The sequence below is a fragment of the Glycine soja genome, chromosome 20 (assembly GCF_004193775.1).
Source record: "Glycine soja cultivar W05 chromosome 20, ASM419377v2, whole genome shotgun sequence".
NCBI lineage: Eukaryota > Viridiplantae > Streptophyta > Magnoliopsida > Fabales > Fabaceae > Glycine > Glycine soja.
The window spans coordinates 36,882,886-36,954,974 of NC_041021.1; the positions used below are offsets into that span (position 1 = coordinate 36,882,886).

The following is a 72,089-nucleotide window of genomic DNA, read 5'->3' on the forward strand; positions in this document are numbered from 1 at the left end:
TGATAACATATAATGATGCCACATTTTGTAATGCATTAATTGTCAATTGAAATTTTTACCTTTTTTTTTCTTTTGTCAACCGGTCCTATTGTATAGGAATATAATACTTCATCTTAACTAAAACGTTTTCCCTCTCAAAAAAAAAAAAAACTAAAACGTATTAACTTCTCAACAGTTTCCTGTTAATTAATACATCTAATCATTCATACTTCATGCATTAAGTATTTCTGAAATGGATATTAAAAATTCAAAATATAAAATATAACAAAAAACATGAAAATTGATAGTGAATGTATGTGACATCCAAAAAAAAAAAATAGTTGATAAATACCAATTTAAGTTGAATAGCAGTAGTTAGAGTAGCAGTAACGCTGAACAGAAGTGTACCAATATGGATGATCTTCCATGCTATTGTTGACTACTTGTTATTATTCAATTATTATTATTATTATTATTATTATTTTAAAATGTATCGAAATTTCTTGAAATGCATATACTACTATATTATAAGTAGAAAATTTAATGCCTAATAATGGGTGAAGCGTGTTTGACTGGTGACAAAAGCCAATGAGGACGCTTGACGTGTAAATGTGTAATATATCGTTGGGAAGATGGTCAATTTATTTCGTCATACATTGGTGATGAATGAATGGATTAGCAACCATCAAACACACCCCACATCATACAGTATTTAATTACTTCCGCCCCAAAATAATTATCAAGTTATTTTATATAAATCAAGAAAACTAATAAATAGATAAAAAAATTATAATTTTATAAAATTAATCTTATTAAATGGATGAAAAAGAATAGTATTTATATTAGATTAAAAATTAAAATGAAATTTGTTATGAGTATTGGTTGATAAAAATAATAAATGTTACAAATACAACATTTATTTTGAGATATTTTTTTAAAAAAAATTGACTTATTTTGAGAAAAGAAAGTACTCACTTTTAATAATTGACACGTGTTTTGAGAAAAATATATTAATTAGGTGAGAAGATAGTGTGATGAAAATGAACTTATATTTTCCCAAAATAAAAATATTTAATAGCCCATTTTTTGTATAAAATCTTGAATAATACTAGTATATGTTTTTTAAATTATTATCAAGTAAAAAATAACTATTGTTAATTTAAAGAAAATATTAACTGTTTTTTTACGATATTACTGTCTCATTCTGTTAATCATCTTCTATCCCACTAAATGCAGAAACAAAATATTGATTCTATCAATACTCCTGACAAATAATATATTTTCTTTGGTACAATGAGAAAAGTAAAAAGAAAATCAGCCTATACTAGCTAGATCAACAAATAATATATAGTTATTTAATCAAGTATCGAACAATTTAAATTTTTTATAACATTTAAATTAATAAAAACTATTATACACAAAATTATCAAAGAAAATAATTTTACTGAAAGTTAATCTTAAAATCCCTCCTTTACAAGAAAAAACTACATACTCTTATTACAAGAAAAAACTACATACTCTTATGATTTATGGCTACAATAAGAGTGTTGCTAGGTGCACCTAGTATTATTGCCGGTGCACCTAGCACTAACCATGAAAAGACAAAAATACTTCTTACGGATCAAGTTGATTTTTAAGATTTACTGATCAACTTGATCCGTAAGGGGAGAAATTAGTAAGAACAGTTTTATCATTTTCAAAGAATATTGAATGTACCAACAATAATGCTGGGTGCACCTAGCAACACTCTTAGAGTAAATATCCTCTCCTTATCGGAGGGTCCTGTTGAAGAGAGAAAGATACATTAAATTTATGGGCTCTACCTTTCGAGAAAACCCGAATCCTTGTGGTAACTGAAGTTCACATGGTCACTGGGGTTCACACTTCACACATGCTTCATCTTTTCTAAGCATAAAGGCGAGTAACCAACATCATCATCAATGGAATTTTAAAAATTTATAACATAATCAAATATTTGTTTAATTAGTGACATAAAATTTTTATAACTTAATTAATACTTCATCCGAATTTAAATATAAGGAAAAAATAATTTACACTAATTAAGAAGTTAATTAATCACATTTAATTATATCATTCTCAATTAAAAAAATTCTTAATTTATCCTTCATTAAAATTTGGTATTAAGAATAAAAATGAGTTATTGGAATTAAAATCTTAATTAAATGAAGGATATTTTAGAAATAATAATATTAAATAAGGTAAAATTAGTTAAAAAAAATTTATATTTGAGAACAAATTTTTTTTCCCTTATATTGAAATCAAAGGAAGTAATATTAAGTTGAAAGATATGCAGCTACCTTAAATATTTAAAAGGAAAACTTTAACGATTTATAAGCAATTCTACTTATCTCAAACACGTAACTACTGTCTTTAATAAAAGAGACTTATGGTTATTTAAAAAACAAAAAAGTTCCGCTTAATCAATTTCTGTAATACAGACCATGGGAGATTAATTTGGAACTCCATTATTTTCTCACTGTCCTTTGCATATAAACTGAGCAAAACTTATGACTCCAATAAGCATTCATGGGAAGAATTGCAAGGACTCCTCTGTACGTGAGTGTGTCGAACTTTGTCTAAAGGAATATTAGAATATATATATATATATATATATATATATATATATATATATATATATATATATATATATATATGATTTATAAATTAAATCATTATATTTGAAATATTAAAATATAAGGAAATAATTTGATATTAAGTCTTACGAATGCCAATTATTTTGACAGAAACGTATGATACTCCATTAGTGATTACGTATATTACCCATTTTGATTCACATATTCCTTCCTTTGTTTATATGAAGTCATGAAGTCATTACATGTTTCCTGAGAAAGAACCAATTATTTTGTTGACTAATAGCTTGTGAATCATGGTTATATATCCAATTTAACTTTGTAAAGTCACTACCCAAGTGATTATTTTATATATTTATTACATTTTGTAATGTTTTAATGTATGAAGTGTTTGACTTCATTAGATCTCGCAGAGGGTTTGCAAAAGATTATTATCATATTTGTCCAAAAGTTTGCGCAAAAGATTACATTCCAACAACTGTGAACAATTTAGTATCTAGAGCCGGCCATTTGTTGATATCATGAATCATCAATCATTTACAACAATGAAGAACCCGACATGAAATGAGCCATGATTCGGCACCAAAACATGTTAGGGAACACGTCTAGCCAAAGGAACAACAATAAACTACCTAAGTTACATTTGGTTGAAGAGAAAGAAAGCGAGAAGAGAGAAAAAAAACTATTTTTTTTTTGTATTGAAGAGAAAATTGAAAGAAATAAAATTGAACTTTTAGTCAGAGTCAAAATTTTCTCTTTATTTTCCTCTTCAATCAAATAAAAGAAAATATATTGTTATCCATATTTTCTTCTCTTTTTTTTTCTCTATTTTCTTTTCTCTTATCCAAATCCAAACACACCATAAATGACATAACCCCACCACCATCACCTTGTTTTCCCAGTAAAGATTATAGAATACATGTTTCCCAGGTTGAAAAAATATGCAAGAGACCAAAACAAAAGGATAGAAATTCAGTTGCTGCTCTGGACAGTGCCATGCAAGTCTCAAGGATTCGCAGTCCTGGTTCTTGAATGCAAGCGTATGGCCAATATATCAATTGGGCTATAGGCTCTTTAGTTGTTTTGGCTGTCCATCGCTCCCATTCCATGGCAGAAATTGTTCAGCAAGGACTCAATATGCTTCACTTCTTTTGGGATTGATGCTGTTAGGACCTGTGTTGTTTAGCAATAACTCAATATTAGTCACTACTGATTCACTGTGGAAGAACAAAACTTAGATGTTATTTCTTAGTTGTTCCTAATGTTATTTTTTTGGTTAAAATTGGAGTTATACCATGATAATCTACCCTGATCTTTAGTGCATGAGTTATAGAGGTAAAACTCTAAAGGAAGGCACCACAATCACCCAAGGAATAGCACCTAAATTACTTTTCTCCAATGAAAACATAACCTGCACTATGTTGCAGCCACCTTATTCTATTTTTTAAGACAAATACCAAGTAATGTGGTAAGGTGCTATTTAAGGAATAAAAATAGATTTTTTTTATTAATATGTGATGAATTTACTCCAACCATGATTTCCAATGTATCCCTAAAATGATTTTCAATAAAAAATTACTATCTATTAATTCCATAACCAAAGTTCTATGACCCTTAGAAAGTGTTCATAAATGAGGTGTAAAAAAATGAATTCACATGTTTTTATTAAAGAATATCACGGCAAACACTGAAGAAACTGAAACTACTAGTATATCTTATATCTCTCTGCACACACACCCAAAGAAAAAGTCACTGTCGATTTTTATGCTTCTGCTGGCTGGTTTCTTTTGATACTTGTAGAAGCAATAGTCGTATTGGATAGATTAACTTAAACTAGTGCATCCAAGTTTTAAAATACACTGAGGATTTAATTCTAATTAAATACACGATTAATGATGGGGATTAATCTGGTACTTTGATTAGTTTCTAACGTACCAATACCCTGATATTTATTGGTTACTGGTTAGACAATGATGGATCACACAACTAACAAAGAACACATTTAAAGATACTGTACATAAAGACTGAGTGTTCCTAAGAAATTCTAAAACTTTACGGATTTCAAAGATTAATTGTGACTTGTGAGAAGAGAAGCAACAATCGATAAAATACTTGACAACTCATCAAGGGTACAACTAGTATCCCAAAAAAATCGTACCATAACAGCGTGTATCACTCAATCATGCATTTTGAGTCTGTGACATCATTAAGAGTTTGGCTTTGACAACTATTTAACAATCAAAATCTAGAATTAAGCAGAAAAGTATAGCCGATGGTAAAGAATCATCCTGTTTTTGTCAGCTAGCAAGTTTCATATGTGCAAGTGCTTACTTTTTTTTAAGGATAAAGTATTTTACTTGAAACTTAAATGGTTATTTTTAGTTTTTCATGGTTGTTTATCAGATACTCCATTTTTAGAGTTCCTCATCCTTAATAATGAACTCCTCTATTGCAACCGCTGCAACCACATTTGCATCTTTCATTCATTATTCTAACACTCAAGAAGTGCAATTAGCAGTCACCTCTAGCTGTACAAATTGACAAACTAGTTGCAACTGCAATATTTTTAAAGAAATTACCTCATAACCAGTTTCTGTGATGAGAACCTCATCCTCAATCCGTATCCCAATGCCTCGATACCTGCAATTGGACATCTTGCAAGATTTATTATATTGCACATGAAACAGGAACATTTAATGCCAAGATTGAAGACAATATAAATGCTCACATGGAATATATGGTGGACAAATATTGAGATTATCTAAATTATGTAATGAAAGTTATGGACAGTGAATAACTAAAAAGGCATAACAAGTAGAATACAAATGAGAAAGAAATAAAATCCATATTATGTTATAGCCCAAATGTACAACTGATGCTACGACTGAAACAGATTAACTAAAGCAAGATTCTTAATTTGCGTATGAAAAATTTGCGCTCCAAATATGGACACACATCTCTTGATGGATTAAATAATTAAGAAACTATACATTTGTAGAACTTTGGGTCTCATTGGGTTTAATGGAATGGCTTTAATAGGAATACAGATGAAAATGGAATAGCCATTTCCATTGACATGTGCATATGATTAAATGACTATCCCATTCTAGTCCTATTATACTTGAGACAAATCAGATTGAGTATAATAAAGCATTTTTTATGACAAGGGATGGAGCTGGTGCGGTGGCAGTTTGAGGGGTTGATGAAGGTAGGACCATGATGGAGCAGCACTGGAAGAACATGATTTTTAGCATTCTTAGAAATCTAGATGGAACGAAAGACAGTTCCTATTTTGGAGGGAATGGCTATTCCCTCTTTTTGATGGTATAAGAACACCCTAGGCAATGACTAGTCTCATTCCAAATTTCCAAATAAGACCTTAGTGAATCAAGAAGATTATGAACAAGCAGGGTAAGCAGTGCTAAAACATCCTTGGAAATTATAACATACTGATATAAGCAACTCAGGGATACCCAGCTCAGGCTTTAACATACTGGTACATGCAACCAGATTCTTGGAGGGAAAAATGAAAGGTAAAATTTTTGGAGCTAGTCAAGGGAAACAAAGTCCCACGAATTCGCATTCTTTAGTAGATTTAGCTGGTAAACCAGGAAAATTGCATAAGAGGAGCAAGCAATGGGAATCATCAATTTGTAATAATCAATTTGTAAAAATACAAGCTCTTGAATTAACCTCAATAAGTACCTCTCTGGAACATTAAAAGAAGATGGGATGTACACTCCTGGTTCAATAGTTATTACCTGCACACAAGCCACACAAATTAAAAAGAAAAAAAGAACAGGCTATCAGCTAATATGAGTACACATGTCCCTATGCAACTCTAAAGCATAGGTACACATAAGCAGAGAATCAAAACTCCAAAAAGGTTCTCTTGCTCAAAGAGGATTAAAACTAAAACTAAGTGGCAGTATTCACCTGCATCAATTCCCCCACCTAACCCCCAGCCCAAAAAGAAAATTATATACTTTGTTAATTGAGCCAGAAATCATTTTGTAACTATATTACATGAAATATGTGGTGACAATAAACGGCAAAGAGCCCCAGGGTGTAAGCTTTAAAACTTCACTCAGCTAGCTCTAGCTTTAAGATATTTTTATGCAACAGAGTTCTTCTAATACCAGTTAACTGTGAGTGCCTATACCTTTCAAGAGAACAGTTCTGAAAACAGAAAAATATGAGCTGGCAATGGCGCACTAAAAATAAGGTAATATTTGATTAATTATAAATCGTAAAATGAAAAGTAATGAAAGTACTGGAGCAGTACTTCAAGGAATAAACATGCCTTTAAATCTTGAATAGGCAGTTAGGCACCAATAACAGGCTTAGGTGCAAACTAGTGTTTAGAAAACACTCATCGGGTACAACCATCCAAGTACATTTGACAGTTTTCATTTAATTAAAAGAGATACTTTAATATGATTTTGAAATCAACAGATATGACTGAATCTGTGTGTCAACTCAAGGTGCACAGCAGAGTGTATTACAAAGCAGAATGTCAATGTTGAGAAGAAGAGTGTATTATTATATGGCATGCATAGTAATTACGGAGAAAATAATTATCATAATTAGAGATATCTAACAATCTGCAACAATTGCCTTATTGCCATTGTGAGATTATGTCTTGATATGATTCCTGAAATTGCATTTATTATTAGAATATTCTATTTCCTATAATTGATTGATCTTGTAATCAATATTGGTTCCTTTTTCATATTATAAATAACATGAGATGTGGTCTACATAGACACAACATTCCGGAGTAAAACACTGTTATATGGTATCAAAGCTTAGGTTATTCTTGGCATAGGAATAACAAAAATCGTGCTCCACCGGGGACAGACCTTTCTGCTCGCTGCCCATCTTCCGGTGATGCTTCCTCATTTCCCAATGACTTTTCTGGCGACTGCCGCTGCCGCCGTCACGCACCAAACAGTTTTGGTTCCACTTTGTTTTTGTTTTCCCCTTTTCGCCAGTGTTCCTTTCGCGTGAACAGTAACATGCACCCTGCAAGCGTGCTTACACTGCCACTGAGCTGCCATCTCGCTGGTGAGACCCTCCAATCAGAAGCGCCTCTCTCCGACGAACCCAACACCGCCAACTGCGACCTCTTCCGCCGCCACACTCCGGCGCATGACACTCACACACGATCCCCTTTCCGGTGTGCGACCCACTCTCCGACAACCTCCCCGCCGTGCTTCTTCTCCTTCAGCAACCTATTTTCCCTTTGTTCGGCTCTATTTTGTCGCTGTTTGACTGACCCACAATCCTGCGATCGCACGATCATGCTTTGCCTCTTTCCAATGACCTATTTAAGTTTTTCTGGCCACCTTTCCGAAGATCGTCACACCGTCCACGTTTGCAGCCAACTAAAAACCGCCGCACGTGACACCATGGCGGGCCCTGGAGCGTGAAGTTCACGCGCACGACGCCTAACGCATCTCCGGCCAGTGTCACACTGATCTTCTCGGCTCCGCCTCAAGGCATCCTTGGTGGACCTTCTGCTTTTTTCTCGGGTGAACATTACCCGTCGCCATCATCAAAGATCGTCATGTCGTGCACGTGCGCAGCCAACTCAAAACACCACTGCATGCAGCCCCACACAGGGCCCTCGCATATGAAGTTCACACACAAGATGCGTGACACATCTCATACGAGCATCACGCTGGTCCCCATCGTCTCTACGGGCCTTTGTTGGCTGCACAAGACTTGAACCGCCTTTAGTTTCTGAGTTTACCACATTTATAACAAGCTTGGTTGATATCACTCATATGCTCTTGTGGGGGAGTGTGAGATTATGTCTTGATATTATTCAAAATATTGTATTTATTATTAGAATATTTTATTTCCTATTAATCAGTAATTGATTGATCTTGTAATCAATATTGATTCCTTTTTCATATTATAAATAGTTTGAGGTGTGGTCTACGTTGACACCACATACACAGTAAAACAATGTTATAACCATAATTAAAGATATCTAACAATATCTATCCACATAAGCAGTTATTTAAATATTAACTGATAGTGGTAGAAATTATCTCAAATTTATAGAAAATAGATGGAAAAAATGAAATTGTTGCTTGGTCAGGGAAACAACTTACAACACCTGGCTTCAGAGGACAGTCATTGCTAACCATTGAACAATCATGAATGTCCATCCCTAGATAGTGACCTGGACCAATAAAATGTGATTAGATATATATGCAGTCTCTCTTGGCTATCACATTTTTTTTGTTTTCAAACTTCAAACTAGCATTCTTTTTGGTTATAATGCTAAAATCTTATGAATCTACAAAACGAAATTATTTCTCTAATGGCCACATATTACATGCTTTGTCAGCAAGCAGATTTAAGCACAAGGCTACCTATAGAAGTTGGGTTCAGCTTATGGTAGGAACTGCTTCCAACATCTCTCAAAATCCCAAGCTCTTTGAGTCCTTTCTGCAGCATTTCAACCTATGCAACCAGATCATTTCACATTACACTTATAACTTCAGCTAGTTGAATAAACAGTAATACATCATTCAAAAGTGCAAAAGGAAAAAAGCAAGATGACACTCAACAAATAAGGATGGGTCTGTCAAGAATATACTTGGGCGGTCAGGCCACTAGCACTCATTAATTGCTATTACTGGTTATGAGATAGCGTTCAACATGCATAGGGCAAATCAAATATAGAAAGTATTATTTTGGTGGGAAGGGGGTGTTAATGCAAAACGAAGGCTTGAAGAAAAAAATTGAACATCAACTAAGCTAACAGTCAAGAAATTATAGGTTCAGTTCCACTAGAAATCTTGAGACAGAATTAACAGTCAGGTGATAGATACATCCAAACTAAAGTACACAGCTGAAATATAAGGACAGTTTCAACAAGCCTACAACAGAAATTGGAGATAATTAAATTCCCTCTGCTCTCCTTTTTGTGTCTCTCCAACTGATCATAGAATAAAATAGGAATTAATCAAATGACAGTGCTGAGAAGATTAACAAACCAGTTTCACATTGAAAGGGATATTAAGGGAAACCCATGCTTTAATACCCACATAGCATAAGCCAGCATCCAAATTTGAGGCAAACCAAAATGTAGGTATTAATCAAATGTAAGTTGCTACTAGCTAAGACAATTTTTTACTTAATTACCATAACATTCTACGTATAGTTAAATATTTCCTAAATAACTTCATAGTTCTGATCAATTACTTGTGAAAGTACTGCTTATTCCTAAGCAGATCATTCAGAAAGTTTTAAGATTAGAATAATTAAGGTTATTTTTTCCTCTCAATCCCATCATGTACTGGAAAACAAAAGAGCAACAGAGAACAAACACAGCTTCTGATAATATTTATAATAATGACTAATAATTGTGTCAATCACCAACTCTCCCTAAATATTAAGCTGTTAGGTGAAGGATCACACATGGCATTATTATATCTACAAGACTACAACACAACCCCCCTAATATTGAAAGGATGGACAAACACAGGCCCACCCAAATTTGTGATGAGATTCAATTTTTATTTTGAAGCATGAGGGTGGCAAGGATTAAACTCATGACAACTTAGTCATAGAAGCTTTAATACCATGTTAATCACCAACTTTTCTAAAAGCTTAAGCTATTAGGTGGGTTTTGTGAATGATAATGACCTTATTACATCTCCGGAAAAGTGAAAAGGGAACAAGAAAAAAGGGATACCGAATGGTTGTGTATGTGCCGAATACTGGCACCCGGCTTACAAAGTTCCACACAATGCTTATTTGTTTCCAGTATAAGCGCATAAAGCTCCTCCTGAAATATATAAGAAGCCATGGCATTCATATGAAAAGTGGCAAGAATAAAAGAGTGAAGCAATATGTTGATTTAGAAGTTAAAAAATCAAAACAACATGGAGATTTAGCAGTTTTATTTTATGTTGATTTCACGGAGCATGAACAAGGAGAAAAAACTAAGCTTCAAACATGTTTATGTCATGGTATACCAAAAGCAGAGAAAGTTCCTACTCATTACATATTGCCATCCCCAATGATGGGCAGGTGCAAGCTTTTGGCCAAGTAGATACCTTAAAGAGCAAGAGGGGGGGAAGAATCTATCCCTAATTGAATGAACATGCATGAATAAATTATTCTGGTTGTTCATTGAAATTTCAAACAAGACATCAAAAGGAAGCTGGAACTAGAACACGGTTGTACAGAAGAAATCTCACTGAGTTCCTTCTTCTGCTTGTGATAGTATTAAAATCAGGGTTTGTACAAAATGCTGAAGCTAAACACAAAATAGAAAAGAAAAGTGGTGGAAAGACATCCAGACTGCAGCCTCCTAGATGCATGCTTCTTCCCTTTTCAATTCTCACTTTCCTTGTCCCCTCCCCCATGTTTCCTCTCTTCTTATTTCATTTCACTAATAGAATCAAGTCTTTACTCAACCTTCATTGTTTCCAAGTTGTTACACTATACTTGTAAAAAATAATCCCTCCTCATATTTCTGTCATATTGGCCTATAATTCCCTGATGCCCTTGCCTTTGTTCAAAAATGCACCTTAGTGTAGGCAGGATGTTAGCATATATGTATCATCAATCACAACAACTAGAGGTAAACTTCATCTAACTAGCAAGGAATTCACTCTTCACCAAGAGGTCATGTGCCCAACAGTAATTGATAATGCTTCTTCCCTTAATTCTTGAAGTATAGAGGTGTAACTATAGAATTGAGAATATTCAAATATCATAACTAGCAACACTTCCCATTATTTGTTGAAAAAGAAATCTCATAACCCCCTTCCCTCCAAAAAAAAAAAAGGAAAATAAGGAGTTGTGTTGGTTTGAGAAAATGTTTTCAGTTTATCGTTTTCTGTTTTCACTTTTAATTACAACAATGTCACATTATTTTCATTATATTTTCTATTTTTAAAGGTTTGTATAGGAAACAGTGCAAACAAATGTTCACTATTTCCTTTACAAATCTTTGACAACAGAAAACAAATGAAAACAAAGTAGCATTTTTTCAATTAAAATTGAAACAAGAAATAAAAACTGAAAGCACTTTCTTGAAGTAAAAAAGGCCCAAGATTTCACGTTGTGAAGTTTAATGTTGCAAAGTCTCATCCTAGAGTAGAAAACTTAGAAAGCACTATATCATGGCCAAAAGAACTCATGACAAGAAACAAAAGTGAAGTTATTTTAGACATCATAGAAACTTAATCCAGAAGTGCATTGTGTAAGAGAAGAGTTGTACGTCCACAAACAAGAATCCATAAAATTATATGCCCGCCATGGAGTGAGGTTTGCAATACAAAATTGAGACCATGCAGTTTGCTAGTCTTAGATTGCTATTAATTGATTAATAAATTGGATATCAAGTGAGAGGAAAAATCAAGAAAGAAATATAGACATAAGTTTACTGCATATGATGAAATGAAAATAAACCTTTATTAAACTCTCTGCAATACATAGATATAATTTCTAAAAGCACTTCAATCATGCTAACCTGAGCAGAAGAAAAGCTACCACAAGGTGGCCAGGTACGAGTAAGATCACTGGCATAACCATGTAACTCACATCCAACATCCATCAAAACAAGGTCTCCATGTTTAATCTGCCAAACATATGTAAACATTAGAAATATGAAATTAAAGATACTAGTAAATGGCATTTAGTAAATGAATTTACTCTCTGATCATTCCTAGAATAATGTATAACACTTCCATTAGGCCCACCACCAACCACAGGATTGAATCTGATACAGAGAAAAAGAAAAGAAAAATTATATCATCAATTATGGAAGAAAGTGCTGCTTAAACTTGAATTTGTTTTCTATTAAAGAACTTCTCTGTTTTTTTTGTGGAAGCTTCTTAAATTATTAACAACAATACACAAAGTATTCAGACATTAAAAAATTACTTTAGAGGTCAAACTATTCAAAAGAAATACTCACCCCATCCGCTGAGCACCTCTAATTTTGCATTCATATTCAACCTTTGCCGCTAGCATACCTTCAAAAGGGTATGTCTTTGAATGTAGCATTGTCAACAAAAGAGCCTGTTCAAGACCACAAAATGTTCAAATCATCAACTGGTCATCATTTTGCATCTAGGACCAACTAACAGTACAGTTACCAAATGTGAATCTAACAGCTTCATTGAGAATTTGGAATATTTAGTTACCAAATAGTTAGCCATGCAATAAAGATGAAAGTACCTGACAAGCAATTGATGCAGATTCCTTCATCAGCTTGAGCTCTGCTGGTGACTTTATCCATCGCAGTTGATGGGTATAAACAGTTAGATCCCTTACATTGTTACAGTAAGCTAGCGTTTTGAAGGCTTCCAGTTCCATATATGCTGGAGTTGCAGTCTCTACATTGTGGAACAATTTTGATGATCCCCTTATCATATCTGGAAGGATCTGAATCAGTAATTAAAAATGTAAAATTAAAAATCATTATAAAGAACAGAAGTACCAAGGAGATGAAAATGGACTTTTTAGACTGCAAAGCTGTGATAACATCGGCTTCAAGCCTCCAGCAGGCTTACCAGTGGAAATATTTCAGGTGTGAGGACAAAATAGTTGACTATATAATTTCTATAAAAGTAAAAGCATTTAATAGTCGATACTGGTGATTCACCTCTTGCAATTTTTTCATTGGATATGCCTTGTCAGCCTTGAATGCATCTAATGCTGCATCAACTCCTGCTATCTGCCCTTGCCAAATCACATCCTACACAAATTTAAGGTTTTAAAATTATGTTAGCTTGAAATTAGTTACTTCTTTATCCCATAACTCAAAAAAAGTACAATATAAATTACACACACGATGACCAAATTCACAGATGGTTGAATCAAACACGAAAAAAATTGAAATGTTACATAGATTTATATTGTTAATCAGATCAGATATTTATTAAACAAATATATTTTTTTATATGTATGTCATCTGATCATAGATTGTCATATATGGTAAGATTGTTGAATTTTGTAATAACTACTTTAAAAATCATACCTAGGGTGATTTCTAATTGGTTACCCATGTAAAAATCTTTACTAACAATGCATAAAAATTTAACTCGTAAACAATTTATGTTACTTAACATAATAAAAGCTGAATTTACATCATCAATGCATATTGCATAACATAATTCTATTTTAAGAAGATATTACATCAGAGTATCAGACACACATTAGGCTTAGCTTCTGGCATGAACATGCATAAACCACAGTCATGTCCTAAAACGGCCACACCACCAGGTTGTTGACAGCCTGTGATATACAAGTAATCAGCATCTTGTCGAAATGTGTAAGGCACAACATCTGTCATCATCTTTACTGGGGCAGCAGCAATGATTGCCAAACTCTTCTCTGGGAGAAGATCCAATAACTTTTTTCTTCTTAGGATGTATTCCTCCGTAGATATACCCGGTGTGAGATCCCCATCTTTTAGTAGCTATAATGTAACAAGCCAAAAAAAAAAAAAAATAGTCTTAACAAACAATAGTTTAGCTAAATGCTCTATACCACTTCAATAGCACATTGTGCAAAGCAAGGAAGCCCAAACATTTCAATCGTACCTGTGTCAAACATACAACAGACACTTCAAATACTTCTAGTTACATTTCACATTTTTTTTTACTTTTGTTTGTTAAACTTTAATATAAACACAAATGGAAAACTATAATAAACCTGCGGATGAGACGCGGAGGTTGGTTGTCCAATATCAACAACAACCTTGTCAGTGCAATAGGAACGAAAACCTACAACCTGCGAGCGAAACAAGCAAATGCCAAGGAGTCAGAATCACCTGAATGAATCATTTGAATATTCCCTAGATTTAGCCAAACAAATAAGAATAAAAAGAAAAATATGAGATCATCAATTACATAGCTTCCGTTGAGAAACCAATTTAAAGGTCGGGCGTATGAATGGTTAAAATATTTGCAGAGGAAGCGTAAATTGCAGAGTGAGAACAATTGAATTTATCAACCGAAAAGCAAGAGTTAGAAGCAGTTATTAACTGAATTTGAAGAAACAAAACTAAATTTCCATGTTTGAATTGGAGTCACAGTAACAGCAGAAAATCATTTAGAACATACTAAGAAGACATGTAGTTTGGGTTCCTATGAATACGAAGTACGAGGTAGCAGAAAGCGATGAAGGAAGACATACTTGTCTGTGTGAAATTATCCTGGTTAGTTTTCTTACGGCACCCTGCATCTTCGTAGGAGCTCCTTTGTGTTGTTTTCAACAATAAGCACCAGACTAGACCAGAGGTTTAAACTACAAAGGGTTTAAGAGTTGCAGTCACTTGATTTGTGTCTCGTACTCGTACCCGTTGTTTTTGTCCAACTTATGTTCCGTCTATAAATTATTGTTTTTGCCGTAAAATGTAGGAATACTCTCTCTTTCAATTAACCTTTTATAATTTATACTGTCCTTTTTTAATACTAAAATATATAAGGAAAAAAAAAAAAAAAAATATATATATATATATATATATATATATACACATGTGATTGGAGATATTTAAACATAAACATTTATTTGATTAAAAAAAATATAAATAAACGATTTGCAAGTTGCAACAAAGTATTACTTTAAAATATGTTGAATATTGTCCTCAAATTACAAAAAAAAAATGTTTGAACGTTGTTTACTAAATATAATCATTAAAGGTGAATGCAAATTACAAAATTAATTGGTTTTCACATGTTGAAGGTTCACCGCAAGACCAAACGTCCGCTTAAGTGTCATCGGGGATAATAAAGACATTTAATTGAAATAAAAAAAATTACAAGTAGGCAGATACTACCAATATCTGCAGGAATTTAAAATTTTAAAATAAAATAAAAAAAGACATTTACTTAAAGGAAATTGATAGTGTGTGCATCCTCTTCCTTTCAATCAAGTAAAGCATTCCTATTAATCAGTCTCTCAACACGGCCTAACATGTCGCTTTGTTAGTTTTACTGAGGCAATTGCATAACAATTGAGCATTGTACAAATTTTTTGGGATTGTACAATAGTACATAGAAGACAAGATATCAAGAACAATGTAAATTTGAATGGTATCAAAAACTTGAGATCATTTTTTGTGAGACCTCTTACAGAAAACGCCCAAGGAAATCCTTGATCCCATCAATGTAAGGGGACCGGGTAGGAATTATATGACCACAATCATGCTCAACGATCCCAGAACAATCACTATCATATAGAGAAACAAGTTCCTTGCTAGCTTGGTTAGCTATTTGTCTGTCTTTACCATGCTCATTACCAAAAATATGAAGAGACGGGCACTTGATAGGGCCACACTCCATCTCTTTCATCCGGAGAGCAAAGCCAGAGCACAGGACTACAAATTTAAAGTCCATTTCACCTTTCAGCTTTTCTTGTTGTGCAGAGATTAAGGCAGCCATTGCTGCTCCCTGTGAAAATCCCAAGATTCCATCGAATGGTCCTTGTTGGGAAAACACATTCTTCAAGTGTGATACAGAAATATCATATCCATCAGTTTGCTGCTGGTATTGAAGTGCATCGAATGGACCGTCTGCTACCTTCCAATCAACACCACTACTTCCATCAAAGTTGGGTGCCAAAAACCATGCAAACTTCTTCTTGCAATTCTCCAAAGGTGGAGGAGGACTAGGTGGCAATGATGATGCACAATTCACATTGAGCTCGGACACGGGGATTTGGTAAATGAATGGCAATTCATGAGGAGCATTGATAAAAACAAATTCAGCCATTTTCTTGAGTTTCTTGGCTAGTGATGCTGTTCTGCCTTTGAAACTGGATGCATTCTGTCGGAACCCATGCAAGCACAAGATTCTCAGTTTTCTTGAGGTCCTTGGATCTGAACATTAACCATTGGGACGTTAGGTATTGCACACTTTTGGTAAATTATAGAGGGCCTTTAAAATTGCCTGTGCTTCAAATTTCAGTAGACATGAACTTTTCAGTAGTCAGTACAATAAGACAATTGTAAAATTAACCATTAGTTAACTTAAAATTTGACAAAACACATGTGAAAGCAAGGTGTGGAGCGATATGGATCACAGAACTTACCATCTCCCCTAGGCACTTGAGGCAAACACATAGTATCTGAAGAAAAATTCTGGAATTCGGCACCTGGCAATGATGATTTTGATTCACCATTTTCAATTAATTGTGTTGACCTAACGACCTTGCCCTGTTTCTGACAAAGCTCACAAACGTACTGTGTAGATTCATTCTGGTAGACCACAATAATATCAGAAGCAAGAAAAGAGAACAAAGAACCCCAGCAAACAAATAGAAAAAAGATTAGAGTCAAGAAATTTAAGAAGATGGAGAAGGGATAAATTTTCTGGAGTACAAATTCAGAAATGTAGTTAATCCAAGTTATAGGACCCATGGCTTTAGGACAAATGTTATTCAAATGCAAGCATGCTTGAAGCCCTATTTTGAGGCCTATGGACCACAGTAATAGTGTTACACAATCAGCTCATGAACCTCATTTGAGAAAAATCCAACTCTTTTCCCAATAACAAACTTAAACTCTTGATCAGAAGCAAGTCACATTATTAGTATTACCCAGAACCAGTTACAAGTAAATCAGCTCAAAAAAAGCAACACTCAGGTTAAGCTCAGTTCGTAAACAAAAATAATCAGAATCAAACTCTTCTTTAGAAGTTCATGGGCACTTAACAAACTAGCATATACAACAGTTCTTAGTTCAGTTCTCCAAAACAGCAACATGCTTGAGACTGCTAGATCCAGTATATAGTATCAGATTCAGGAGATATTAACAACTTCCTTTTCTTTCCATTTACTTTGCCTCCTTTCTAACTCCTTCAAAATGGTAAAATTCAGACATGCAAACAGAAACTGTTGGCATATAGATGATAGATAATATATACATTATCAGAGCATACCTGGCAACTACCACAAACCAAAACAAGCATTCGGCAGTAAGCACACCGGCAGCGAGACGAGTAATCATCAAATGAACATTGACAAATAAGGCAGGTCCCAATAACATTAGCATCTGAACTTCCAACTGATATCCTACGGTTAGAAGGAACAAAATAAGGATTCGTTTCATCCACTGTTGCAAAACTACCCTTTTATATTCGATGTAATATCAATATTCCAATCACAACAGGATAATAAGATACTCATACAAATTCATGCCTAAAAGTAATGTGAGAGATAAGAGGCATACCGGTGATCAAAAACAAAATTCTTTCCTTTGAAAAACCCACCATCTGGGAATTGCTCCAAATACCGCTGTATGCCACCAAATAACTGCAATTAATACAAAATTACAAGAAATACTGATCATCAGCTCCAAGGCGTTATTGATCATGTTTCATAACAAATTATTATATAAGGACACACTACCACAAGATTCCCACATCCACAGTCAACATTCCATTGCACACTGATACAAAGGAAATTATGACCTAGCAGGCTCTTTTATAAGGTGATAAGTTGTAACAATAAGAACACCTCATGGACATCATACATGTCCATTGCATATCGATCCAGATTCTTTTTTGTTTTCAAAAGGGGATGAATAGGGAAAGGGGAAATTCAGATTTTACCTGAAACACATTCTCAAACCCAGCACCTTTTGACCTAATATATGCCGATGCCATTTCACATCTGATTCCACCAGTACAATACCTGTAACCAACAAGTGAAATTCCACAGCATAAGTAATTAGTAATTAAAAGATACTCAAAAGTACAAAATGATCATGAAATGGAAAATGCCACCCCCAAATCACTGATCAGATATCTACCAGATCATAATAATTAGAATCAACCACAACATGTCATAAAAGGAAAACTTACATGAGGATATTTTTTCCTTTCAACCGCTCACCGTTATCATCTATCCAAGAGGACAAATCACTATACTGCCTAACTTGTGGATCCAAAGTTTCAATATTAGGCACATGAAATTTGCCAATTCTTGTTTCATACAGATTCCTTGCATCAAGTAAAACAAGGTCATTTTCTGGACTCTCCCTGTCTACAAAACAACATGATCACACAAATGAAGAATAGAATAATCAGTTTTCAATATCAATCTCCACACATAAACGAATGCTCTAGTCTCTAGATAGTGAAAATAAAAGGGAGTAATAAACATGTTAACAAGGCAAAACTGAACTAAGATAAAATAATAATAATAACAACAAGTTATATACAGAATGGTATAAAGATACAGCAACTTACTGGTATTGTGGAGGGAAGAATGGAAGTCAAGTGCAGAGAGATGCTTTCCGGCATTTGAGATATCCGGTGACTTTAACAGCGGATGAGAACTGAGAGTGACAAGTTCATCGACGATCCGAATAGATAGAGAAGTGAATCCACATTCCTGGGCTACTTTGTCGTTTAATGGCTGATGACAATTGGCGAGCTTGAAATCAGTGTCGTGAAACAGAGAGTTGTAGGCTTTGAGGGCTTCGATGTGGATCTCGAGAGAGGATAAGTTGCCGCCAACCTGTTAAAGAGAAATGAGTAGGGAATGAAAAAAAGGAGAGGGGAATAGTATAGTTACATACGGTGACATTGACGCCGCGGGAAGAAAGCCGAACACGACCGAGGAGGCTGAGGGAGGAGCAGTTGGAGTGGTAGAAAGTGAGGAGGTCGTCGAGGTTGGGAATTTCAGCGTACTTGTAATAAAGGAGCACGCCGTACATTTCTTCGGACATAGTAGGGTTTAGGGTTTATGCTCGCCGGTGCTGTCACTGCGGCTGCAGGGTTGCGCTATTCAACAGCGTAGGGTGGGGCTGGGCTTATGTCCGGTTGCCCCATATCTTTTTGTTTTTCTTTTTCTTTTTCTTTTTGCTTATGTCGGATAAATAAAAATTATTTTATTAGTATAAAAAATATAATAATTTTATCAAATCATTAAGTTTGTGGGATTATTTTGAATAATGCTCAAACATTATTTTAAAATTGAGAGATTAATTTATTATTAAATTATATATAAAAAGTAATTATGATTGATTTATACATTTATAACTAAAATGGTTATTTATCTTAGATTTGGTTATGTATTTCCTCTGAAATTATATATAAACAAAAAATAATAATATTATATATTAAATTTAAATATAAATAAATATAATTAAATTTATCTTATTTAATATTTTTATTTAATTCTAATTTTATTTTTAATGATTTTTTTTATTCACAATAATAAATTCAATCTAACATATATTATAAATAATTTTATTTTTTATTTGTAATTAATAAAATTAAATAATTTTTTAAATTAATATGAAATAAACTACTTTTATTTATATAAGAGTTCAGAATTTAATAATTAATTTTAAATTTATAGACTTTTGATTTTGATGAGGATAATATTTGGATTTAGGTATCCGGTCAAATTCACTCTCTAGTCTCTCCTGTTAGAGATGTATAGGGCCTTCAAACTTTTCAATTGAATGAATTATCCGTTATTCCCTAGTAAAAAAAAAAGGACTTTTAATTAGTTTATTTAGTTGATAATGCAATATTTGCATTAAGAGTTTAGTCCTATTTCCTTTTTTTTAAGGAGTTTATTCCTACTCTATTAAATTCATTTAAACAAATAGTTTAGCAATAGTAAAAATATAAATTCAAATAAAAATATTTAAAATTAATTTAGCAATATTTTTCAAATATTTTATTATATTTAATATTAATTAGAACTTAACTGTTTATTGAATTATTAAAATAATTTAAATTTGCAGATATATTTTTCAATAGCTTAATATATTATTGATACCATTAAGAATTATTCTTATTCCTTTATTATGAACAAAATTAAAAACAAAAAGGATCAAATACAGCAGCTTTTTTATCAAAAGGGGATAAAATTATAACCAATTTTCTAATCGGAATATATTTTAAAAAATTATCCAAAATGAGATAAGTCGTAACAGGTGTTACGATCTCTGAGTTAAAAGTCATAACACTTGTTACGACTTCTTATTTTTTTTAATTGAAGTCGTAAATTATTTACGACTTCAGTTAAAACTTTTTTTTTATGACTTTGAAGTCTTAAATAATTTTCTTTTTTTTGTTTTATGACTTGTAAAGCCTTTTTTTATTTTTTTTAAGGTTTACGAATTTGAATTCGTAAACCTCTTTTTTTTATTTTTAAGTTTTTTAAAAATTTACAACTTTTTATGATTTTTTATTTATTTTTTATAAAATTTAAAAAAAATTATTTAAATGTATAACAAATAATATTAACTTGACTTATTTATTAGTATTTTTTTATGATTTTATTTGATATGTTATTAATTTATTTTAATGTTTTATTATTTAAAATATGTTATATATTTTTAATATTGTTTTATTTAAATGTTTTTGTTTATTTAAAGTTTAAATAATCTATTAATAAAAATTAAAAACAACATAATTAATACATTAATATAAAATGCACGATATAAATGAAAGAAAAACATAAAAAGTACAAGTTATTTTAGTCATGTACTTGTTTGTATGAACAGTTAGTACGATTATGTCATTCACTTCTACATAATGAGCATTTCTTAGGCCTACTTGGAATTAGTTCGTCCATCTCATTATGTATTCGAGTAGTGGCCGGCCTGTCTGATGTCTTTCGTCGTTTCAAAGAATCAGGCATAAAATGTAGACCTAAATATTGAGGCCATGTGTCTTCACTTCCAAGGGAATGAAAGTGATGTTGATAAATTTGAAAATATTTTCCAACTTGTATACAGGGTCAACAAAGTCATCATAATTTAAATTACAAAAAGCACACGCTGCAATTGCATGCGAGCAAGATAGTCGAAGTGCTTGAAATTGTCCACAATCACACGATCATTCATTCAATTTGACAATGCATGCATTGCTTGTCACGTATTTGCAATTTCTTGAACCTCAAACTCTCTTGTTTCTCAAACATACATGCGAACATAATGCGAGGTAGCAATGTATTGATTTTCTTGCATCATGACATATACGTCCTTAGAGTACCTATGTCATGCCTTTATCATATTCATGATTTTGATGCCATTAGTAACAAATGAATCATTTATTTTATTAAATGTTTTATTGACTAAGGTAGTAATAGGTAATGCTCGAGCTCCTTTCAAAACAGAATCCATACATTTGGCAAGGTTGGTAGTCATATGGTCATATTGTTTTCCTTCATCGTAGGCTTGAGTCCATTTACTCTTAGGAATTTGATCCAACAAATCTGCTACTTGTGGAAACTCTGCTCGCATAGCGAGCAACTTTGAGTCAAATCGTGATTTTCTCATCTCATATCCTATGCCAAAAGATAAAACAATGAGTAATAAATATAGTGAAGATGTAATAAAGCAAGAATATGATGCATGAAATAGGAAGAAGCATACCCATATTGATGACTTATTTTTTTAAGTCAACATTTTTAAACTATTTGTTGAAATTTGATGCAATACACAGCAAAACATCTGGTCCATTCCACCCAACGCGTTTCGATTGTAAAGTTGCTAGCAAACCAGTTCCTCTGTCTGATATATTACACAAATTTGGTTGCAGTGTAACATATCTTCACAAATAATGCAAGAACCACATCCAAGCTTCTTTAGTCTCGCTCTTAACAATTACAAAAGCAAGTGGAAAATTGTTCCTACCACCATCTTCTCTTATGACAGTCAACAAAGTACCATGATATTTGCCAGTTAAAAATGTCGCATCTACTTGCACAAGTGGCTTGCAATATTTGAAGCCTTCAATGCATAGGTTAAATGCCCAAAATACACGATTAAGAATCACCCTAGGAGGGTCATCGTCACCTTCCTCCATTGAAGATGAAATTTTGTATTTTACTATGGTACCTGGTACAAAATGTTGAGCAGTTGTCAACCATACAAGCAGGTAACAGTATGATTGTTCCCAATTTCCAAATGCCATTTCAAGGGCTTTTTGTTTAGTTGTCCATGCTATTTTGTATGAAACAGTGTAACCAAACCGTTGATGCATGTCTGCAATCGAGGTTTTGATTTCGATAACCGGATTTGTGCAGGTGTGAATACCGTTTAATTTCTTCAACTCCCACCTCTTGCGTATTTTGCTGAACGATACTCTCGCCCTCCAATAACATCCATTACCATATTGACTACACATGACAACGTACTTTTCACTCTTATTCTCGACCACATCAAAATGAAATGAATGCATAAAATGAAATTGTTTAATGGCATTCACAACTGTTTGTTTTGATTCAAATGTCAACCCTTCGTATAGGTCATTTGTACTAGCACTCCCTCTCCTTTGATAAGGATTTGAGTACTCTTGATTTTCTGAAAGTTGGCTACTAATAATTTCAAAATATGAAGATGACTCACTTTGATTGCTTGGTTCACCATGTTCATGAAAATCACGTTGTTGTTCATCATCACTGAAGTCGCTAACAATATTACTTTTATGGTAGAAGATTGATTTGTGTCAATTGGTTTTAAAGTTTTGACTTCAGTTCTAAGATTTTCTAATTCTTCATTTAATTTTAAAACTTTCTTTTCTAAGTTTGAAATAGTTTTCTTCAAAAATGAAACTAGTTTTACAAGTTTGACTGATTCTTTATGTAAATCAGTGAATGCATCTTGAAGTTCATCAAAGGAAATAAATAAATTATTGTTAGAAGATGTTACCTCTTCATTGCTTTCATAATTTTTGGTCATAAGACTTAGATTCATGACTTCGTTTTTTGAGTATTCGGATGAATCCATATCGTTATCTTCCCAAATAATGTAAGCTTTCTTTGTTTTCTTATCATTGAAGGTTTTCCTTTTAGATCTTTCCATTCTTTCCTTGAAACTCGGGCAATCAACTCTCAAATGTCCTGGTTGATTACATTCATAAGACTTTGGAACAGAAGATGAATCTTCTCTTCTTTTCTTTGGTTTGAAGTTTGATCTTCTTTGATTTCCTTTGTTTCTTAGAAATTTATTGAATCTCTTTACGAAGAAACTGGAATCATCATCTTCTTCTATTTCATTCAATTCTTCTTTATCATTTCCTTCTTGAATTGAAAATGAAGCTTTAAGTGCAATTCCTTTCTTTTTCTTGTCATTTTGTTCATGTTGATTTAGTCTCATAAGTTCCATTTCGTGTTCCTGAAGCTTTTCAAAAAGAGTTGCAAGAGACATGTTGGTAAGATTTCTTGATTCTGTAATTGTCGTTACCTTTGGTTGTCATTCCCTGCTTAAACATCTTAGAACTTTGTTAATAAGATATTTATTGGGAAATATCTTTCCTAATGATGTAAGATGATTTACTATATGTGTGAATCTCTTTTGTATATCCTGCATAGTTTCATTTTGATTTATTCTAAATAATTCATATTCATGGGTTAAGGTATTTATTCTAGATCTTTTTACATCAGTTGTTCCTTCATAGGTTACTTGTAAGGTGTCCCATATTTCTTTTGCATTCTTGCAGTTTGATACTCTAAAATATTCATCCATGCCTAATGCATATGTAATTATATTTTTTGCCTTTAAGTTATATTGTACCATTTTCCTTTCTTCTTCATCCCATTGTTCCTTGGGTTTTTCTATAGTTGCATTTCCTACTACCATAGTAGGGATGTAAGGACCGATTTCAATGGCTTCCCGGATGTTTAAATCTATAGCCTCTATAAAGATTTGTTCTAGTAATGATAACCCACACCATTGAATATAGGAGGCCTATTAATAGAGTTTCCTTCGGGAAATAGAAAGTTTGATGAGACTATAACTATTCTTGAAGTTTCTAAACCTTATACAAGAATTAAGCTTTGATACCACTTGTTAAACAAGTGGCCTAAGTAACTTAAGAGGGGGGAGTGAATTAAGTTTCAAAATTTTCCCCTAACAATTTTTAATTTTCTCTTTAAAAGATATATGCAGTCTTAATATGCAGAAAAAGAAACAATGAACAATTTATTCGATGTTATTTTAAATGTGCAAAATAAAATTAAACTGCAATAATGTAAATGAGATTAAGGAAGATAGAATTGCAAACTCAGTTTATACTGGTTCGGCCACTTCTTGTGTCTATATCCAGTCATCAATCAATCCACTTGAGATTTCCACTATTCTTGTAAATTCCTTTACAACTTCTGAACCACCCAGGGATACCTTTCCCTTGTGTTCAGAAAAACTTACAAATCAAGAGACCCACTGCCTCTTGATTAACAACAGCTTGCTTTTAAAGTACCGAAGATTTTTCTCTCTTTAAGAGAAGAATAATACAACTTGAAGAACTTAGAGGAATCCTTAATTGTTTTGCAAGTGTTTGGCCAAAGGTTTACTTTTAAGAGAATAAAACAATGAAGTTCTAAAAAACTCTGAAGATTTTTTAACACAAGTCACATATATATAGGCATTTTGTGGCTTTTCAAAAACTTATGAAGAGATGTGACTTTTCAGAGTTATTTTTGAAATTTCTTCACTGGTAATTGATTACACAGTTAATAATTGAGAAGTCATGTCTTTTTAGTTTGAATTTCAAAGAATTTCATTACTGGTAATCGATTACACAAAGGTGGTAATCGATTACAGCCTTTAAAATTTAAATTCGAACTTTTTGAAAGCTTTGCAAAATCATTTTTGCTTCTGGTAATTGATTACAACTTCTGATAATCGATTACCAGAGAGAAGTATATTGTTTTTAAAGGTGTAAAAACACTTGAAAACTTTTTATAAGAGATTTCAAAATTTAAGCTTTTAAGGCTAAACCTTTGTAATCTTTTAAGAGATTCTTTTAACAAATAATGGACTATTGTGAATCTTTTATCTTGATCTTGTAGTAAACTTTGAATTTCTTCAATCTCTGGCATCATTAAAACCTTCATACAACATATGCAATCACAAAAGTAAATTGGTGTGTAAGAAGCATGCACATGCTACTCACAGTTGGTATATTGTGAAGCATGCTTATAGGTACATGAAATGATGTATGAGACCGTGGAATATTGCCATTCACAGTTCCTAACTCGTGAAGGTATCTCATGAAGCATGCTTATAGGGTCTCTTACATGAAATGATGTATGATACCATGGAATCTTGCCAAAAATAAAGTAGTCAATAATAACTCATGTTGTCAGCAATAATGCTACTCAATAATAATTTGAATCACAGACCAACATGCTTTAAGTTTTGTATATTAGACTTCATCAAGTGTGCAACAATATTATACAAGTTAACATATTAGAAGGTTTTACTTTACAAAAAATCATTGTGCCCACCAATACCTTACACCACCCTCCTTTCATTATTCTCCAATCTTATTTTCATCCTTCTATCCATTTACCAATGGCACATGCACAACCCGGACCAGTTGATGGCTCCTTGTTACACTTACAAGACAACCATATATTCAAATCAAGTGTGGGAAGGCCAAGAGAGAATGATTCGTCTGAGGTATACTTCTATTTGGGCTTTTACCCACTTGGATCAAATAGATAATCGGGTAAAAAATCTAATCACCTTAGCTGGTTTCGGTCATGTTATAAATGTCAGAAAAGTTGATATTAACCAGCATTTGGTTAGTGCATTAGTTGAACGTTCGAGAATGGAGACACACACATTTCATTTTCCACATGGAGAGACAACCATTACTTTACAGGATGTGGCCCTACAGTTGAGCTTGAAGATTGATGGATTGTCGGTAACCGATTTCATTATCGGTGATGTACGTGTTGCTTGTCAGACATTACTAGGGGAAACTCAACCTGATAAGTATGTAAAGGGTAAAATGATTTACCTAATTTGGTTGCGGCAAAATTTTCAACAACTTTCCGTTGATGCTGATGATGTTGTCATTGCACAGCATGCTAGAGTATCTTGATGCTCATAGGCGGCTGTTTGATGCCAAATACATTAGGTGCAAGAGTTCATTTTATGTATCTTCTTTTATGATCTAATTTAACTGAGGCAAGTCATTACAGTTGGGGTGCAACAATATTAGCATCCATTTTCCGAGCTCTAGATCGGGCTGTGAAACCGGACCAAACAGAAATCGATGGATGTTTGTTGTTGCTACAGTCATGGGCGTGTGACCGCATTAAATGCATTACCCCAAAGATAAATCACCTATCCATGAAAGAAGTACAAGAAGGACTCGGATTTCCTCTTGCACGAAGGTGATCTCGTCTTAGGACCGAAAGAAATATTCCCACCAATTCAGTGAGATTGATACGCATCATATTTGATAGACTACATATTAATGAAGTTCATTTTTTAATTTTCATGACTTAACTATTTTTTCCAATTTCATATTCGATTATAAATATGCGACAGTAATAATGTATGTGTTGCAGTTCTTGTGGACTCCTTATGACACACAAAAAATAAGGCCATTAATTAATGATGTTGAGGTATCAATGATTGTTTGGGCAAAAGTCCTTCTCATATGTTTTACAATTGTGGAATGACATCCAATAAACAGGGTCATGAGACAATTTGGACTGTGATAAATTATTCCAGATGACCCACCAAACCTAGATCAGCTCCACGATATAAATATGAGAGAGAGAGAACAAATATTTTTTAGCCTCACCATCATCATTACTAGATTACCAAATGGAATCATTGGAATAATTATATTGTTCATGGTGAAATGGACCAAGGTCTTTTACATGAAAATTCATAATACATGCAATGATATATACGTCGAACTAGACGATATATATCACGTGAAGGAGTACTGCCTACTGAGGTTGTAAATCTACTTTACAATTTTAAAAAATTATTGATATTATTGTTCATTATTATTTCTAACTTTGTAAATTTGAATCATAGTATTATCTTGGTCATCACCAATATCAATCATATACAGAACCCAATGTACCTCTAATGCATGTTCCTGGATTTATGTCTCAACATCATCCATCACAAGCACAATATCAATTAGCAGGCTTCTCTTGTTACGCGTCTCAAGGATGTTAACAAAGTTTTCAACCAGTAGGATTCTCATCATATATGTCCCAATACTCATTTCAAGTCCCTTCTACCTCAAATGTTTTTTGATGGCCATTCACAAATGTTTGCCACCACTTTCAACACTCCACCATATGCATATAATCTACCACCATCGACTTCTTGGTATTGTCCATTATTACCTACTCAAATGCGTGACATGGATCATGAAGATGAGGAGGATGATGATGATAACAACAATAACAACGATGATGATGATGATGACAACGGTGGTGATCATGTCCCTTAATAACAACACACAATTACACGTGAGCATTCTAGAATAAAAGGAGGTAGAGGTTGTAGACCAAGAGGACAACAAACACAAACACGACGATACCAAGATGAGAGACCGAAACGCATATCTAGAAGAACTCGTTGTAGTACATCATCTCATTATTAGTTTAACAAATATGTAATTTTTATTTAAATATAATCAATTTTTAAATTAAAGTCTTTCAAATTTTTAATATCTCCATTTAATTTTTTTATGTATTTTTATTAATAGATTAACTAAACTTTAAATAAACAAAAACATTTAAATAGAACAATATTAAAAATATATAACATGTTTTAAATAATAAAACATTAAAATAAATTAATAACATATCAAATAAAATCATAGAAAAATATACTAATAAATAAGTCAAGTTAATATTATTTTTATACATTTAAATAATTTTTTTAATTTAAAAAAAATTATAAAAAACGTAAAAAAATTGTACATAAAAAAAACTTAAAAAATTTTAAAAAAGAGGTTTACGACTTCAAAGTCGTAAACCTTAAAAAAAATAAAAAAAGGTTTTACAACTTTAAAGTTGTAAAACAAAAAAAAATAAAATTTTACGACTTCAAAGTCATAAAAAAAAGTTTTAACTAAAGTCGTAAATAATTTTACAACTTCAGTTAAAAAAAATAACACATGTGACAACTTGTTTTCTTTTGGATAATTTTTTAAGAGATACCCCATTACAAAATTGGATAAAATTTTACCCTCTTTTGATAAAAAAAACCAAATACAATCTTTCTAAAAAATGTGTGTCTATTCTTTCATGTCACATTTAATAATTGACGACAATGAATAATTTGAAATTATTTAAGAATATTGGGGACTAAAATATTTTTTTTAAAATATAAATGATTAAATTAAACAAAAATTAAAACAAAAAATACTAAATATATATTTTAGCTTATAAAAAACGGAACAGCATTCCCAAGTTGTTATTATTTTCTACTTTCAATTATTTGTTATTTTTGGTTTGATTACTTATTCAATATTCTTCTTTTTTAAAAATAGTTTTGAGCTATGTTTTATAAAATGAAATATAATAACTTATAAAAAATACATGAACAAACACATTCATTATTTTATTATTTTTTAATTCAAATTTTAAATTCCCCCCTCAATTTTTATTCCTATCAAACAAATTAAAGATAAATCGTTATTATTCCACAAAAACAGAATGGCGGGATTGAAAAAAAATCATTTGGTTACAAAAATGTTTAAAATTTAAACTTTCCCTCGCAGAAAGACAAAAAAAAAAAAAAAGGCTCTAGTTATTTTGTTTTATCTATAAGTTAATTTTGATTTGATTGGATGTTTGTTACAATGTTGCTGTCCTATGACAGCTTGCAAATCGAACCGCGATTTATGCCGGAACCCATACACTCGCAAGTCCTACTCCCACATATGACAAAACGATCCAACAACATATTGTTACCGTTTCAGAACAGCTTGATTTAAAAAAAGTTATATTTTTTCTTCTCTTACTTATCTTCAATTGTAATTTTAGTATTATTTTAAATTTATTTACAAATTTAATCTTCTAGTTAGATTAAATCCTCTAAATGTGGTGATGTCCCAAAGAAACCTTGACAGTCACATGTGTCACATTCTGTGTTACATGTGTCACGTCCTGAATATAAAAAGATACATCTAAGAGTCAATTAATATTTTTTTTTTATTGTCCCATTAGAACATCGTGATATATGATAATTAATATTTTTTTTGACAGTTAATGTTTAAATTTGAGCTTGTGAATCATATATTTATAGGATTTGACATAATTTGAATTAGAGGACTAAATGCGTGAATAAATTTGAAAGAGACTAAAATCAAAATTAGAGATGAATAGAAACTAAAAAGCCTTAAAAAAATCTTAAGGAAAGGATTTTAAAAATAGACTTTATAATTAGAAGCGAGGGAGAGGGAGTACATAACTCATGTGAAAACAGGAGTGCATGTGAATCAATTATTTTTACCCAGTTACAATTTACTCTTTCCTCGTGAGTAGCGTACGGTAATTAATACCCTGAATCAATAAATACCCCACTCTGGTTCCCACCTCTTTACCAGTTACTACCAAAGAAAGAAGATTTGGTGTGATGGCATCTACATTTCGTTGGGGTCCGATGTGGGATCTCTCAACCGTGTCGTCGTGGCCACTGGCGTCGTACATAAGTCCTCGGTGGTCCCCACGGAGGTTGCTAAGGTGGTCGGGGATGATGAGTGTCTCCATTGTTGACGAGTTGGTGTGGAGAGTCGTGACGGCGTTCGAGTCCGTGGCTCTCGTTTCCATGCTCTGCTTCTTCTTCTTGTTCTGTGGCTGCACATTCTGATCTTGTGACTGCACCTTGCCACACCCAATCTTCCTTCCCCTTTTCTCCCATTTTCAATTTTGCTATGCTTCTTTTTTTCGGGAATGTAAAGTTTGCCTGATGCTATTAGAAATAGTAGAACTAGAAAGACAGTGCCTGAACAAGGTTATAGTTTTTCCAGCTATTGTTAATGGTTCTCTCAAAATTCATATCTTTACCTTTCTGGGCTTTCCAATGTTATATCGCGATGCATTTGGCGTTAGCTCTAAATTGAGCGTGTGTTTAAGCTCTTTTATTCTGTGTGTATTTATAGAAAAAGAGTAGAGAAGAAAATGGAATGGAATTTGAATTTGTCCCAATCCTCGTTCCTCAGAATACGAATGTAGTTCCCAACCTTTCTGTTTCAGTGTTAGAACTTAGACGTGCTCACCGGAGAAACCAACATTGTGTTTCGGACGGACGGCGCACGTTAACGTTCAAAGAAAGAATGAAGAATTTGAATTAAAAAAAAAGTGAAAAATAAATGTATTTTAAAATTTTAAGTTGTTTAAAACAAAAGAAATAAGAAAAAAAGTGAAATCTTTTTTATTAAATAAAAAGTGAAAGATAATAATATCTGTATAAAGTACGAGTAATATATATTTATTTTATTTTATTTCAATATGTATTTGAACACTACTATTTAGAATTTAGAATCGGACATTTGACTTAGGCCTGCGGACCATTTGCAACCGGCATGATTTTTGGCATCAATTTCCTTTTAAATTATGAATTTTTTTAGTATAACATGTTTAACCTGCGGGTTAAATAGACTTGACAGTGATAACCTACAAGTTTTTTATGCCTTAATTTAAAAACACCATTTAAAACAAAAAGTTGTCAAAGTTGTAATATAAATTATTTTAGAAAGTGACGTAAAACTAATATTAAAACTACTTTTTATATGTTATTAAAACTACTAAATGTTACTTTTAGTTATTTATGTTTTAATGTTGTTTTGATATATTAAAGTTTAAAAGTCATATTTTAATTAAATATGTTCACAGAAAAAATATGATATATTGGTCAATATTAATAAGATAATAATGTAACATGTTAATTGAAATGATATTATTTAAAATGATTTCAATTTAATCATTTATATTTTCTAATAATTCCAATTAGATATTTTAAGTTTTTTAAAAAGAATTCATATGAATCTATTAAATTTATGAAATGATACATTTTCATCTAGTTACATAAGATATCAAAATAATCTAGTAAATGTAATTAAGAATATTCTACTAAACTTGTCACAAAAATTTTCTCTAAACACTTTAGGAAACACTTTTCATTGTCAATCTACACGTACCTCTGATAGGAAATCATTGAAGAAGGCATTTTAACCATCGTTGGATGATCCTATTACTTGTCATACCATTGGTCTTTACATTAACAAAGAAGAGGACGACAATAAGAATTTGTTGTGGCCTTTAATCTTGTACACAAAAGGCATTTACAGTATACTTTATTTTGCTATTGGAGTCTAGCCATTTAAAGGCATATTTAAGGTTGTGTAAAAGACCTGAATATGGAACTGCTCTTAGTATGAATGATGGTTTGACAGGAGGATGCTATGTTATTTGCAAATGATTCTAAATTCGGGAATCATACCTAACAAGAAAATTATCTTTTTCATGTAATTTTATATTGGTTAGTTGTTATTAGTATTATTATAATTTTGTTTCCAATTAGAATGCTCATTTATTTTTTGGTTAACTCAACGTGAAAGTGATTTTGAAAACATCTACAATAACATTGCCTCATTTAGCTACAGAATGCTATATTGAAAGTCCGGAAAGGAAGTGTATTTTTCGGGATAATTTTGGAAAGAAAAATAAAAAAGGAGTGCATTAGTAAACAGAGGAGGTGGAGTTAGCAATAGCCTTATTTTTTGGGTCCCGACAAATAGTCAAATCGGACACTATTTCCAATTTCCCTCTTTTCTTTTCTTAGACACTCCCCTTTACAATTTATTTTCCCAAAATGTCCTCTTTCTAAAAATAACATACTTGCATCATTCATATTCATAATGTCTTAATCTTTTGTTTATTTTCCTAAACATAATGTAATTCTCTTAACTTCAAATTAGAACACCTGTTCCAGTCCCTTCCACAAAAGCCCACTCCCAAAAATACCATTAACATCAAGTACTTGATAGCAAACACAAAGTGGGGAAGATAGAATTCCAAGAACTAACAATTTCATTAATAATCACTTTATAGTGTTTTTAACAGTATAGGAAAATGCTTTATTCAGCAGGTTGGGTTTTAAGGTTACGTGTCTTGAGGGGAGCAGTCTTGTAGTCCAGAAAATGGTTGTTGTTGTACGAGGTGGCATGCTCAGCTCCGTGTCCAGAAAATGGAGGTGCAAGTTTGATGCTTCAATACTTCAATTTAAGGAGAGAGAAAAATTGGGTCTCTTTAATTTTGTGAAAAGTTTGAGGCTTTGTGCTAAAATCTTGATGGGATTGGATGATTTTTAAGTTAGTGTGTGTGCACTCTAGAGTGTTTGAGGATTCAAAGTAGCAAAGACATGAAACAAAGGAGAACTGGAGAATCATCAGTTTTTTTTTTTTTCAGAATTGTTAAAAGGGAGGGGAGTGTATTTTTTTTAATAGGGGACATTTTTTGAGAACAAATTAAGAAGGAAAGTATCTAAACAAAGAGAGAGTGGAAGTAGCAATTGCTTAAAATCGGCCCTAATCATATATGTTTGGGCCGGTATAGTTAGATACAGTAAACGACAATCAACACGAAAGAAAAAAAAAAAAAACCCAATGATTTATGTACTCGCTAGAACGATGTCGTTTAGTATAAGGCGTAGTTTTGCATACTCCAAAGTCGAAACCCTGCACCTGAAGAGCGAGTGGGAGAGGCAGAAAGAAGAGAAAAAAGGGGAATGGCATGGTTGCAGTTGCAGAGAATCGTGACCAAGGGAGGTGCTAATTTGATCTCACCACTCCCACTTTCACGATTCTTCTCGAAATCTTCTTCCCCCTATGTTGTGAAAGTTGGAATTCCAGAGTTTCTAAACGGGATTGGGAAGGGGGTTGAGTCCCACGTTCCTAAGCTTGAATCCGAAATCGGTGATTTCCAGAAGCTTCTCCTCACTCGCACCCTCAAACTCAAGAAGCTTGGCATTCCTTGCAAACACGTATGTATATATTCTTTATTCCTTACTGATTCTTTATGTTGAATTGTGTCCTGTTTTCTTCCTTAACTCTGCTGGCAAAGTTTTTGTTTAATTCATTGTAACTTTACATTCTGTTTGGTTGGAGGGGAATTGGGGGAAGGGAAAATTTCTGACCTCATATATTGAGGGATTTCATTTCCCCTCCCCTTCCCTACTTTGAATCAAGTAGTACATTAAAGTGAACTTGAATGACGTGAAATTGATCGAAATTGGGGGCTTTGGTGGTAAGATTGTCAAAGGCCTTTAGAAGCTCTTTAGGACTAATAGTGCCGTTTGTGTCATACAAAATAAATTGTTGGACTTATAATAAGCCATTCATGAGTCTTCATTTAACAGTTTAAGCTTGTAAGAGGTTTGGTGTTTGACATAAATTACATATCTGAAAAATCTCTACGACTTTTGAACATGCAGCTTTTCCTGTCCTAGACAAAATTTATTCTTTTCTGAATGCCTGCCACCTTTTCTATAAATTCCCTTTTGCCATTAAGCCATTGAACTGGCGCTAACATGCTAGTAGAAAAGGGTGCACATGTACACCTTGTTAAGTTTAAGTGATTCAGTTTTCTACATCTGTATGTGACTCTGTGTGGACTAGGGTGTTTGATGTACTGATGTACTACTACTGTCATTTCATCCTGGCACATACCTGTGTTTGATACATGATTATATTACTAACATCTTAGATGCCAATGGGCATGTGATTTTTCCATCAATTAAAACAAGGTCAGGCTTTATGAACTTAAATTACCATTTTCTCTAAAGATCAAACATGGGCTATGTTAAATGCCACTGTAACTTGTATCATACATTCGTGTATCCTAGATAAATGTGCACCAGATAAATCATAGGTCTGTTGTTGACTCTAATATTGGAAGTAAAATGACTGTGCCATGGAAGCCACTTCTTGTGACACAGTTCAAGTTTTTCAATCTCAGAACTTGTTGATTGGGACTGAAATGACCTTTTCACTTTTGTTAGGATTGGCATTTTTATACTTATCTTGGATTTTAAGATACACGAAATTTGGCTACAATTTGTCTAGTTCGCTTGTAAACTCTTTCTAACAACTAGTTTTTGCTTTGCAGAGGAAGTTAATATTGAAATACACACACAAGTACAGGCTGGGATTATGGAGGCCACGTGTTGAGTCCATCAATGCCTGATTGGTTTCTAATTAGTAAGTAGTCGCTGTTTGTTAGACCATATTGCAAATGTTTAGCCGCAGCAGAATGAAAAGTTCAGCTCACTGTCTTTTAAGGCCACCCATCTTTTTCATCACATTCATCTCTAGTGGACAAAGTTTGGTTTTTGCACCGGTTATGTACAATGGATTTGTCTTAATTGACAGTTTGTGTTAGTTATTTCATAATTCATATCCCGTGACATCATTGCATGTTATGTAATGTATCAGTTGTTTTTAGCGATAAGAGTATTGAGGGCTTAGGAGTCCGCAATGCTTTCATTTATTTCATTGTAGCTGCGTTTAAATCCAAAGATGCTATTGCAGTTTTTTGCATCCCTTACTAATTGTTCCGTGATTGATCGGATACTGCATGATAAAACTAGACATTACTTATCTAATTTGTGGTTGTCTTGGCAACTTGCAACTTCCTTCTTGAATAATTTTTGGGGGTAATGAATTGAAGGCATTTTTGTTTTGTGCACCCTGTTATTGCATTACGCACTTCCCATTGCATTCCGGAATGGAAAATGCAGGATGTAATAGTGGGAGGACAGGAAACAATAGCCTGAATTGAATTTGTCTTTGGATCTTACTAGCCAACTTTAAAGTTGACCTTATGAGTAGAGTGGGGTATGCGGGTAAACCCTCCCAGCGAAACCCGCATTCTTAACATGCTTGTTATTTTGAGTCCAAACCCGCCCTGCATAGTTCGCGGGCTGAGTGGACCGATCCACATTTGACAAAAAAAAATTTAAAAATAGAAAATTAAATTATAAAATGTAAAATTTGACCTATTTTAAAAACTAATTATGAATTGTCTAACAAAAAAAAACATTTGCCCAATGGTAACATAATTTGTATTAAGCCACTTAAAAAATATTTTTCTACACTATGTTTACTTAATCTATAATTTTATATTAAATCAAATTATTATATCATCATTCATCAACCATTGAATCATATAGAAAGTATTTAAATTCTATATTTTTTTTACTTTGCTTACGTCTCTTAATTATTAGTATTAAATTTTTTTATATTAAAATGTAAAAAGTCCATGGGAGTCTACGGATAAAACCCATTTAACCCATATATTGTACATCGTGTGGGGTGCGACTATCATGGGTGACCTGTGGATCCAAGCCCATTCGTCGAGCTCTACTCATGAGTTGTTCTTTATTGATGGGCCAGTACTTCCTTTTAAACTCATTTTGGGATGTAGGGTCCTTTCTTTTATGGACCAAAAATGCAGTATATTTGTTTCATGGAAATTGCTTCCTGCATCTCCCAAAAAGACCTAAACAGACACAAATACCATGCCTCTCCCAAGCAAGTCCCACCTCCACCCACGACCACCATTGAACCAAACATCGTTACCGCAACCACTCACCACTATTGTCGTCGACTCTTTCATAGGAAAAAAAGCTCAAACGAAGTCGAAAAGGAAAGTAAGGTACAAAACTTGACTGTATTCCTAAAAGATTTTTTCAAAATACATTGTTTTTTTACATTTTCAGAAGGGTCTTTCCGAAAGTATATTTTTTTTACTTCCAAACAACCTTTCCAAAAGTAAAAAAAAAAAGAAACATACTTCTGGAAAGGCCTCTCAAGAATATACTTTTCCTTTTTACATTTATGGAAATGCCTTTTTAGAAGTATATTTTTATACTTCCAGAAAGGTTATTTTGGAAGTCGGTTTTTATACTTCATGAAAGGTCTTTCCATAATACACTAATTTTCTTTTCTCTTCCAGAAAGGTCTTTCTAGAAGTTTAAAAATTGACTTTTGGAACAACTATTCCATAAAGTATAAAAATATACTTCCAAAAAGGTCTTTTTTTTGGATTATTCTATTTTTTTGCCTTTTTGGAAAGGTCTTTTCAGAAGAATATTTTTATACTTCTAAAAAGGTTGTTTTAGAAAGGTGCCAGGAATAATTAAATGTCTAGCCAATACTCAGACATCATGGTGGTTGAAAGAAGGAAATACCAAAACCAAGCCAGGAGTGGAAAAAAGTGGAAGAAGCAAAGGGTTCCCACTCATTGTGGACAATGGGTTCATCGGAGGGGAGGGTATCGGTGGAAGGGGTTGGTGCAAGGGTGCAATTCTAGGGAGGGGTAGTTCTGTTCATTCTGGTCTTTTGGGAGGTGTAGGAAGCAAAAACAAGAGGTACAGGAAGTAATTGTGTTGTTTAGAGTACTACTGTATCAGAGTTTTGTGTATCTGGATCCCTATTAATCCTAAAGTTATTTGGGCATATTTCTTCCCGCACTCCAAAAAACTCAAGCTAACATCCCATTTCATGACACAAAGGGTACTCCTTTCCGCAAGGGAAAGGAGGTGCTGCTTGAGTTTTTTTGGGTGGAGGAAGTTGGGGCCTTGTTTTGAGTGATGAATTGATGTATTTTATATTTTAGTATCAACCAGACATACACAACCCAACTTAGTGTTGGTCAATTCACGCACTGCCAGATGTTGATGCCGTGATGGTGTGTTATGAATGAAACAAAGGAAGTGGAAGTTTTTTTATGTTAATTCTAATTTTGTCACCGTGTTTTTGTCATTTTCATTCTTAGAAAATATTTCCACTGAAAACATTCTTTAAATTTTAAACAAACATATTCTTAATCCTATTTTTTTTTTACTGATAATGAAAGTAGAAAATAAGCAAATAATAAATGCCCCTAAATCAAACCGGTCAAAATGATCCCTATCACGGTTTAGAAACAACAAAGTTTATCTATCCAAGAAAATCATTTATTTCACATTAAAATACGGTGACACTTGTATTTAATGATTTTTTTCTTAATTTTATAAAATTTTTAATAAATTTTAATCAATTAAAAAATTAAAAAAATGTATTACTACTTGCTAGCACTTATATGATGTAAAGGCTATTTCTAATAGCTTTAATGGGACTTGAATCTAAAGCTTAGAATCATGCTTTCAACATAATATGTTCAATGATAAAGGATATCTATATGTGTTTTTTGTTGTACAAATGCAACCATCGGTGTATGCACTCATGGCATTGGGGGTGCAATTGCTCCCACAAGTAATTTTTTTACTTAAAATATTTAATCAATAAAAAATTCACCCCCAAAAGAAAAATAGTGTAACTCTCACAAGATAATTATTATTTTTTACTTATTTAGTCTTTGTAATTTTTTAAATTATTATTTTTAGTCCCTATAATTAATAAGTGAATTTTTTAGTCCTTAAAATTTACAATTTAATTCTCAAAAGATTCGTGAGTTAAAAAATTTTAACATATGAGCCTTTTGAGAATTAAATTATAAATTTTAAGGACTAAAAAATTTACTTAACTACCGGAAGAGATAAGTTTGTAAACTATAAAAATTAAATGAGTAATTAAATCTTATTTTTTTTAATGAAAGAGATAAGTTTGTAAACTATAAAAATTAAATGAGTAATTAAATCTTATTTTTTTTAATGAAAGAGATAAGTTTGTAAACTATAAAAATTAAATGAGTAATTAAATCTTATTTTTTTTAATGAAAGAGATAAGTTTGTAAACTATAAAAATTAAATGAGTAATTAAATTTTATTTTTTTTAATGAAGGTAAAAATTATAAGAGATAAAAGAAAAGAAAATAATAAAATACATTGATATGTGTACAAGGACTAAAACGCATGTATCCACAAAATTTCACGATCAGAACATAAAATTAAGGCAAGAGTTATAGTTGTTTTAAGTGGATTTGCATCATTTACCGTTGATGTGCAACCAAACAAGTTATGAATGTGAATCTAAATGTACTTGTCATGATATTGAAGAAGGGCATAATTGATGGAGATGTGCTCACATGTACTGCGGTGAGTCGAGAAGTCAACAGAGTGGCGGATGCGCTTGCCAAACATGGCCTATCTCTTGATGGGGACCCAAAAATTTGATGATGTTATTCCTATTTTTATTTGTTCTCATGTCAAATGTAGATTCCATTTCTTTTTTCATTGGTTTTGAATAAACTCTCCTAGGGGATTTTGCCCCTCCCATTTACCAAAAACAAAATGATACTGAAAGAAGGTAAAGAGAGCCAAAATGGATAGAAAGATCCTCAAGATACTTTTGCTACTTTCTTGGTTGAATTTGAAGCCTCTCATTTTTTCTTGAACTGGCTTTTAAAAAATAATTAAAAATAGAAAATAGAAGGTCAAAATAATAATATTTTTAAATCTTAAAACTTTGAAAATAAAAAAAGAAAAAATTGAAACAAAATGAGCCCTAATTGGTTCTCAAAAGCTAAAGTGTGTTTTACCAACAATTTAGCCCATTTTGTTTTTTAAAAAAATTATTTTTATAATAAAAATTTAATTTTTTTTAAACTACTATTTTAGCTTTTGAGAAAATAATAAAGTTTACTTATATTTTTTTAAAATACGTTTTTAATTAAATAAAACCTTAATATTTTACTTTACTCTTATCACTAGGAATTCCAGCGTGTAACGATTATACAAGCTATGAATAAATGAGTTTGGTAAGCCTAATTTTGGAAGTTTTTTGGAAATGACAAATCTAGAATCTGAGATACTCATGATATAAGAATTGCAAATACTCATTCCACTGTCGGTTTAGATTTTTCTATGTCGTGTATGGTGGGGAATGCAGCTTACTCGTTTTTTCTGGCTGCTGCACACTATTAGAGTTCTAAATAAGCTAGAAATTTATTCGTCGTTATGTTTCAGTATGTTAAGATTATAATATATAGTATATTTAATAAATAGTGCACATACATATTTTAATTTATTAATTTGATTGACAAATTTGCTTTATAAATAACTTACTTTTATATAATGAGATAGATAAATAAATAACTAGATAAAGATACGATAAGAACCGAAGAGGAATAGAGGATACCTAGAATAGAAGGGGCATCATCATATCAGAAATGGTACATCTGCGAATTTTGAACATCTTATTAGATATCATATGCCGATACACATGCCATTATGGTATATCTTTCACTTAATTTTTGTCATTTTTCCATATTCACATTTAAAAGAAAAACTTCAGAAAAATTAAAGAGACAAGAAATCTTATCCTAAAATTGTTGTGTCAAAAGTAATAATACTCAGAGATGAACAGAAGTGGTGGGTCAGGCAAGGAGCAAATATGGGGCCCAATGCATCAGGAGCCCACTCCCCAAAATAGTAGTTGTTTGTATTTGTACCACAATCCTTTCCTTTTGTTTCTTTCCCTATTTTTTTTCTTTTGCCTTTTCCTCAACCACCCTCAACACCAAGGAACCAACACTCTTCATTCATTTTTGTTTTTCACAATAACCAATACTTTTGTAACTATTCCAAACAAAAATTAAACAACCCAGTGCTTACATTATCATGTAGATATAAAATTTAGGAGAGGAAGTGAGAAAATGTGCATAAAGAAAAAGAATACAGAACTAAAAATGCATTAAAGGAAAAACATGATGCATTAGATGGGAGAATATAAGGTGATTGAGATGATCAATTAATAATTAATATTTATTTATAAAAAAAATGATGTGTTAAATGGATATTAAATAAGGTTGCTTTGTGTGAGCCACCACGGTACCTAGACACGATGTTCATTGAATGAAAAATGGGTGAAGCTGGTTTGTTTGACACACATTTTATCTCATACTGGGTTTTGGGCTCGACCCAAAGTGACCACTCATTGTTTGACGGGGTTGTCGTTGGACTTAGACAACTCAAAAGTGATTCTTATGTTGTCGTTTGCTAGTTGCACTATTCTCTTACTCTTCCCCCTATCTAATCTTAATTCTAATGAAAGGCTGGGCTTAACTGCTACTTATTGCTAAACCAAACAAACAAGTCTTATTAGGTTGCTCTTTCATCTCGAGATGTGACTTGGATTGGACTTTTTCTCTTTCTTAATTCTCATTGCAAAACTAAAGTTTGGCGATAATAAATACGTAATTAAAAGTGCATAATTGGGATTTATTATAAGCTTTTTTCGCCCGTCGATTTTTCAGTTACAACAATTCAACAAATCAACAAGGCTTTTTCTATATTGTGGTTATCAACATTTAGGTACGATGATATGGATAGTTTATCTAATTAACTTCACCTCCTCCAAATAGAGACTTTCACTTTTTAAATAAATCTTAATTCAAGATATGTCTAAATTGAACTAGCTGACACATACATGGGCTCAATAATTAGGGCGTTGAATTGAAAGGGTGATTGTTGTTTTTTTTCCTTTCTCTTTTGGCCATTTGCTTTGATTTTGATAAGACCAAAGGCAGAAAAAAACAAAAGAATGAAAAAATAAAATTAGCTAAAATAATGCCTCTTTGGTTGGTTGGCTCTGGATTGAGGAATATGCAAGTTCTTCCTTTTGATCCAACTGTGACATGTCATTTGGCGGCACATGCATCCCGTTATACAATAACAGTTTCAGGTACCACATCTGAATTTTTGAACAGAAAGTGACACCATAGAAAAAAAAAAGGGGGCATTATTTTCTGCAAACCACGAGTTGTAATTAAAACTTAAAAATAAAAATCTATTCCAAGAAGAGACAGAATTACCGAAAATTTTGGAGTTTAATATATAACTTGTTTTAGGATTTTAGTTGAATGAGATTACCATAGGCAACAACTAAGAGAAGACAAATAGGAGAAACTCAATATAATTTTTTTTTGTTGATAAGCAACTCAATATACAAGTTGAGTTTAGCTTATTAGAAAAACTCAATTTATACAACTTTTTAATTTTATTGTGTCTTATAAATACTCGTGAAGAAATATAGAGTTATACGTATTTCAGTTTAGAAAGTGATAGTGTTTCGTTTTACCATTTGTCCATTATTGGTTGGTCAAAACTTGAATATTGAGTCAGACAATAACAATATATATAGGTAAAAAACACAATGCCCAACATAAAATCTTTTAAATAGCGAAGAGGTTAGTCGTTACTCGTTGATCCTCTTTAATCAGACAACAAAAGCAACATGGGTCAGTGCCCAAATTATGATGCTTTAGGCTCCAAGGCTCCTAGACATATGATTACTTCACCTGTTTGGTGAACATAATGTGCACTAAAAGTACACAGCTTGAAACACAATTCAAGATTTTGGAACCATGACACCAATGATGACACTAAGGTAAGAAATACTTTCTTTAAAAAAATAAAATATAATAACAAAAGTTAGATTTATGAAAGAAGCTAATGATCGACATACATTTACCTAGCTAGTTGAACGAGGTTAATTAAACCCCAATTTTAAAAGGGACATAAAGTAAACTCAATTTTCAAAGTCGTTGATGGAACAAGCTCCATTTTACATAGTACTACAGACTAGCTAGGTATCAACTTCAAGGTGTATGTTACTACTAGATGGGTCACATTTGAATGTTGAAAAGAGGGTGCACCTCTGTTCGAAAAAACAAGTTTTCTCATCAAACAAACTCTTTGCACCTTGTTTTTTAGGCTTATATTCCATCTATGGTAAATCAAGGACGCCTGTCATTAACAAAGAACTTCAATCATATTGTTTTTGTATAATATAAGGTGTATCATGACATTTCAATGATATGCAAGCATAGAATTTCAACTTGATGTTTTGTTACTTGATAGCATGCATGGTATTTGAGTAATGCTATACGGTACGAATTATTTATGCACGAAACTGACGAAAACAAACGGGTGATATTTTGATAGGCTTTTCAATAAAATAAAGATAAGATAGTAATTATGGGATAAAGCAGAAATAAGCCACATCTATTCGTGTGATATTTCATCTCATATAATTCGTACGATTCTGCATTTCAGTAGCTAGTTATAATGAAAAACATATTCTTAGTATTTAAGAAGGGGAAACAAATTATTAGAATTTCCCCTTGGGGTAGATTTCATTCATTAGTTGGTGATGGAGGTCGTGGCTTGAATTAGGCTATTTGCCTTCTATAATTTGAGCCAAGCGTTCATGAGGAAAGTAAAAAAAGGAAGATAAAGGTAAATAGAAAACCGAAAGGAAGGAAGAGAAAATAAAGAAAAAGAAGAAAGGAACAAAGACAAAAGAGAGAGAGAGAGAGACGGCTTCTTAAATGGAGGCACATGGATGCATGTGAAATGTGGTGACTAATGGCAATGAAAAAGAATAAATGAAAGCCCAAAAATAATGTGATTTCGTGGAAGTGAGAAGGGGAAAGCCAACAATATACACATTATATGTGGGTGTGGTCCCTTTTTAATTAACCATCTATGCAGTGAAGTGACATTATCAGTACAAACATATCATGAGTTTAAAAATAATATATCAACCAGGATTTTTTTTTTTGTATATTCTTCCATGTGTAGTTTTAATATTGGAAAAAGTTTAAAATATAAAAAATATCACCATTATCAATCAATTCTAAAATTTTGTACCTTAAAGACAAATAAAGTATGATAAATATGTTATTATGATAAAAAATGAGAGTTTGATTTGATTATGTTGCAATAAATTACAGATTTTTTTTTAAATTAAGAAGTAAACTATAAAAATAAACTATGAAATATGACATAATCAAAGCTATAAATTTCCAAATTACATATATGATTTTTTAGCTTCAATAATTGAATAAATTAATATTAATTAAACTTAAAAATAATATTTCAAAAAACGACAAAATCTGAAATGTTTGATATAAAAAGTCAAAAGGAAGTATATATATATTAAAAGAAGTCATAACTTTCAATAATAAGGACACAAGCGTTGATAAATGATTTTCCGGTGATTATCTTTTTATTTTATTAAAGTATTCATGTAACATATTTTTGCAATGGGTATGGTTGCGGTGAGAGGGAATCCTACCTAGTGTATTTTTGGATCTCCAACGTTCAAGACATAAATAAGAAAGATAATGTTTTCTTCGGACGCAATCCAAACACAGCTCTAGTGCATAATAGTGAAAATGGAATTGTCTCATGGATAGAGCCGCACATGAAATAGAAAACTAAATATAATACCCTTATTAATTTTCACATGTAGTTTGATATTATTATTTTTTTAAACAAAAAATGTCAATTACTTGCCATATTGGAGAAAATTAGTAAGTAATTACAAACCACCACGTATTTATAGTTCCGATTAATGTTAATGTAAGTACATATTAAGTTTTTCAACTTATAGAAAAGAAGTAGTAATACTTTTCAAGTATTATATAAACTGATACAAAAATTTGAACTGATAAAATAAATTTTATCATATGAAAATTAACTAATCTTATATTTGGTATAAAAGAAAGAAAATGGAGGAAGAAAGTAAATTTTGAAATTTAAATCGGAAAGAAAGTGAAAGAGGAAAAAAAATAAAATTTTTGTTTTTTGAAATCATTTTTTTTTCTGATTTGTTTTCTATTTTTTCTTCAATCAAATAAAGAAAAAACATAGTTATACATTTTTTTCTCTTATTTTTTTTTATTTCTTTCACTTTCACTTATTTCAAACGGATTTTAAAACTTTAATAATCTTAAAGAATTTAATAATTTCTTGACATATATAGAGTAATGGAGATGGTATATCTAGAGTGATTATCCAAAACTACCAAATAATTTTTGTAGGCATATATATATATATATAGGCATGGGAAGGGGATGTCACCATCTGATAATCTGGAACTTGACAGTTGTAATGTCAAGGTTCCACACGTGTCAGCCTTTAATTTGAAAAAAGGTATCCCTTAAAAGTCGCTAATCCATCCACTGCTGTGGGGTAGGGTCTCAACCTTGTAGTCTTTATCCGACCCTTCTCAACTCAAGTGTCTGTTCCAACAACAACAACACAACAAAAAGAAACTATGCATTACACCAATCCTTCTCCTTCTCCTTCTCAAAATGGCATGTGAAACTCTTCCCTATACACTCACATAGAGCCACATGCAACCCAATGAGCCTTCGGTGCACTTGATACTGTAGGACGTAGGTCCTCCCACCCACATGATACATATCAAACCCTCCTTCACACTAGTGTTCCAATTTTTGCCTTCCTCACTAACTTTTCAATTTGTGGGGTTCCTTTCTTTATTTTTTTTGCTAACAAATATACAACACTACCATAGGATCTCCTCTTCCTCAGCTTTATAATTATTCCCACTCTTTTCTATCTAATCTAATCTCTCTATATATGACTACCAATCCGATTACTTGCACTTGAAAGTTGAACCGCATGCATTTTGAGTTAGTGTTAGAGATAATTTTTTATACAATTTTTTTAAATAACCAGGCTATATAATACTCTTTTTTTCTTGATCTATATCTTTTTAACTCTTCTTGCATTTTTTTAATAAATCTGGAACAAAATTCTTAGTTGAATGTCAAAGTTTAATTTCTCGATATATTAATATCTATTTCCAGAATTGATTTCTCTTAATATATAAATATCTTTTCTACATATAAACTTAGAATTATATACTTTTAATCATATATTTAAGAGATAAAATTATTTATTAATCGTAATATATCATGTTGCATGATAATGGATTAATGATCCTAATGGGGCATGAATGGCTTTGCCAGCGGATGCCAACTAACTAAGTACTTGAAATGAGTATAGTTATTTGTTAATGGCATTTAATCACTATGATCTGTATATACTAGCTAATTTAAGCATGGTGCAGTCAACTACAATGATATATAACCAAAAGTGGTGAAGCAAATGACAGTGTGATAATATGCATGCTAATAAAGGCTGTCACTGGCCGTGGATTACGCGGGTCAGGTGGTTACTATGCACCAAAAGGTATAAGCACTTCATCTTGTTTAATAGTTAATTGTGAAGGCAAATTTTGACTGTCTGTCTCTCAAGTATGACCCAAAGTCAAATTTTCCATAAAACAATTTAAGCTGTGTTTCTTAAAATTAAAATTAACTGAAGAATTAGTTGAAAGTCGAACAGTTAGTTAAATGTTAAAAAGTTAGTTGATAATTGAAAATTAAAAAAAAAATTAACTTATTAAATTATAAGTGTTTGATAAAATTAATTGTTAAAATAGTTTAAAAATATAAAATAATATAAAAGTAATAAATTCATGATTTATTTAAAAAATAATTAAGAAATTAGATAAATATATTAAAGATAAAAATAAAAAAATATAAAAAGTTAAAAGTTAAAAATTAACATTTAAAAAAATATTAAAAGCTATTAAAAAATTTATTTATTAAATAGTTAAACAAGTTTTTCAATTAATATTTTTTTAAAATTAACTAAAATATCTTAACTAGCATCATCTTAATTGCCAAAAGAATTGTATTTGCTACATGTGAAGCCACGATCCAAAACCATTAACATGTGCTAGAACTGACAAGCTTTTCTGACTAAGAGAACCCTTAGGCAAAATAGAGGATTCGCACTGTCAATCACCGGAACTTTATTAGCTTGTTTAAAAAGCTCTAAACAAAGATATTTAAACCCACATGCATTCTAAGATAAACACTTAAAAGTAAATATTGCAACAGTTAAAAATCTTTTGAAATACTCTCGTATAATCATATACTGATAAGTGATAACGTTAACATGAATTACTTCACAATGGAATTAATCTGGTCAGAATATATACACCACTAATTCCGCATCTTTGATGAAAGTTAAAATCTAGCCGGCCGGATGGTATTTCTAAGGACCATATTGAAGATTTCTTATAAATAAACACACGAGATGTATTACGTGAAACATTTATTTTTATAGGACAGGTGAGAAAAAAAAAACATAAATAGATAAATTATATATATATAAATTATATATATATATATATATATATATATATATATATATATATTATAAACGTAGACTTTTTTTATTTAAAAGAATCATGTATAACCTTAAGCAACTTTAATTTTGTTCTTGAGTGGTATATTGTACTAATGCATTTTGATTAACGAGCCCACGAAATGCAAAGATTTTTTTTTTAAAATCATGGTATTTTATTGTTGGCCGTTGATATTAAAGTAGAGAATATTTTTCTTTCACCCTTGTATTTTTTCACTATCATTACATCCACTCTCAAATAAAAAAGGAAAACTCACTTGAGTTTCTCTCCTCCTTTCTCCCTTCCTTGTGTAAAGATGGTATGTAAATAAATTATTACTATTAGTAGAGTCGTAAAAAAAAAAAATAACAATTCACGCACCATATTCAGCTAATTTAGATCCCTCGATTAAATATTATTATTAATTAAAGTATTGTTTAAATTTTTGTAATGAAATAAAAAACTCAATACAATAAATTATTTATTGATTCATATAAGTAAATAATAATATCCCGTATCACCATGTATCTGATTTTATTTTAAAATTTACTACATCACACTAGATAGTTTTTTTTTTTAACTGTATATCACACTAGTTAGTTGACACAACATAATTATTCAGATCTAATTTGACAAAATGTACGATTATTTACTTATATGGACTGATATATTTTACTGTATTAAATTGGTAAAATTGTGTTGCAGATGAATCGAGTTTAGTTTTTTTTTTTTTAATCATCACTAGACTTTTGACTCTTTAGTAAAATTTTAAGGTATTTTTATAAGTTTCAAATATTTGAACTAACTATGTAACTAATTTTTTATTTAAAATTTAATCACACTTAAATATTATCTTCTTTTTTAAAGGATATTTTTGTAAGAATAACTGAAGTTATATTTATTGGATTAATGGAACTCAATTTGAAACGGCATTCCATGCACTTCACAACCTAACGATTGTTTATTTTTACACACGAATTTTAGTTTAAAGGGACAAGATTTGTGTATTCAAAACTTAAACAGCAGAGAAATCCTCGTCTCAAGAAGAAATAGGCAAATCTGTTATTACATTATAGTATTTCGCTGTTATTAAATTTGAATAGGCCATTTATTTTAAAAATGTTTTCTATTAAAGAGAATGAGTAAATAAGGGCAATCAGTAAGGAAATGAATAAATATATACTACATAAAACAAAGATTTATCTGAATCACTCACAGATAATAATAGAAAACTCCATAAATAAATGAGGGTTACGTAAATAATTTACTTACCCAGTGGATCAAATTATATCGCTCCCTTTTATTATGATGCTTTTCATTTTTCACTTTTTAAGCATAAATGAAAATTTCTATTGGTACACGGAATGTATCAAAGTTGATAACATCTGCGCAATACAAATCCCGATAAAAGTGTATACTATTACTCCAAGTTCAAAATGATAAAAGGTGAAACATTCAAAATGATGTTCCAAGTTCAAACTCAAACGATAAAGATAAAAGGCTGAAAGTGATAAAAGGAGGAAGATTAAAACGTAATTTCATTTTTTTTTGTTATTTTAAAAAAATTGAAGTACTTTTTTTTCCTTCCATTTTGTAACAAACCTTGAAATAGTAGTACCACGCAACTGTTGTCCTTTCTAAGAAAATTTACACGGAAATAGGAAGCGTTCTTACATTACTCTAAAATAATAAAAAAAAAAAGAAGCATTCTTACAAACTTCAAAAATCAAAGCGCACTGATTTCATAAATGTGTAAAATTAAACAAAACTAATCGCACAAGATCTTTGTAGACGTTACAATAGTGACTACTCTACGGAAGCATTAATTCACGAAAGGAAAAGTTGGATAGAAACTCTGATAAGAAAGAACAATAATATTGACTTCTGAAAATGATTATTTAAGTCATTTTCAACTTATTTAAACATAATAACAATTTTAAGTGGTCATTATTTTTTTTGTTGTAGATTAAATAATGTATCATGAGTTATTTATTTACGAAGGAAGTAGTCAAGAAAAGAATCAAAGTAGGTATGCATGTTCACATTCAATTAAATATGAAAGGATAAAAAAGAAAAGAAAAAAGAAGGTGGAGGTGATGATAGTGGAACTCAAAAGAAGGAGGAATAAGCAAATGGCATGTACAGTGTACACGATAAAATACATGAATCTGAAAACCAATAAAAACGATATAATAATTAAAAAATAAAATAAGAAAAACACCTGGCGCAATATAGCCTAGGCGCGGGGGTCAACTCAACGTGCCGCCGGCGAGACTTGCCGGCGCGGCGCCGGCGAGTAGTTCGGCGAGAGCCGTCATGGCTCGCACTTGCATCTCCAAGGCGGAGATGTAGTCCGTGGCTTCTTCCAGAAGGTTTGGAAACGAGACCTTCCGGCAACCGGGAACCAACCGGCTGAGGACGCGCGCTTTCTTCTGCACAGCCGGTAACCGGTTCCTCCTCTCTCCGTTGCCAATCCTCGTTCTCTTCAAACAGTTAATGGACGATGCCTCCTTCTTCTTCGCCTTCTTGTGCTGCGTGCGGAGCTTCCTCCAGCGGCTGAGAATCGCGCGGCTCCACCGTGTTCGGCCTCTGGCGGTGGCGGCGAGGACGCGGTCGGCGGTCTCGCGGACCTGGCCGGCGGCTCTAGGCTTGGCCGCCGATGACGCAGTGCGGCGGAGAGCCTCCACGAGGCGGCGGGAGTAGATCCGCTGCTCCTCTTCGGATCTCCACGGGGAGGCGGCAGCCGAATTTTGATCGGCGGCGGCGTGGTCTCCGATTTTTCTGCGCTTCTTGTGATTGGATTCTCGCAACGTGTCGGAATTACTAGAATCTACGCTCGGGTCGAAAGACGCCATAGATGATTGCAATTGAATGATTTGTTCGGTGAGATGAAGAGAGAAGAAATTGAATGAACAATGAAGAACGAAAGAAGAAGTTGATGGTGTTTGAAGCCAAGTGAGGGGAAGAAAATAGAAGAAAAGAAAGAGTTTTAAAGGAGTTCAAAGTCACGGGGAACCACGCGTCCTTTAGTTACTCACATTTATTTTGCGCCTACTGTTTTCTTTCCGCTCGTTTTTTCTGTTTTTTTATCTATTAAAATAATATTCTTTTTTAATATCATAAAATAAACATATAATAATTTTATTTTTTAACAAGAAATCACATTTCCTTTTACATGTGATGTATCATGAAATTATTTCAGCTTAATTAATAATTTAATTATAATTATATTAAATATTTAAAAAATATATTCTCTTCCATGAAAGATAACATGAGTTGCATTTTTTTAATATAACTATTATTTTTGAAGGGGATATTTGAGAATGAAATAAGTGGCGTAATTAATTTGAGGGGTAATGAAAGGAAAGGAAGTTAAGTTTGACTAATAAACCGAAATGAAAGATTAACAAACAAGGATGTGGTTTGAATATGATATTAATAAAATATGGAGAGATAGAGACCTCACATGGCACCTCCCATGAGGAAAGTTTAGGTTTATTTGATTGGACAAGATGGGCTAGTGGACAACTTGCCTAATTAATTTTATCGTATTCTCTTGCAGTTCTAACTACTTCGTGAATTGTGATCCTTTTTTATTTTTGCTTTCAATTTCCGCCCCCTCAACCCTCTGTTTTTATTCTAAATTTCGGTTGAACAAACTTTAAAATTTATCCAAGTCACGGGAGGCACAAAACTGTTTGTAATTAAATGAAGAACAAGGAATCCACTTTCAAAGCTTGTACTATCCAATTAATCACTATTATTTTGTACCTCTTACGGATAAGATCTCCCATGTTGCCTCAATCATCTTAACTTGCTTGCAAAGATAGAATCTAAGGAGAGAGAAAAGGGGACATAATATTAAGCAAAAGAGAAAATATTAAAGCAAGATTAGGTTAATAGAAGCGTCTAACTTGATGCAACATTATATCATAGTGATCTATTGGGATACCTATTGTTGGTGTAGTCCTGGGTATGTGTATTTTTTGGATGCTACGTCACCTTGCAGGTAAAACTTCTTTTTTTTTAACTCTATCAAGCAAAGCAAAAAGAACATTTTCAAATGTGTCTCCAACTCCCGATTACACGAAGTGCAAAATTTTAACCCTTATGAAAAAAAAAAACAACAACATGGGGGTGGGGGGTTCAAAAATATTGGAATCAAACAGTGCAGGGGCATTGCTGTCTCTAATCAACGGTCAAGATTATTGGTCGTTGTAGTCATCACCTGGTCACGCTAAATGATAAAGCTTTCTTTCTTTCTTTTATTGTTCTTTGTTTGGCAGGGCATGAATGACAGGCCTAATGAGTCCATGACAAATGTCTCGCATGTGATAGAAGCAATAAAATCTGTATTATGATATATAATGTTAAATTTCACTGCGTTTTTTACCTTTACCTGCAAGGATTGCATGTATGCAGGCCAAATAATCAAATTCTTTTATGAAAACATGAGATGCTTATAATTGATTTTTGAGAGATAAAAAATTTAAATTTAATTTTCAAATATATAAAATGTGTAAAAAATTAATTATATAGATAATTTACTAATAAATCAATCTTTATATTTTATAACATAATATTAAATTGGTTCTAAAAATTATATTTTATTATTCAATTGACCTTTGAACATAATTTAATGATAAAATTATCTCATAAATTTAATAATGAGACTAAATTATTATACTTTTTGCATATTCAAATATTAAATTTTTAATTTTTATCTTTTTAGGATTAATTTGTTATTAGGTCACACTTTCGACAATAAAATTAACTATTTACCCATGTATGTATATCTTCATGCTTTGATTTTTATTTATTTATTACTACTATGATTGTTACAAAAAAGTTTCCCTATCTTTTGGGCACGGGGTTTGAAAAATAGGCATAGATGAATTGATAAAGTAATGGATTTATTATTCTATATATGAGGAAGAAAAAAAAAACTTTATTCTTTAATAGGAAGACATTGATGATGAATGGAGTTGGCGTGTGTTGATTGGTTCCTGAAATGGGGCCAAACTTGTTTGTTTTTATTCTTGGCAATGATTAGGGGGTGATGCACCCAAATGGAAGCCAAAGATACATAAAAAAGAAAGACATGTGGTTGTTTTCATGGCACTTTCTATCACCTGGCCCTCTATTTTTATGTATTTCTTTAATTTTATGAAAGAAAGGGCTTTTGGACTCACTTCCTCATTGAGACGGTGTGGCCAGGTTTCATCCACACTGCCCACCCTCTGTGGAGAATATTATTGTACTGTACACATTGCCTTGTATTATTGGTGTATACACTCCATTTTGGCCATGACCTGATCCAATTGCTTCCATGGCTTTGAGAAGTGCATGTTATATAAATTATCAGCAACAACAAATTATTAAGAATAAAATGGCTGTGGCGAGAGAATGGAAAAATTGGAAACAAAATCTGTGAAGAATCTGATCAGCCTCGTATCCAAATGACAATCCAGAGAACTTTGTCTCCTTGAAAGAGACAGGCTTTGTTGTATTAACTCTCCTCAATATATTAAACAACAACAATGCAATTGGTCCAGTGCAATGATTTTCGCTTTCAGCCAAAAAACAAACAATAGAGTATTGATTTCATTGTATAATATCATAACTATGAACAGTTAAAAACCTTTGTGATAGTAGTGAGACTGAGAGAGACCCCTTTCTCTCTCCCTTCAGAATTTTCACCGCATCAAAGAGTGGTTAATTAGGTAGGTGACTTATGTTGCATTGAAGCAGAGGTATAAGATTCATTGAATAGTTATACAAAAATTTAAAAAAAAATTGTGAGTTTAATTTTCTTATTAATAAAATTAATATTTTTAATAATTTATATTTATCAATAAAAAAATGTAAGCACATGATCAAGTAGTGAAGCTACATTACTTATTATATTCATTGCTTTCTATCCTTGTAATGCTGTACACCCCTTTTGCATATTTAAAGTTATCTTGGTCAGAAACTATCTTTACTACGTGAAAACAACTTTTTTTTTTTACCTTTCTCATATATTTGCTCCGAATCTTGTATTTTTCTGTAGGGTTACTAGGATTTCCACTTTAAAATCTTGTTATTAATCCATGTGAGAAGATATGACTTATATGATGAGACTTTTATGCATGCAGCTCCTCCTCCTAGCTAATAATCAATCAATTTGACTTGTCATAGACCAATAATTCCATCCATCCCTCCTGTTAATTAACCATATCTCGTGAAGAAGCCAATTTGCATTTTACTTCCTCCTTTCGGAGGACCATATTATAATATTATATTTTTTTTATGGGAAGTTCAGCTCAGAGCCTCTTAACACAAACATTAGTATATATAAATACAAAAGATTAGTTATACCAGGTGACCGCATAAGACAAACAATATTCATTAGTGATGCTGCTATGCTTCCCAACATGGTTTTCTTACATTAAATAAACGCATAAGATATAATGCAATTTCTTATTTTTATATATGCACGCATATCTTTTTACCGGCTATGATTCATGAATGGTTGACCCAATTGAATAGGCAATAAGAGCTGACTCATCACAACTTTCATGCAAAACTATTGTCACAATTTGAATGTGAACCAATTCTCATGATCATGGCACCAAAAATCGCGGCCTGCTGCCAATTATTCTTTAGAACACCAAAAAGAAGAGGAACCATGTCTGGATGCAAAAACATTCATTTCATCTTGTGGGGTTTCAATTACTAAAAGGTTTCCCACCTGAATTATTTTGACCTTATATATGTAGATTCCTTCCACAATTACCCACTCTTAAACTCATAAGAATGGTTATATATATAGCTACCAAATCAACTAACTTATAAACCTTAATGTGGCTTGTGAGGGCGATGCGAAGTTATGATGTAGTAGCAATTTGTTGTTTTGTCACGATACTATTGATAATCAATCAATATCACATTCAGTAATTATTAATATCAAAGTGACGAAGATTTAAAATGGTGCAATGGCCTTGGCGGCGAATTAAGGGCTTATTGGTTTGACTATCGTATGTGGATGGACTCCATAACTCAGTAGATGTGGTGTGTAAATTATTTCTAAGTATTTATCTGACATTTAAAATATGGATCACCCTCCGGGTTTTGTTTTCTCTCCAAACACCTCGGTAGACCATGGCTTAGATAAGGAGCCCCCGGATGGCGATGGCGGTGACGGCTTCTTTCAACCCAATATATCTTTCAAGGAAAGACAATGAAGAATAAAGACAAACTCCCTCCCTGACCATGGGTGGATCTCTTGTAATAATTTCGTATGTACGTTTTACAAAATAAAATGATCCATCAATTTTGGACTTGAGAAGTCAAATATTAAATGACTACTAATGAGTGGTAATGATCACTAATGAATGGTAATAACTACTAAATACATTTTTTATGGTAAAATGTGTAAAAATTCTTAAGGGGTTTCCTAGACTATCAATGATAGAAAACAACAGGATCTTGAAACCTATGATTCTCACAAACAATCAATAAAGAACAATAGATAATGATGTGTACCTTTCTCCATAGGAAAACTTGTATCTTTCTTCGTATGAACTTTTCTCTGGTGCACTTTGATTTCCTTGAAAGAGGAGATAAATAAGATTTCACTTTCTTTGTCCTTTCTTTTCTGCCTCTCTCCGTTAGTGATGACTATGAGTGAGAGAGAACACTTTTCTGGTCAGGAAGGGGACCTTATTTCACGTTAGTGGGTATTAAGCCTCTTTTATAACCACTACTCTCATCAAGTAGCAGTTAACCTAGAAACTTCTCCTATTAAGCCCAATTACAATTTAGCCCTTAATCGTTAATTATTTATTTATTAGTCCCTACTAAGTCATATGCCCCCGGATGGCGATGGCGGTGACAGCTTCTTTCAACCCAATATATCTTTCAAGGAAAGACATTGAAGAATAAAGACAAACTCCCTCCCTGACCATGGGTGGATCTCTTGTAATAATTTGGTCTGTACGTTTTACAGAATAAAATGATCCATCAGTTTTGGACTTGAGAAGTCAAATATTGAATAACTACTAATGAGTGGTAATGATCACTAATGAATGGTAATAACTACTAAATACATTTTTTTATGATAGAATGCCTATATATAACACATATATTTGGTCCTTGAGCTCACCTCTTCAAATTTCATATGATACACCATCTAAAAAGATAGAGTGAGAACTTGGAAGAACCAAAACAAAGCAGCTCTTTCATGGCAATGGCTAGAGGTATAATTTGATATTTTTGTTTTTCTGTATTTTATTAATGACCTGTGTTTTATTTTGTAGTTTGTAACATCACAGGTTAAGAAATTTTAGTCTAACATTTGGTATCAGAACCTCATTTACCTTTGCCTTGTCCATTTTCGGTTTTTATTCCGATTTAATTTCGTTTATGGTATTCAGAGCCTTGTCTATTGAAAATCTGGTTAGAAATCTTTATTTTGGTTGATTTCCTTGTTTTTGGATTTTGGATTGTGTAAAACGGTGCCCAAATGAGTAAGAACCGACCGAGTCTGCATATGGGTCGGGTTTGACCCGCTAGAGGTTGAAGATGATGAATAGTGTGTTTTTTGGTTAAAAAAACGAAAACAAGATACTAGAATACACACAAGCCACTAGATCGTTGAAGTTTTTATATATATATATATATATATATATATTTGTTTTTTATATATTATATTCTGTTTACCTTTACAATTTATGCAATTTTGATTTACTTTATGCATGAATATATTCTGGAAAAATTTTATTCTATGCATATATATATGAAATCAAATGCATAAAATTATCTTTCAATTATGAAATTATATATGAGAATTGTATTCATCATTATATTATATCTTGATCTTGAAATACATAATATGATTTATTCTCATATGATTAAATTTTATGTTTAAATGATCTTTATAATTTTGATTAATTATGGATTAGCCACAACATCAATAATTTGATTAAAATTATATATTAAGTTGTTTAAAGATGATATAAGGAATTAAACATAATGGTGTGATTAATTGTACTTTATATAATGAATTTTATCCCACATGAATTTTTGTTATATTTGTATAATTAATTGAGATAAAATGATATATTATTTTTCATGTTTTACCCACAAGGATCATGAGGTATGTATAATTTGTCAATTTTATCATAAAGTAAATATTTGTGATAGAAAATTAAATTATTTTCATGTTATACCCGTAAAGCATGAATTTGAGCATGTAATTTGATTATTCTATCATAAAGTTTAATTATTTCTTATTGAATTAAAAATTTAACTCACATGCAATTTTCATGTCACAAGATTCAATTTTTTGGTATGTTTACATTGGTAAAACATACAATTAAGATTAACGTACCTCAAATTTTGACATAAGTCTTTGAATTTTGTAGCTTTTCAAATTGTTAGTCTTTCTAATATTCAATGTGATGTTCTCGAACTCAAAGAAGATAACTATAAGATATGGAAGGAGAGAATTTTTCTGCAATTTGGGTGGATGGACATAGACTATGCTATAAGGAAAGACGAATCACTTGCAATCACTGATGAAAGTAGTCAGCCGCTGTTGCGCTATATGAGCGGTGAGAGCGATCCAACCGGCTCAACATGATGTTCATTAAGACCAAAATCTTGGCCATGATACGTGATTCTTTCGACCAACATGAAAAAGTCCGAGACTTGCTTAAGGCCATTGATGACCAGTTCATCACTTCAAATAAGACTTTAGCAAGCACCCTGATCATGAAGTTCTCCTTTCTCCGGCTTACCAGTGTGAAAGGTGTGCGTGAGTACATAATGTAAATGCGAGATATTTCAGCTCAACTTAAGAAACTGGAGGTTGATATGTTTGAGTCCTTCCTGGTGCACTTCATTTTGAACACCTTTCCGCAGAAATATGGGCCATTTAAGATTTTCTACAACACACATAAGGAAAAATGGTCTATCAATGAATTAATGACCATGTGTGCTTAAGAAGAAAAAAGGCTTGTAATGGAGATGGGTGAGAGTGCATTATTGACAACTGCTTATGGGATGAACAAAGCAGTTAAGTCTCAAGCTAATCAGAAGGGAAATGATAAAATACCACCTCAAGCTGATATTAAGAAGGTGAAAAAGTGTTTCTTTTGTAAGAAGAAGGGACACATGAAGAAGAATTGCTCGAGATTCCAGAAATGGCTTGAGAAGAAAGGTAAATCAATCCAATTAGTATGTTATGAATCTAATATGACTAGTGTTAATATTAACACCTGGTGGATTGATTCTGGATCTACTATCCATATTGTAAATTCTTTACAGGGTATGCAAACCTAAGGAAACCAGTGGAAAGTGAGCAAAACATTTTATCAGACAATAAGCTAGGCTCACCTGTGGAGGCTATTGGAACTTGCATTTTAACTTTAAGTAGTGACTTTATTTTAAAATTAGAAAAGACCTTTTATGTACCAAGTTTTTCTCAAAACTTGATTTCTATTTCTAGACTTATACCTTTTGGATATTCCTTTAATTTTAAAGACACATCGTTCGAATTATTTCATAATTTTGAATGTGTTGGGAATAATATCTTATCTGATGGTCTTTATCTTCTTGGTTTACAAAATTATGCCACTTATAATTCAATGCATGTTCAAACTGGTATTAAAAGGTGTAATATTAATGAGAATTCCTCTATGTTATGACACTGGAGATTAGGGCATATCTCCATTGAGAGCATTAAAAGGTTAGTGAAAGATGAGGTACTCAATACTTTAGATTTTACTGACTTTAAGACTAATGTGGACTGCATTAAGGGTAAGCAGACCAACATGTCTAAGAAAGGTGCTAACAGGAGTTCAAGCATATTATAAATAATTCATACTAATATTTGTTGTCCAGATATGGATGCACGTGGTCAGAAATATTTTATCACCTTTATAGATGATTATTCACGATATATGAATGTTTATTCTACCTTCTTCCTCTTTTAAAACCCTCTCTTTTTCTTGTACATACCCAAACCAATCCCAATAAAATTACAATGTCAAACTCATTAACTGTTAGATCATCCTAAAATTCGTACACCACCTTCAAAACTTATTTTTAGACATTCTCACCATTGGAATTTATGAAATAATGCATTCGGAGAGAGAAACTCCCCTTGCATGGAGACAGTGAAATTGAGGCTCCAATCTCTTCTCCTTCTCTCTAATGCTTTGAAACTCTAGTAGAACAACCAAAGGAAAAACTTGAAGAATCTTAGGGAACCACTATAGATGCTACTATCACTGTCGGACTACACACATGAGCCCGCTTAGAGGTAAGTATTGAGTTACTCACGCTTTGGGATTAGAATGAGCATGTATATGGATCCCTAGAGGATAAATTTTGGATTATTTTGGGTTGTTTTATGAATTTCAATACTATTCTTATTCTTTTATTTGCGAATTGATTATATTTGACGAACCAATTGATACCCTGATGCGAAATTGTTGTGAAATTGATATGTTCATGTGTTGAGTGTGAAACTTAGAAATTGGGCCTTTTCTAATTAACGTGGATTGATGAAATTAAGTAAGGATGAGTTTATCAGAAGAGAGAATGAGATATTGATTTTGCATTTTTCCTTTTTCGTGCTTCTTAAGTTTTTTTTTATATAGTTTGGAATTAATATTATAATTTTGAATTAGAATATGCTAACAGAATGACATTCTTGACTATTGTTTTAGTTTTCATATTTAGTATGAGTTTATATATTGTTTTATATTGTTATTCTTTAAAATTGGCCAAAAGTCTATTTTTAACTATAAGGTTCTTTGAAAGTTTTAGTGAATCCTTGGTGCAGTTTCGTTTAATTATATTTCACTTTGTAAGTTCATGATTAGAATATTTGTTTGTTAGGTTATTTATATATTATGTATGTTTATATATGTAATACTACTTGTATATTATAAAATTGTGATTAAGATTGAGTATAAGTGACAAGTTGGGCATATGTTAATTTGTGAGATACACGTAAACATGTGATGTTGGATTGTGACGTTGTGAGATGTTAAAATTATGGACATGAAATTTGGTTCTAAATAAGTGTGTGACTAATACTTGATGTAATATTACTTGTGTTGTAAGTTGTGAATTATATAATAACCCGATTGGTGTTTACCTTGAAAAAAGTGTTTATGCGCGAGGGGTTAAAAAGAAAGTGTAGGGTTCAAAGTTGGGAACCTGAGCTGTTAAATTGTAGCACAATGCACGAGGTGCTAAAAGGAAAGTGTAGGATTCTAAGTTAGAGACCTGATGTGTTAAATTGTAGCACATTACATGAGGTGTTGAAAGGAAAGTATAGGGTTCCAAATTAAGAGTCTGAGTTGTTAAATTGTAGCACATTGTGTTAAATATGTTTGAAAATAAGTGTTAGGTCGTGAGTATTGTATAATTCATGAACAATGTCTGCATGCAAAAATTGTTTTAGGGGTTGAACCTGAATCAAGAAAGTGAGACCCTAACGGATTTTTTGGAGTCTAGGCCTTGGGGATAAATACACTCAGTTTAAGTGCTCTTTTAAGTCTATGTTGATCTCATATGGTTGGAGCATTCTCGTAAAATAGAGTGATCCTGACTATTCACCTTATGATTTTACTTAGTGAGAGTAACCTGACATATCCATTATGTGGCATGTCCTGTTACGTACTCCTAGGTGTCCTGGTGTTGTTTTCACTTGCACGGTATCACATTGAGTAAATTTTTTTATTTAATTATCTTTTCTTTGCCCAAGTCCTTAACCAAACAAATCAGTAACTTCTGAAAATTAATATTATTATATTCATATTCTTATTTGTGTAAAAAAAGATGTTGATGCAATAGAAAATGAATTAATATAAAATAAAATTTCATGGCTAGGGTATAAGAATATATGATGCGATTTTTTTAAACTTTTGTAGTGTATTCATGTTATAAAAATATTAATTATGTAAATTAAGTATATTCATCTAAAGCTTGAGCTATGGGTTATAGTAATGTTATGAATGGGATTTAATTTGACACATGTCTTCCATCAACACAGATGATAATTAAGCCTTAGAAAAAAACCACTAACAAAATCGCTTGTACCAAACTACTAGACAATTGTTAGGCAGGAGTTTAATTTGGGATTTGGTGCAACTAACGCGTTTCTCGCTGTCTTATCTTGAATATTTTAATCAGTATTGTGCTTAACAAGACTGTTTCTACACACTAATTGATTTCTTTGCTAGCTCTTTTTGTGGGGTGATCTGCTTCCTCAGCATTCTAAGAACGAATAAAACACACGAATGTCCAATTATTGATCACCTTATTAGCATTATATTAGTCAAACGCTACTGTGCGCGAGTGTTTGCCTTGCTAATCAATCCATCCCTTGCTTATCCACAAAACAACCATCATAATGAAGTTTTTGTATAATATATAGTATGGTGACAAAACGTATTGTTTAATGTGATTACACAGTGATGATCTCATCTTATAATTAGTAACGAGAAACCCAAAAGACCCGACAGAAGCCCCGCAATTGTAAATTTGGACGGATTTCATCGGAAAAATTAACGATCTTGACCCCTAAGTATTTGAATATTATGTAATGCAATTAATTAAAAAAATGACATTAGAAAGGGGTACTACGCCCCAAGGTAGTGGTTGAAGTTCTTGGCTCAAAAAATGTGCGAGACGTCTGTTTTGGTGGGTTGGGAACTCACTTTACAAAGGTGGCCTCACAACATTATTATTTACCTTAATTTGGTTAATTAGTCGAGTCTATAGAGTATGTATAGGTGTTTTAGTTAGGTAGTTAATTATTTTTCTTAGTTTATATAAACAATATATTAAGCTTTCACCTCACACTTATGCATATGCTACAAAAAAAAAAAGAGTAGCAAAAAAAAGACCATCGTTAGGCTTATTTCCATTAGTGATCGAAAACTTTGCCTAAAAAAAATATTTTGTATCTGTTAAAATAGAAACCCAGGTTAATTGGTATCTTATCATTTTCATCGTCGAGCTAATCAAGTCCCAACAGGCCTATTAAAATTTAAGTTACCCCAAAAATCTTAATTTGAAGTAACCCTTTATGTGTTGTACTCTCTGCATTGTTATTTTGTTGTGGATGTGTTTAGAGAGATGATGGAATGATGAAAGGACTAAGGCTTATGCTTGTATGGAGTGATGTAAGGATCCCCAAAAAACGTGGGCATGTGAATGGCGTGAGATGAGAATGATGGCAGAGAGCGTGCCATGTGTGTGTATGATTTTGTGAGTTCATGAAAGGATGGTAAGCAGTGAGGTGCATGTGCTAAGGAATGGTATGTTTGTGTGACGTGTTTAGAAAAGGTGTGTGAAACTAGGATATGATTCTTTTAAAGTAAATAATTTCAATCGTTAATAAAAAAATAAATGATTATTATTACATATGCATATATAAAAAATCACATACATATTAAAATATTAACGATTTTTTTATCGGTAATTAAGATTACTACTTTCTAGTGAGATCAGCCAAATCTATGATAGCATTATAGGAGCTCATTGATCGAAGGTGGTCAATTCTATTAAGAGAGAATATTGTGGTGTTTGTTTATCCTTCTATATTTTATTTTTTTCTCTTCCTTTTATTTTCATTAGCAGACTAATCTTCTTCTTTTTTATTACTTTTGGGCTTTAGATTCTTGATTATGTAAATATCTACGCTACATTTTCTTTAAAAAAATCCATTTGAAAACTTTATTTATTCTATGAAATTTGGAAATGAGTTGGGATAAAATGAAAAATAATAACGAACACAACTATGCAGGACATATAATTGTACAATTATATCTAAACTTTTTACTATACGGTTTTTAATTAATATTTTTTCAATATTTAAAAATAGACCAAGACAAAATGCGTTTTAAGTTTTCATTTTATAGTTCTGTTGCTAGACGAAATTGTTTTACTTAGCATGCAAAGACTGTGAGTTTACTTTGTGTTTTATGTGTCTGGGGAAGTTAAATGTGTCAAAGGAATGGAAGGAAACTTCATTGATGATGCTTTAGCACCTTTAGAACAAGAATTCCTCAATTTGTTTGCAGTGCTTTAGCATCCCATTTGTATGTCACAGCATCCATATGAAGTTCAATTCTGACCTTGCAGTGCCGTAACACCATCGCAATGCCATAGCAGTAGCACTCACTAGCTAGGGACTAGGGTTGAAAAGTCACTAATATAAAAGGACATTTGATTCAGAAAATGAAAGGAATGGTAGTTTTCAAAAGTTTAACTCGGCCAATAATGTTAAGAGTTTCAACTTTCAAGGAACAATTTAATGGGGATCATTCTCTAAATCTCTCTTATCGATCATTTTCTTCACTTTTCTTTTTCTTCTTTCCACGAGTAGCTAAATCCTTGTAGTTGGGATGTTAATTTAGCTTGAATTTGAATTTGTATAGATGACTGAGCTAGACTGATTAGTTTCTATTGATAATATTTAGAGCTTATCTTTTGTTCTTTAATACTTCATTAAGCTAACCATTCCTTGATTGAATTGGTGGTTTGCATGTTGATTGGAAAACTGATGTATGAAACTACTTGATTCCATTGCCTTAAGAATATTGTGATGGGTCTTGTGGATTTGCTTGGAGTGGAGTGTCATCCTTGAGTTCTTGATGAATAAGTTAATGAATTAACTATATGTCAACATTTCCAGAGAGACTAGTTAACTAAGGAATTAATCTCAAGTTAATTAAGGGACCAACCCTGAATATCATAATAGTGAACTAGGACTATTTCATTTTCAGAAATATAAGAGGAAAGATTAATGAGTCAATATCCCAACTTCATCATCCATTGTTGGATCTCTAAATATATTTGTGATTAATTACTTGTTTTCTTATCTTTTAGTTTACATTACATTCTTAAAAAGGGAAAAAGAAAAATAAATCCAATATAGCTTCATTAAATCCCAAAATTTGTGGTCGCTCAGATAAAATTAAAATTGAAACAGCAAATTAGTCTTCACAAGCAATATCACAATTTTCTTACCGTTTATTACTTATATGATCCAGTATACTTATGCATCTTGGATCAACATGAGCCTAATCAATTTAACGTTTCAGCTCCATAAAAAAAAAAGCCTGTAGTCTAATTATTTTGGCCGAAGTATATGTTTACTGTTGATTTCAAGATCTTGTTTACTGTTAGATTTGCGGTTTCGGGTGGAGGTAAGCATATTAAGTCAAGTGTTTCTACAATGTTTGGAGAAACGTTTAACACATGTAGGATCACGTCTGACACTATAAATGTGGTTTGAAATTTATGTTAACACGTTTGATACCTTTATAATAAAATTGTATTTACATCAAAATTTTGACTTGTTTGTTGTCTAAGCAAAAAAGCAACATTCTGTCACTTTTTTGTGAAAATAAATCTCATTTGATATTATTGGCAAAAATATTCTAACTTTAACAATATTGACATATTTTTATTAATAATAACACATTCAAAAGAAACTTTTATCAATATTATCTAACACCATATATTATTTCAAAATCACTTTTGGTGAAAATATTTTTAAATATAAATCGATTTACGTACTCAAAGTCTCCCACACTTTTGACAAAAATCAATTGTATAAAATCAAGCTAATTTAAAATTAATTTCTCAAATTGTAAACCAAACACATACTTGGTTGATAAGAAATCCAAATTGGTAACAAGAGATAATCATAAAAGTATCTCAACCATCCCCTCTTATAAGTGAAAAGGATCATGTTGGATTGTGCGGCTATAAAATTTCGAATATTTGTAGATCTTATATAAATGATCACGATGGCCCATAACATGATGAATCTCGTGTGTTTATTTCTTTTCGAAAAGATAGTCATGTTTCGAGAGGATTCTGAAAGTATAACCAACATTTGTTGCAAAATTAGTAGACTTAATTTACAAATAGGGTAGCAAATTCAGCTCATTTTTCACATGGAAACCCAACCCAACTAGCAGACCCATATTTATATTTGTATACTTCTAGAAGCTAGATCACAAGATGGGTACAGAGCTATTAACTACGAAGTACCATAATGGCATTCAACTAGTTGAAGTGGTACACTAGAACATCATAATTAATGTTTATAAAAAAAATTAAGTTGACTTGGCTCTTAGCCACTTCCTAGAAGACGTGCTAAGCCAAGGCCACGTGTCCCCTCCCTTTTCACCATTTACATTCTTTTTTAATTTTATTATCAGTGCAAGCTTAAGCTCTCTTTTGATCTCAGCGGACTAAGTCAATCTTATCCTATCCACTAACCATCATTAAACAGAGACATGTCTTCTACATATTTTGATTCATTGTATCTGTTCACCTACCCGTGAGAGGGCAGCAAGGTTGGTAACAAATTTATTAATTTGATGTTGTATTTGCACTTATATTATTTTTTTAAGCTCAGTGAATTAGGTGTACTTATATTGAAATTGAACCAAGACTCCTCGTTTATTTATGTGAAAGATGTCAAGCTGGGAAGAATTGTGCATGTGGAATCAATTAGGAAGGAACTCACGAAGCTTTTATGGTTACTGCTCTATCACAATAAACAAACAATGTTAGCTATCTTATGGTGTGCTAGATTGCTTGCTTATCATTTGATTATGTCCTGTTCAGTTTGGTCCGGATCAATAGCCCAAGTGTACTGTGCTTGTGCTAATAAATAAATAACAAGCAAGACTTACTATTAGTATGAAAAAAAATACCATTTTTGCTTCTCATGTATATCATTGTCATATTCCTTCTTATCATAATTTCGTTGGATATTGGCTATCTAGTGGAAAAACCTCTCATTAAATGATACAAATACATTTTGGTTACTCTTCTGCACAATTCGACACTTTTTCTAGTTTGTTCCACCCACTCAAAACTCCCTTCACACTTACCATGATTCATCAATTAAGGAGGGATATCTATTCTACAATCTCTTTCATCTGAAATCAATGAAAACTAGGCTTCAAACAGCATAAAAGAGGACAAACCAGATTGTTTTCAGTTTTTTGAAATTAAATTTGTATTAAAATATATCTCATTCGGCTTGGTAAAATGCTAATTCAGGTATTTGTGATTATATAAATTGTGGTTAATGCAGCTAAATCATAAAGAATAGTTTTTTGTTTTTGCATGCATTGCCTAGGATTATTTGCTTTCAAGATGCCAAAAGTTTCATCTTGAAAGTTGATACCAGCAATATTTATTAGCCACGAAATGTAAAAAGTATGGGTATTTCTGCAAGTTATATTGCTCGAATATTTGATCCATAACTATAACTATATCCCCAAGTGTTAGTTATCCGGAATGGCCTGAAATTATGAGTCCCATTAGTTGTCTTTGTATCCCAACAAACAGTGTTTGCAATAGGAATTACACCAACATAAGTTTGTGTTACCATACAAGCCTTTGATACATATATGTACATACTTTTCTAGTGTCAAGAGAAGATGCTACCATGCAACTACTCCAAGCCCGTTTCAGCTGTTTCAAAACCATATATATACATATATACATAGCAGCTTGGACCAAGTCTCAAAAAGGAGAAAACTGCTGGATGCATAGTCATAGACTCAGCAAAAAATAACCCACCTATAACTAGACTAGTGGAGTTACTCGGATTCCCTAGTTGGCAAAACCAGTGAACAATAAGCATCCCACTCCATTAGATATGAAGGATCCGTTGGTGCTTTTTCAGTCATTTTAAGAACTAACCCAGCAGCTGCTTTGTTGACAAGGGAGTTATCTGTCTCAGGTTGTGAAGTTACAAGATAATCACCACTCAGACTATGCCACTTCTCCTCCTTTATGGTATCTTGGGTGCTCTGCTGTTTATTGTGACCATTCATTGCTTCCTTGTTCTTCTTGCTTTCCTCCACATATGGCTGCATGAAAAGTAATCAGAAGTGGCAAATTGCAAGCAAACCCCGTAGTGGCATAAGAAAAAGAACAATGATATATCTTTCAAAGAATGGATATTATGTCAACTTCTATATACCTGTTTCTCAATGTCAGACATATTCCTCCATGTATCAATAGCCAAACGAAGGATTTTCCGGCCATCTAAGGCCTGACTACAAGTTTTCAATCGAGCACATTCATGCTTGAGGAATATCTGATATGCAGTCTTTCGTCCCGGTGGAGAACCTCGGCGTTTCTTCATTTCTTTGACATTCGAGGGTGGCGGTAAAAACACCGGCTGTTCCACATACCCTGCCCCTGCTAAGTTGGAATCTAAAGTATTGCATAAGCACTTCTAAAGTCACAAAAGACCACAACATTGTTGAAGAAAACTGATGTATATTGTCTTAGGATATGAAAAGTGTTTAGCCAAGTCACAAACCTGTCATGTGGCAAGAGTAGTCCTTGGACATCTCTGTCACCATCTGACCATCTTTAATATTCATTGTATGAGATAAACTAGCTGTTGAATTCCGCTTCTTTTGAAGTGGACCTTTAAAAAAAAGTAGAGGATGTGAGAAGGGAAAAAAACCTTTAACATTAAACAGAACATTTTCTAAGACCAAAATGTAGCAAAAACATCATATAATGAAGCTGCTGAAATGTCTTGTGGTATGTCCAAGCAGTAAATGTAAACTATATAAGTAGAAACTGCCGAGAAACATTCCCATATATCAAACTTATGTGTGAACTGCCACACTGAATTTATATCTACTTGAAATAACAACAGATAATAGGTCTCTTGGGCTAACCTTTGGTGCTGATAGATCCAGCTTGCTTTGCAGGATGCCTATAGAAGTACAATTTCTCAAACTGGTAGAGAAGATGTGCATAAAGCTTTTCAACTTGAGCACATAACTTTACACTATTCCCTTCCAATTTCATGGCAAAGACTACTTCACCCCATTTCTTTTCTCGACCAACCTGGATATTGGAAACATTTAAGAGAAAATTCATAACACTAACATGATATTAAAATTGAATATCTGAGACAAATTCATGCAATGATACATAAAATTATTTTAGCCTCTCTTGATTATAGAACCACGACTGATTTGGATGAATAAACTTGCATGCATATTGAAGCTCCATTACAGACAAAATACACATACAAAAACAACTAAAATCGTGTGAGGTCAATGTGGACCACGGGGCAATGAAATATACCTGGTGATATCCTCCTCTTCTAGTCACCTCCAAGTATAACAGGTACAAGTCCAGCAAAGTTTCTCGGACATTGAAACTGCCAAGCAGAATTGGAAAATAGAGCATTATTCATACCTTCCACATTTCGCATCACCTTTCTCCGCAGTCATCTATTAAACAACATAATAATTTCGTGTTGAACAAACAACACATGGAAACTTAATAATGAGAGAAAGGACTGTAAGACAGAAAGCATTTAATGACATGTATACTTTGTATGAGACTAATTAGAAAATAATATTTTTTTGGTATTCACAACATTAGTGCGAATAATCCACCAACTTCACAAATGAGTAATCCCCGCCAAAGAACTTGGCTTATTACCTTTAGCGAGGTTTCTCCTCCCTATTATATTTTTTTCATCCACAAATTTCGAACCCAAATCTTGCTTAAGGGTTTGAATCCAGTATAGTCAGACTTCTATTCTATTATTATTTAGTAATAGCAATCATGAAAAGTCAGAAGTTAAAACTGGTCAAACAGGAAACACCAAGACAAAAAGGACTCGACTTTCCTTGCATGCAAATTATGAGCAACCAAACGGAACAACTAGAAAGTAATTAGAGAGTATTTCAGCACCCCATCACACAAATAGAAACGGAAAATGGGAAGCACGTTATGGAATAAAACAAGAGCTATAGCTAGCATGTTGTTGCGTGATAAAGAAAACTCACATGAGACTCAGTCCAGAAGACTCCAACAACTCAGCGAGTTTCATATAGAAGCTCTCGGAGTCATGACCCGGGGAACATTGTTCTGCATGAGACTCGTCAGCACATGCATAGGTGCTAACAATAGCAAGGCCCTTGAGTTGGGTCTCCGATGGCGACGGAAGCATCCTCTTCCTCTCCTCTTTGCTCTCCATGTTTGAGGAAGCAACAAATTAAGCTCAAACATGAAACCCAAGTAGTTGAAGTACGTATGAGAAAGGGACATGGAGACCTTATGCCTTTAATTTGCGACAGCTGCACAGTGCCACGCGAGTACGTGGCGTTCCTTGTTTTTTCTGGTTGATAAACTTTTAAAATAAAATTTGTGTTTTTTCTTCATCTGAAAGTTAGGTATTTTATAACCGTAAAACTATAACTATAAAATTAACTCTTAGGACATAGACATCATCAAACTCAATTTCAACAAAAAAATTCTATACACTCAATCAAATAATCAAATCTATCAACATATTTAAGAAATGTAATCATCTACATCAAATTAGTGTTTCGTTTTAACACAAAAACTGTTTAGAGGAAAAGTTTTGTAGTCTAAAGTATAGACCACAAATTTGGAAACAGACTTCTTACCCGTGCATGAGTCTTGTCTTTGTACATGTTCCAATATATATATATATATATATATAATTATTTGTTAAAAAATTAAATATAGAACAGATGAAAACGGTATAGGAGAAATCTACTTATATTTACAAATATTAAAATTAATGTACTTATTATGTGGTGTCGAAGATTTTTATGTATTTATATTTAAATTATAAAAAAGTAATGTGATACTACATGAAACTAATATTTGAAAGTAAACTATTTTAAACCACAGTAAAATTATACATGTTAAAACGAATGTTGATATGATATTAAATTATGTTAGTTTTAAATTTAGATAATAATATATAAATTTATTTCATTAAGGCTTTATTGAGTAAATCATTTTCTTTAAGAATTTCTATTTTTTAAAATTAATTCAACATATTTAAAACAATTACATGCATCTACAGATAAAAATAAATAAATAACTTAATTATAAAAGGCTAATTTATTGAAATTAAAAAACATTGAGAGTGAGATCAATCAAATAAAAAAATTAGTAATTTTATAACATTTTACTTGCTTACATGCAAGTATATGTACGTAAATTTTTCCTTGACACATTTATCATGCTCAACAATCATGAAATCACTTGTAATTATATTTTTAAAAAATTTAATAATTAGTTACTATGGTATAAATTAGTTTTAATTAGTCACTATGTTATAAGTTTATTTTAATTAGTCATAGTTTGTTGTAGGTTTATTTTAATGAATCCTATGTTTTAACGATCTTAATTTTAATTAATCTTCTTATTGTAAATTTTTATTATTAGTTGAATGCTGAACTTTATTTTAATTATTGTTCATGTTGAAAATTTTATATTAATTATTATTTTTTAATTATGTAACTAGTCATGGTAAAAATAATCCTTATGATACTAGTCGTTATAAAGGTAATTGTTACGAAATTAGTTGTTGTGAAACTAATTGTTATATGTTTTTCATTTGTTTAACTTTTTGACATTATTAAAAATTTAAATTATTAATTTTTTTATTTCTTAATATTATTAAATTAAATTTATTCTTACTTGTTTAATAGTTACAATATATATAATTAATTACTTAAATTTATTTGAAAATTAATTTTAAATAAAATATTAAAAAGTGAAATCCATTATAAAACCTACTGAAATGATCTAAAATTTCAAAATAAAATCTACTGCTAAAACAAAAAATGAGAGAGATTTTCATAATAATAAGACACTAGCTATGACACTCTTAAAAAAGTGACTTAGAATCTCAAAAAATAAGATGTAAAACTAAATATGTTCTCAGGTACCTTTTTCTTGACTTTGGTTATTTATATACTAGTATGCAGAAAATACCACTTTGTCAGCATACTAGTAAGACTTTATATGAGAAAACCATGTATCCGGAACCAATTCAATAGTTGCGGATCTCAAACTTCTCATTGGGTTAGTTGGAAAACCATCTCTCTCAACTGAAGAAGGATGCATGGTGGGCTTGAAGTTAGGTCTACAAGAGAAGCAAATACAACCATGTTGGGGAAGCATATTTGGACGATCTTAAAAGACACCACTAAACCTAGGGTTCAAGTGGTTAATGCCAAGTATCTTCATGGGGAATCCATCCTTCGTAGTCGTCAGTTTCCAGGAGCATCCTGCACTTGGATGTCTTTGATCGAAGCTGCAGAATCTCTGGAACCAGGATTCAAATTTCGAGTAGGACAAGGTGCTCTATCTATTTGTTATGACCGCTGGTCATCAAGAGCTATTGTGTGTAATCAACTGGGAGATGTGGATATTCATATACAGGACGTGAGTTTATGCATTAGAGATTTATGGTGTTGGGAGTTGTTACAACTGAGATTCCGGTTTGGTTTAAGGAGGAAGTTCAAAGTTTGTTTCTTAATGATTAGGTTTCTGATAAGAACACCAAGCCATTTATTTCAGATGGATAGAAGGAATTTACATCCTTACATGCGAATCAGACTCTAAAACAACACTGTCTTTTGTAACAACAGGTGTTGTTGACATTCACCCTTTCTTCCCTGTTGTGCAAAAGATTAGAAGCTTCATGTGCTTAGATTGGTAGTTGTGATTTCATCATACTCTGAGAGAAGGGAACAATTGTGCTGATTGGCTTGCTAAGAAGGGCGCTTCAGAGGATCAACAGATGGTCATTGTGAATGTTTGCCCTGCTAGTCTAAAATCGAAAGTGTTAGCAGATGCCCTAGGTGTCTTCTTCACTAGGAGTAGCTAAGTGTTATCTTCTTTTCTGCATTTATTTCCTTTGTGTGTGTGTGTATATATATATATATATAAATCAATTGAAAATGCGTAGAAATTGATCCGGGCATTTCTCGTCAATAGTTGATTAGAAAATCCTATTTCAAAATTCAAAGTTTGTATATCGCTACGTCTATAAGTGTTTAAATGACCTATCGTTTTTTTTTAACCAAATGACCCATCGTTTTAATTGATACTCCAAGTGAGCTTAATTCACCTTTTTATGTGAGACGATCATCTGGTGCTAATAATGTTTTATGTTTTTTTAGGTCCATTTAATATATATATATATATATATAGTAATTACTTTAATTACATCAATACTTTTTTACAAATTTAATAACTATATTAAAAAAATTATATATAATATATGTCATGTCTCTGATATTATTTTGTGTCATGAATTTCTACATTAAATCAAATTAAATCAATATTAACTTTACTTTCTTAATTTATTATTTATACACATATTTGGTTAGACCATTTTATCTTTTTTCAGTCTTTAAATTTTTATTATTTCTCTCCTAATAATTATATACTAGTCTTATGTTAGTTTTTTTTAACTTTTATTTTTTTTAGTTAAAACAGGTAAAGAGAGACGGAATGTCTCTCCACTAGTTTAGATAAAGGAGATTTTTATTTTTTATTAAAATGTTTAGGTTTTTTCATGGATATTATATATCTTTAAATAATCAATTGATTTATAATTGTGGACAGTTACCTTGATTATATATTTATGTTTATATTAACTATTTTAATTATATATATATATATATTAAAAATAATTATCATAATTTAAAATAATCTCATATTCATATTTATTTTTATATAAATATATATAGTATAATAATCTTAATTAATTCAAATTCTAATATATACCAATTATAATTATCTTTTTTAATATAACTATTTAAATGGACAGAGCTGTTAATTTCGAGTAGATTTGAAGGAGAAACAATTTCTTTCCATTAAAAATATTATTTATAAGAAAAAAATAATATAAAGTTTTGCTATAATTTTATTTAAATAAATGAACATTGCATATTTAGGTCAAATTAATATTTTAAGTTTTTCCAGTAAAATAATATTAAATTATTTTAAATTGACACATGCTAATAATTAAAAAAAAGTTTGAAAATAATGAACAATTTAATAAGAAATTAATTTAAAGGAGCATTCCATATTTAGGTCAAAATTAACAATATATGTATGTATGTATTTTATTTATCATATTATATATTTATTTTTAATGGCTGATACAAATTGATTTGGAAGAATTTATGGTTAATGTTATTGTATCTTGTGGTTAATGTTAATTAGTTATTTCATTTATTATACTATTAAGGAGGGAACTATGTAGAAAATAAATATGAACTATTATCGAATTAAATATTTACAAAGTATATTATGTTCACATGTGCTATCCAAATCTCTATGTAATTGATGCATATATTTCAAATCTTGAAAGCTAATGTGGGAATGTGTTATCTAAACTTGTTATTGGATTTAAAAATGTATTTATAGTGATTACATTAATCATTAATATATTGTACAGATCTAGGTATTAATTACTCACATTTAAATTTTACCAAAATCAATGACAATTACCATAACTAAATATATTTATATATTAATTAATTATATTGATTTATATAATTATTGTATACATATATGTCGTCTTTAATTACTTACATTGTATATTATATTTTTAATTGCTTATACAAATTGATTTGAAAGAATTTCTAGTTAATATCGGTTGATTGATTATTTCATTATGTGGTTAATGCTAATTGTTTATTTCATTATTATACTATTTTGACAAAATCGTATAGAAAATAAATATGACTTATATAGTCGAACCAAATATTTACAAGGCATCATATGTTGACACACGTTATGCAAACTTCTATGTAATTGACATTTGTACCACAAATCTTGAAAGTTGCCGTGGACTCGACATGTGTTATCCTAATTTGTGTTTAGGTTTTCAAATTTATTTATAATAATGATA

The 72,089-nt window shown here is 31.9% G+C and overlaps 5 protein-coding genes across 6 annotated transcripts; 1 reads left to right on the forward strand and 4 right to left on the reverse strand.

Annotated features, from left to right (window-relative positions):
• Window positions 1-3,030: 3,030 nt before the first annotated feature.
• Window positions 3,031-14,943, reverse strand: LOC114401766 (intermediate cleaving peptidase 55, mitochondrial-like). The gene is made up of 14 exons (XM_028364349.1): window positions 14,766-14,943; window positions 14,283-14,360; window positions 13,783-14,046; window positions 13,231-13,323; window positions 12,804-13,010; window positions 12,541-12,644; window positions 12,276-12,342; window positions 12,094-12,201; window positions 10,306-10,398; window positions 8,978-9,068; window positions 8,714-8,784; window positions 6,297-6,352; window positions 5,171-5,231; window positions 3,031-3,764 (listed from the first exon to the last, which is right to left on the reverse strand). Exons 1-14 carry the CDS (start codon window positions 14,811-14,813, stop codon window positions 3,666-3,668), a joined length of 1,440 nt encoding a protein of 479 aa, XP_028220150.1. The 5' UTR covers window positions 14,814-14,943; the 3' UTR covers window positions 3,031-3,665.
• Window positions 14,944-15,413: 470 nt separating this feature from the next.
• Window positions 15,414-19,420, reverse strand: LOC114401320 (rhodanese-like domain-containing protein 6). Of its 2 annotated transcripts, none has more exons than XM_028363816.1 (8): window positions 19,153-19,420; window positions 18,821-19,091; window positions 18,434-18,614; window positions 18,182-18,263; window positions 17,800-17,864; window positions 17,510-17,642; window positions 16,662-16,827; window positions 15,414-16,449 (listed from the first exon to the last, which is right to left on the reverse strand). In XM_028363816.1, exons 1-8 carry the CDS (start codon window positions 19,300-19,302, stop codon window positions 15,701-15,703), a joined length of 1,797 nt encoding a protein of 598 aa, XP_028219617.1. In that variant the 5' UTR covers window positions 19,303-19,420; the 3' UTR covers window positions 15,414-15,700. The 2 variants fall into 2 exon arrangements, with proteins under 2 accessions (XP_028219617.1, XP_028219616.1); XM_028363815.1 differs by having other exon boundaries at window positions 17,800-17,882; window positions 19,153-19,419.
• A 13,589-nt stretch (window positions 19,421-33,009) lies between these two features.
• On the forward strand, window positions 33,010-34,917 carry LOC114401712. Its single transcript, XM_028364286.1, has 2 exons — window positions 33,010-33,351; window positions 34,476-34,917. The coding sequence occupies exons 1-2, from the start codon at window positions 33,097-33,099 to the stop codon at window positions 34,551-34,553; spliced, it is 333 nt and encodes a 110-aa protein (XP_028220087.1). The 5' UTR covers window positions 33,010-33,096; the 3' UTR covers window positions 34,554-34,917.
• A 13,421-nt stretch (window positions 34,918-48,338) lies between these two features.
• On the reverse strand, window positions 48,339-49,328 carry LOC114401748 (transcription factor bHLH149-like). Its single transcript, XM_028364326.1, has one exon. It carries the CDS (start codon window positions 49,174-49,176, stop codon window positions 48,571-48,573), a length of 606 nt encoding a protein of 201 aa, XP_028220127.1. The 5' UTR covers window positions 49,177-49,328; the 3' UTR covers window positions 48,339-48,570.
• A 15,628-nt stretch (window positions 49,329-64,956) lies between these two features.
• On the reverse strand, window positions 64,957-67,376 carry LOC114402071 (high mobility group B protein 10-like). Its single transcript, XM_028364609.1, has 6 exons — window positions 67,186-67,376; window positions 66,473-66,548; window positions 66,058-66,229; window positions 65,688-65,798; window positions 65,343-65,578; window positions 64,957-65,229 (listed from the first exon to the last, which is right to left on the reverse strand). The coding sequence occupies exons 1-6, from the start codon at window positions 67,374-67,376 to the stop codon at window positions 64,957-64,959; spliced, it is 1,059 nt and encodes a 352-aa protein (XP_028220410.1).
• Between the last annotated feature and the right edge of the window lie 4,713 nt (window positions 67,377-72,089).

Excerpts from the sequence above, each read along its gene's own strand:
- LOC114401748 (XM_028364326.1), bottom strand. The coding sequence starts at position 49,176 with ATGGCGTCTTTCGACCCGAGCGTAGATTCTAGTAATTCCGACACGTTG.
- LOC114401320 (XM_028363815.1), bottom strand. The coding sequence starts at position 19,302 with ATGTCCGAAGAAATGTACGGCGTGCTCCTTTATTACAAGTACGCTGAA. Across the intron at positions 19,092-19,152 it reads CCCGCGGCGTCAATGTCACC|GTTGGCGGCAACTTATCCTC; the intron begins GTATGTAACTAT and ends TCTCTTTAACAG. Across the intron at positions 17,883-18,181 it reads GGTTTGAGAATGTGTTTCAG|TTATTTGGTGGCATACAGCG; the intron begins GTAAAATCTGAA and ends TATTAATTGCAG.
- LOC114402071 (XM_028364609.1), bottom strand. The coding sequence starts at position 67,376 with ATGGAGAGCAAAGAGGAGAGGAAGAGGATGCTTCCGTCGCCATCGGAG. Across the intron at positions 66,549-67,185 it reads TCTTCTGGACTGAGTCTCAT|TTTCAATGTCCGAGAAACTT; the intron begins GTGAGTTTTCTT and ends TCTGCTTGGCAG. Across the intron at positions 66,230-66,472 it reads GAAGAGGAGGATATCACCAG|GTTGGTCGAGAAAAGAAATG; the intron begins GTATATTTCATT and ends TCCAATATCCAG.
- LOC114401766 (XM_028364349.1), bottom strand. The coding sequence starts at position 14,813 with ATGCAGGGTGCCGTAAGAAAACTAACCAGGATAATTTCACACAGACAA. Across the intron at positions 12,645-12,803 it reads CTGCATCAATTGCTTGTCAG|GCTCTTTTGTTGACAATGCT; the intron begins GTACTTTCATCT and ends GGTCTTGAACAG. Across the intron at positions 8,785-8,977 it reads GCTGAACCCAACTTCTATAG|GTCACTATCTAGGGATGGAC; the intron begins GTAGCCTTGTGC and ends TTATTGGTCCAG.
- LOC114401712 (XM_028364286.1), top strand. The coding sequence starts at position 33,097 with ATGGCATGGTTGCAGTTGCAGAGAATCGTGACCAAGGGAGGTGCTAAT. Across the intron at positions 33,352-34,475 it reads TTGGCATTCCTTGCAAACAC|AGGAAGTTAATATTGAAATA; the intron begins GTATGTATATAT and ends TTTGCTTTGCAG.